The sequence below is a fragment of the Microcaecilia unicolor genome, unplaced genomic scaffold (assembly GCF_901765095.1).
Source record: "Microcaecilia unicolor unplaced genomic scaffold, aMicUni1.1, whole genome shotgun sequence".
NCBI lineage: Eukaryota > Metazoa > Chordata > Amphibia > Gymnophiona > Siphonopidae > Microcaecilia > Microcaecilia unicolor.
This window is the reverse complement of record NW_021963716.1, coordinates 1-59,931: the sequence shown is the minus strand read 5'-3', so window position 1 is coordinate 59,931 and position 59,931 is coordinate 1. Positions and strand designations below refer to the sequence as shown.

At 45.4% G+C, this 59,931-nt stretch overlaps 1 pseudogene; it reads right to left on the bottom strand.

The window, feature by feature from the left end:
• Positions 1 to 22,773: 22,773 nt before the first annotated feature.
• Positions 22,774 to 58,130, bottom strand: LOC115459586 (annotated as a pseudogene).
• Between the last annotated feature and the right edge of the window lie 1,801 nt (positions 58,131 to 59,931).

Below are 59,931 nucleotides of genomic sequence, written 5' to 3'. Positions count from 1 at the left end.
GCCAAAACCTCCGTCCTCGGGTCAGTACAGTATAGGCTGTTACATCCTATCCTGACCTGAGGAAGGGGGTTTTGTTCTCTGAAAGTTAGTCAAAATGTATTAAAATTAGTCCAATAAAAAGATTACCTTATTTACATGTTCTATTATAAACGGTCCTAGGGTTTCTGGCGCCCTCCTGCAGCCTATTAGTCGGTGCCCCTACTCATCCAGTGGCGGGATCATTATGGCTCCGCCCCTACAGTAGTCACACCCCTTTTACCAGCAATGGCATCATTGAAAACATTACACCAGTATAGAAGAAAAATAACTTGTGTTTTTTTTGTTTTCATTATAAATTTCTGTAAGCTGTTACAGCTCCATTATACTCAAAATGACACAAACCAAATTAGCATACAGACCAGGAATTATGAGAACAGACAATATTGCCAACTCCGAAAAACAATGTGTTAGTAAAATCTCAGAATCTGACAAACAGATCCCTATTCAGACACTTGCAACCTTGCAGTCACACATGCAGAACAGAGATAGCCCCTCTTCAAATTCTTCAAAAATTAACCTGAAATCCTAAGAAGTTAGACTATGAATGCAGCACAATACCAGAAAAATAGAAAGAAACACATTGCTATACATTGCAAAATAAGACAGCAGATGTAGATTCTCAAAGTGGACATATTCCAAACATTAAAATGAAAATAAAATGATTTTTTTCCTTCGTTGTCTAGTGACTTTGTTTTTCTGATCATGCTGGCCCAGTATCCGATTCTGCTGCTATCTGTCCTCTTAACTCCATTTCCAGGGCTTCCTTTCCATTTATTTCTTTACTTTCCGCCTTTCTTCTTCATTTCTTGCCCTACATCTGTAAGTAAAAGCTGGGTCCTCCACAGACTTGACTGTCCAGTGGATCCAGCTTCTGCCTATTTTCTCCATCCATGTGCAGTTTTTCTCCTCTCTTCCTTTTCACTCATCTCATCTCCTTCCTCTCTGTTCCCGCCCCTCCATCCATGTCCAGAATTTCTTCTCTCTCCATCCATGTGCATCTCCTTCCTGTCTTCCCTTCCTTCCCCTCCATCAATGTCCAACAATTCTCTCCCTGCCTTCCCCTCCATCCACCCATGTCCAGCAACCCTCCTCTCTCCACTATCCTTCCCTCCATCCAGGTCCAGCAATTCTCTTCTCCCCTCCCCTCCATCCACCTATGTCCAGCAACTCTCCTCTCCCTGCCCTCCCCTCCATCCACCCATGTCCAGCAACTCCTCTGCCCTCCATCCATCTATCCATCCATGTCTATCGATGCTCCTCTCTCCCCTGCCCCCTCCATCCATCCATATCCAGAAATTCTCCTCTCTCACCTGCCCCCCTCCATGTCCAGCAATTTCTCCTCTTCCCTGGGCCCTGCCCTCCCATCCATGTCTATCGATGCTCCTCTCTCCCTGCCCACCTCCATCCATCCATATCCAGCAATTCTCTTCCATATCCAGCAATTCTCCTCTCTGCCCTGCTCTCCCCTCCATGTCCAGCAATTTCTTCTCTCTCCCTGGGCCCTGCCCTCCCATCCATGTCCATCGATCAATGCTCCTCTCTCCCCTGCACAAAACGGCATATTTGAAAATATAAGTGAGATTAAATAAAAATTCCACGAACAATAAAGAACGACAACGAGGATGCAGCAGCTCATATTTGGTTGCTTTGTTTTGAGAGTACAGGCTTGACGGCTGAGTGGGAGAAGGGAAACAGAGATTAACCTAATTGGCTTCAATGTTTTGACGTCATCCCATGTCCTGAGTCAAATCTATGAGGCAGGAAGGTGATAATAGCCAACAGCAGAGCTCCTGTCATAGAAAAAGTGATTGACCAAAGAACCAGCAAATGAGGATTAGAGGTAGGTGCATGAGCTGCCAATGAAAGTTAGAGCTGGGTGTGTGAGGAGCCAATGAGGGTTAGCATTGGGTGTGTGATAAGCTAATGAGAAGTGTCTGCTCATGTTTATTAATGTGTCTCCTCTCTGCAGTAAATGTGACTCTGGATCCTGAAACTGCTGGTCCTGATCTCGTCCTGTCTGAAGATCGGAAAAGTGTCAGAATGGGATACACAGGACAGAAAGTGCCGGACATCCTCAGAGATTTGTTCCTTATCCCTGTGTGCTGGGGAGTGAGGGCTTCACCTCAGGGAGACATTACTGGGAGGTGGAGGTGGGGGGTGTGATTGGCTTTATATTGGGAGTGTGCAAAGACTCTGTGAGGAGAAAAGGGGGGATCACACTGTCACCTGAGGAGGGACTCTGGACAGTGCAGCTGTGCAATAGGCAGATATGCTGGGCCCTCACCTCCCTAATACCCAGCTCCCCCTAAGTGAGTTCCCGCGGGCAGTGGGGATTCTGCTAGACTATGAGGCAGGAAAGGTTTCGTTTTATGATGTAGATAATAAATCTCATCTCTTCACCTTCACTGACTCCTTCACAGGGAAACTTCGACCTTTCTTCTGGACTACTTCAGTTTCCTCTGAGAATCCATCAGGCACCAGCCTGGAATTAAACAGCAGGACTCAGGATTGACATTCCCAGACCAGGGGTGTAGCCAGACTTCGTCTACACCCCTGCCATTACCGACCCTCCCCCACCATTGCCGACCCCCCCTGCCGCCGCCGCCACCACCAACTTTGACGACCCCTGCTGACGACCCTCTTGACCCCCCCCTCCCGCCGCCAACCGTCCCCTGCTGTCGTCTACCTTTCCTGGCAGGGGACCCCAATCCCTGCCAGCCGAGGAGGTCCTCTTCTTCCCGTGCAGGCTTTGTTTTTTTCTGTGAGTCTGACGTAGGGCAGGGACTGTCTTTTATGATCTGTCATAAATAGTACAATGACAATACAAATATTAGAAATAAATGGGGGGGGGGGGGGAGGAGCAGCCTAATGTTTAGTGCAACAGGTTGCAGACCTGGGGAGCCAGATTCAATTCCCTCTGCAGCTCCAGATACAACATATAACTTAGATTGTGAGCCCAATGGGGACAGTGGATGTAGACAGGGTCAGTTCAGCCCAACGCTTAGAGTGGTCAGGGTTCATTGTACTTTGGGAGGTAACTTCTATGGAGCCTGTAGGCTAACTTTCAAAAGAAAATGTCTGAGAGACTTGCTATTTTCTTCAACAGGCCTCCCAGTGCCCAGGAGGTCCAGGAGCTGGGAACTAATCTGATGATGTAGCCAACCTGCCTGTCCCCCCTCCCCCAATGATACAGCCCCCTATATAGTGGAGGATTCAAGTGCTCATGGCCCAGCCCTCATGAGGCTGATTGAGGAAGGGAAGGGATTTTGCATTTAGCTCAAGGTGAGTTCAATTTAGGTATTTTCCTGTCCCCTGGAGGCGGCTCTTACCATCTGAGGCAATGGACCAGGATCACAAGAAGTTACACACTGGTGTCCTGGGCAGTGACCCTAAGAGAACCCTGAACACAGCAAACTTTACAGATACAAAGTGTCCATCACAAAAAATATGTTCCAGTGCATTTCACCCTTTCCTCTGCCCATGGCAATGGTAGTGCGAGTTCAAATTATCCATATGTCCTTTTTAGAGCGTGGGAACCTTTTACTCACAAGAAGGTAATTTTTCCCCGCTGATTTTATCCTGGTAAATCTTTTGAAAACAGGGAGTACAGACACCATCCCTACTGAGGACTGTGTCAAGCCTCTTCAGACTTAATATCTGTAAAGTCCCAATATCCTGAAATATAACCTCGGCACACCTGTAGCCTCTTTATTTTCTGAATTTTCCTTTATGAATAATATAGCTAATTTATTCACAATCAGATGTTCAGAAGTGTTGCCCCCAGGGCAAGAGACTCCATAATTCTGAGATCTGTATCAGAGGTTGGATGTAGAAATCTGAAGAAAGGCAGCTTTATGGAAGAGGTGGGAAGATAGTTAAACAGGTAGAAATAGCTCAGAGCTGGGTGCTGGAAAGTGCAATATCTCATTAGGAAGATCTATTCAAGGTAAAAACCGAGTTCATTCCAAGGAGCTTAGCAGGACAAGTGCTGTCTGAAGCAAGATGGAGAATGCCTCATGGAGAAAGAGAAGCCAAGAAGGGGCTCACACAGGCCCAGGGAGGAGGAGGTAAAGAGACCAACAGGGACAGAGCCTGCCATCAGGTAGAAGGAGGTCCAAGAGGGCAGCCCTCAATTGGCTCCGCTTCCTGCTCCCATCCCTATGGTCTGTCATCTGTCTCTCCTCCCCCTCCCCCGATGCCCAGCATGTCTCACTCCCCCCTCTGATGCAACTTACGTCACAATCTTCATTGCCCCACATGAACCTTAGGGGGGCCCTTTTACAAAAGGATGTTAAGCCCTAATGTGCTTCTTAGTGCGTTTGAGAAGGTTTATCACAAAACACGTTAATTAACTGTCTTCATAATACTTTTTAGAGGGATGGGCGTGTTCACTTTATGGGTGGAGGATGGGCGTGTTCACTTTAACTAGTTAAATAGGAGGTGCTAAGCAACCTTGCATTATTTTTTTTCCAACTCCTACTCATTAATGGAAAAATTAGTGCAGGACCTGCAAATATATCTATCTATCTACCTATCTATCTATCTATCTATCTATCTATCTATCTATACATATTTAAAAAGCCCTAAATAATATTGTGAAAGATTTAGCCTCAAAGCACAGAAAAGTCCCTAGGATTAAAAGACAATATTTCATATACCTACTGCATCTGGATGAAGTATCGATCTTGATGGCAGTATCCTGAAAGAGAGAAATCTTGGAAATTTAACAGTTTTATTCAGGATCAAACAAATCCAACATCAAACAATGAAACAACATGTCTAGATAAAAAAGCAAGTGATTACATAACAGTAATCAAACAGAACATAATAATAAGCAAAACATCATTCAGCAAAACGTTGGACAACACATGATCCCATTTTTATTTTGTGAAAAGACTCCCACACCTCCCCCCCTCACTACCCTAGTTTCCTTTCAAATTTGACGGTTATATATTATTATTTATTGCATTTGTATCCCACATTTTTCCCACCTCTTTGCAGGCTCAATGTGGCTTGCATTACATCATGAATAGTGGAAATACATAACAAAGATCACCTCCTCCCCCAACCTACTTTAATCCATATCTTGAAATACACTGGACTCTTATGACCCCTGGCCATCTTTGAAAAGATAACATCCAGTATTCCCAATCCACCCTCCCCTACCCAAGCAGAAAACCCCAAAACAACCCCTATATGACAGTAGCTCTGAAACCTGTTCAATACAGCACTTCTTGCTTTATGGAGATAGTTTGCAAGTACAGTAACAATTCCAGGTAGACATGAAAGCCCCTTCTTCCCTTGGGGAATTCCTAACCGTCCTTGCCTCCCATAACATAAAGGCATGCAAGCTATTCCTCCAGTACCAAAAAGAGGGAGGCTCCTCCTGAATCTCAATGACACAGTGAGAGTGGCAGAGATGGGATTAGAGCTCGTGAATGTGAGGAGAGATCTCAATGACAGTGAGAGTGACAGAGATGGGATTAGAGCTCGTGAATGTGAGGAGAGATCTCAGTGACACAGTGAACGTGGCAGAGATGGGATTAGAGCTCGTGAATGTGAGGAGAGATCTCAGTGGCACAGTGAGAATGGCAGAGATGGGATTAGAGCTCGTGAATGTGAGGAGAGATCTCAGTGAGAGTGACAGAGATGGGATTAGAGCTCGTGAATGTGAGGAGAGATCTCAATGACAGTGAGAGTGACAGAGATGGGATTAGAGCTCGTGAATGTGAGGAGAGATCTCAATGACAGTGAAAGTGGCAGAGATGGGATTAGAGCTCGTGAATGTGAGGAGAGATCTCAATGACAGTGAGAGTGACAGAGATGGGATTAGAGCTCGTGAATGTGAGGAGAGATCTCAATGACTGAGGGTGGCAGAGATGGGATTAGAGCTCGTGAATGTGAGGAGAGATCTCAATGACAGTGAGAGTGACAGAGATGGGATTAGAGCTCGTGAATGTGAGGAGAGATCTCAGTGACACAGTGAAAGTGGCAGAGATGGGATTAGAGCTCGTGAATGTGAGGAGAGATCTCAATGACAGTGAGAGTGGCAGAGATGGATTAGAGCTCGTGAATGTGAGGAGAGATCTCAATGACAGTGAGAGTGACAGAGATGGGATTAGAGCTCGTGAATGTGAGGAGAGATCTCAGTGACACAGTGAAAGTGGCAGAGATGGGATTAGAGCTCGTGAATGTGAGGAGAGATCTCAATGACAGTGAGGGTGGCAGAGATGGGATTAGAGCTCGTGAATGTGAGGAGAGATCTCAGTGACACAGTGAAAGTGGCAGAGATGGGATTAGAGCTCGTGAATGTGAGGAGAGATCTCAGTGGCACAGTGAGAATGGCAGAGATGGGATTAGAGCCTGTCAATTTGAGGAGGGGTCTTAGTAACAGAGTGACAGTGATAGAGATGGGATTAGAATTGAAGAATGTGAGGAGGGGTCTCACTGACAAAGTCAGTAACAGAATTGGGATTAGAGCTCTTGAATGCAAGGAGAAATCTCAATGGTCAAGTGAGAGTGACAGATACGGGTTTAGAGCCTATAAATGTAAAGAGGGGTTTCAATGACTGTCTGTCTCCCTGGTTGGAAGGAGCAAGTGCACAGCTCTGTCCTAATTAAGGAGTCACTATACTTTAGAAGCAGCCTGGGATTCCCACTCCTGCTTCACAAAAAATGGTCTCCTGTGATTTAGGAGGGGGAACTACCCGAATTTTGTACAATAATAAAGGATTAGAGGAACGAACGAACCCCCTGGAAAAAACCACTTTAAGGGAGAAAAACCAGGAGGTTCCGAAAACCACAATCCTCCTAATAAAGAAATCTGGAAAGTCCACTACATAGTGACCAAAAAACCTATACAGGTTACCAAAAGATTGAAGAAGCGTAACTACTGCCCACAGCACTGAAAAAAACCTGCAAAAAATGTCCCCCAAAACGCCTAGGTGCAAACAGGCCAAAAACTACAGGCTGTACTAACATAAACCCCTCCAGGAAAAATAAGTAATCACTTAGCTTGCTGGATGTCTTCAAATGGTGTCTCCAAATATGGTTTCAAAACAGATGCCACTGTAGGAGTGGACACTAGATATGGCCTGCAGCAACCACTGGACTGGCAGGACGGCCTCAAGCTTTGTGCATATTACCTATGGACTTTGCCTTCTTTGGGCCACATTCCATACTTGAATGTTTACTGGACATTTACATTTTCTTGCACTGTGCCTTAATACTGTGCCTAACTACAAACAATTGTCAACTCCTGCTTGCAAGCTAAATAACTGGTTGAGACAGGATGCAGGAGCAGTAGATAACAGCTTGTAACATTTAGTTGCCAAGGCTTGCACACTGAATCAGTACTACTACTACTATTTAGCATTTCTATAGCGCTACAAGGCATATGCAGCGCTGCACAAACTTAGAAGAAAGACAGTCCCTGCTCAAAGAGCTTACAATCTAATAGACAAAAATAAAGTAAGCAAATCAATCAATTAATGTGAACGGGAAGGAAGAGAGGAGGGTAGGTGGAGGCGAGTGGTTACAAGTGGTTACGAGTCCAAAAGCAATGTTAAAGAGGTGGGCTTTCAGTCTAGATTTAAAGGTGGCCAAGGATGGGGCAAGACGTAGGGGCTCAGGAAGTTTATTCCAGGCGTAGGGTGCAGCGAGACAGAAGGCGCGAAGTCTGGAGTTGGCAGTAGTGGAGAAGGGAACAGATAAGAAGGATTTATCCATGGAGCGGAGTGCACGGGAAGGGGTGTAGGGAAGGAAGAGTGTGGAGAGATACTGGGGAGCAGCAGAGTGAATACATTTATAGGTTAGTAGAAGAAACATAGTAACATAGTAACATAGTAGATGACGGCAGAAAAAGACCTGCACGGTCCATCCAGTCTGCCCAACGAGAAACCTATAAGTGTATACTTTACCTTGAATTTGTACCTGTCCCCTTCAGGGCACAGACCATACAAGTCTGCCCAGCAGTATTTCCCTCCTCCCAACCACCAGTCCCGCCTCCCATCAGCGGCTCTGGTACAGACCGTATAAGTCTGCCCTCCCCTATCCTCGCCTCCCAACCACCTCCCCCTTTTCCCCCAACTGCTCCGCCACCCAATTTCAGCTAAGCTTCTGAGGATCCATTCCTTCTGCACAGTATTCCTCTATGCATATCCCATGCATGTTTGAACTCCGTTACCGTTCTCATCTCCACCACCTCCCGCGGGAGGGCATTCCAAGCGTCCACCACCCTCTCTGTGAAGAAATACTTTCTGACATCTTTTCTGAGTCTGCCCCCCTTCAACTCATTTCATGTCCTCTCGTTCTACCGCATTCCAATCTCCGGAAAAGATTCGTTTGCGGATTAATACCTTTCAAATATTTGAACGTCTGTATCATATCACCCTGTTCCTCCTTTCCTCCAGGGTGTACATGTTCAGGTCAGCAAGCCTCTCTTCCTACGTCTTGGAACGTAAATCCCATACCATTCTCGTAGCTTTTCTTTGCACCGCTTCCATTTTTTAACATCCTTCGCAAGATGCGGCCTCCCAAACTGAACACAATACTCCAGGTGGGGCCTCACCAACGTCTTATACAGGGGCATTAAAACCTCCTTTCTTCTGCTGGTCACTCCTCTCTCTATACAGCCTAGCAATCTTCTAGCTACTGCCACCGCCTTGTCGCACTGTTTCGTCGCCTTCAGGTCCTCAGATACTATCACCCCAAGATCCCTCTCCCCGTCCGTGCCTATCAGACTCTCCCCGCCTAACACATATGTCTCCCTTGGATTTCTACTCCCCAAGTGCATCACTTTGCATTTCTTCGCATTGAATTTTAATTGCCAAACGTTAGACCATTCTTCTAGCTTCTTCAAATCTTTTTTCATGTTTTCCACACCCTCCGGGGTGTCCACTCTGTTGGCAATCTTGGTGTCATCGGCAAAAAAGGCAAACCTTACCTTGTAACCCCCTCTGCAATGTCACTCACAAATATATTGAACAGAATGGGCCCCAGCACCGATCCCTGAGGCACTCCACTACTCACCTTTCCCTCCTGCGAGCGAACTCCATTCACCACCACCCTCTGGCGTCTGTCCGTCAACCAGTTCCTAATCCAGTTCACCACTTTGGGTCCTATCTTCAGGCTGTCTAGTTTATTCAAGAGCCTCCTGTGGGGAACCGTGTCAAAAGCCTTGCTGAAATCTAAGTAGATGACGTCCATAGCACGTCCTTGATTTAATTCTCCCGTCACCCAGTCAAAGAATTCAATGAGATTCGTTTGGCACGATTTCCCTTTGGTGAAACCATGTTGTCTTGGATCTTGCAACTTATTGGCTTCCAGGAAATTCACTATCCTTTCCTTCAGCATGGCTTCCATTACTTTTCCAATAACCGAAGTGAGGCTTACCGGCCTGTAGTTTCCAGCTTCTTCCCTATCCCCACTTTTGTGAAGAGGGACCACCTCCGCTGTTCTCCAATCCCTCGGAACCCTCTCCTGTCTCTAAGGATTTATTAAACAAGTCTTTAAGAGGACCCGCCAGAACCCTCTCTGAGCTCCCTCAGTATTCTGGGATGGATCCCGTCCGGCCCCATGGCTTTGTCCACCTTCAGCTTTACAAGTTGTTGATACACACTCTCTTCCGTGAACGGCGCTCTATCCACCTCATTCTCAGGTGTACTTTTGCTAGTCCCTCTCGGTCCTTCCCCAGAGTTTTCTTCAGTGAAAACAGAACAAAAGTATCTATTTAGCAAATTGGCTTTTTCTTCATCATTTTCTACATAGCGTTTTGTTGTATCTTTTAGTCTCACAATTCCCTTTATAGTCTTTCTCCTTTCACTAATATACCTGAAGAAGTTTTTGTCTCCCCTCCTTACATTTCTAGCCATGTGTTCTTCCGCTTGCGCCTTCGCCAGACGTACCTCTCTCTTGGCTTCTTTCAGTTTCATCCGGTATTCCTCCCCGTGTTCCTCCTCTTGAGATTTTCTATATTTTTGGAACGCTAACTCTTTAATCTTTATTTTCTCAGCCACTTGCTTTGAGAACCATATTGGTTTCCTTTTTCTCTTGCTTTATTTACTCTCCTTACATAAAGGTCTGTGGCCCTGTTTATTACTTCTTTTAGTCTGGACCACTGTCCTTCCACTTCTCGTATGTCCTCCCAGCCCATCAGCTCCTTCCTCAGGTATTCTCCCATTTTGTTAAAGTCAGCTCGCTTGAATCCAGGACTTTGAGTTTAGAGTGGCTGCCGTCCACATGAGCCGTTACATCAAAACAAACCGTTTGATGGTCACTGTTTCCCAGGTGCGCAGCCACTCGGACATTTGACACACTATCCCCATTCGTGAGCACAAGATCCAACATGGCTCCCTCCCTTGTGGGTTCGTTCACCATTTGTCTGAGCAGAGCACTTTGGAAAGCATCCATAATCTCTCTACTTCTTTCCGATTTTGCAGAAGGAACCTTCCAATCTACATCCGGCAGATTAAAATCTCCCAACAACAGCACCTCTCTTTCTTCCCCAACTTTTGAATATCAGCGATCAGATCTTTATCTAGTTCTTCCAATTGTGTCGGGGGTCTATAGACAACACCCACGTGGACCAATGTTCTATCCTCTCTTTTAAGGTGATCCATATCGCTTCTTCCTTTCCCCCAGTTCCCTGTCATTTCAGTCGCTGGGATATCATTTTTCACATACAGGGCTACTCCTCCACCTATACGTCCCTCTCTATCCTTCCTAAAAGATTATAGCCTGGTATGTTTACATCCCATTCATGGGAACCATTGAGCCATGTCTCTGTGACTGCAACTATGTCCAAGTCAGACTCCAAAATCAGGGCTTGAAGGTCAGGAATTTTATTGCTTAGACTGCGAGCATTTGTGGTCATCGCTTTCCATGTACATTTCCTAGTATGTGTTTGGTTTTAGTGATTTGTGAGGGTGTTTTCTCTTTGGGTACCTTCTCATATTTTTGTTCCCCCTTCCTTGCTTTTTCTTCTTTTTCCGCTTCAGTTTTATTTTCAGGAACATCAGAGTGCTGTAGTGGAGCAAAAGAATTTTGTAGTGACAACACTTGTGCGGGGTGGATGCTTCTGTGTCACATGATGAAGTCTGCCCGAGCCTACTGTGAACCATCTGTTATGTGGTTTTATTCTTTGAGGCAGTGGTGAGAAGTTATGATTCTGCAGAGTCCTATAAGTTGCTTTAATTGCATTTAATTCTTGCATTACTTTAAAGAGCTCTTGTCTTAAGTAGATAGCTGAATACAGATAGGACAAGCTTTAAGTCTCCAGATGATTGGCCTAGAGAAACCAGCTAGTTGAGAAGTGTGGGGATTTATAGGTCAGAATTAAACCTTTCCTTTGCAGGAGATTTTGGTTCAGATTCCAGCACCTAGAGAAACCAGCTAGTTGAGAAGTTTGAACAGGATGCGAAAACGGATAGGGAGCCAGTGAAGGGACTTGATGAGAGGGGTAGTATGAGTAAAGCGACCCTGGCGGAAGACGAGACGGGCAGCAGAGTTTTGAACCGACTGGAGAGGGGAGAGGTGACTAAGTGGGAGGCCAGCAAGAAGCAGATTGCAGTAGTCTAAACGAGAGGTGACAAGGGTGTGGATGAGGGTTTTGGTAGAGTGCTCGGAAAGAAAGGGGCGGATTTTACGGATGTTGTAAAGAAAGAAACGACAGGTCTTGGCGGTCTGCTGGATATGAGCAGAGAAGGAGAAAAGATGCCCCCAAGGTTTCGAGCTGAGGAGACAGGGAGAATGAGAGAGCCATCAACAGAAATAGAAAACGGCCTGCACGTAGACGCCACATGAATAGAAGATAGCCTGCATCTCTGAGCCTTATGCTCCAGTGAGCCTTATCAGCTCTGTGAAAGAAGCATTGTGTGATTATATGTGTGTGTGTGCTAAACAGGGAGATAAGTTTCGTTTCCCTTGCTAGTATCATTTCAGTATTATGACGTATGTATGTACTGTAAGAACTACAAATGTTTACTGCGCATGCCAACTGTGACGTATAAGGGGCTAATGCGCAGGCCCAGAAGGGAGGTATAAATGTGAGTGTCAGGTGATTTCTGACACACAGTATCCTGAGACGGAACTCAGTACTGTACATTGCTAGCAATAAGCTGTCTTGCCTTTGGAACCAGTTGCCTCTTGTCTCCTGATTTACTAGCCGAGGGTCCTATTACACCACCGCTTAAATCCACTTCGCTCAGTGAATTCGATCCCTACTACGACGGTACTTCTTAGGTTTTTCATAGACCAATTCTTGCAGTAATCACCACATAGGGGAAACGCTCTCAGGCCAGACAGCAGAAAATCTCCAATCCGCTGTAATCCGAAAATATAATGACATCCCGCTTGCTCAAAAAAGCTGCTTCAGGAAGGAACTTCATGCCAAACTATTATACTTCACAGACCCAAGGTTATTACGGATCACATTCCATCAAAATGGCAGAAGTATTGCCATACTGGGACAGACCAAAGGTCCTTCAAGCCCAGCATCCTGTTTCCAACAGTGGCCAATCCAGGTCACAAATACCCGGCAAGATCTCAAAAAAGTTCAATACATTTTACGCTGATTATCCCAGAAATAACCAGTGTATTTTCCCCAAGTCAATTTATTAATGGCCTATGGGCTTTTCCTTTAGGAAGCCATCCAGACCTTTTTAAAACCCCACTAAGCTAACCGCCTTTACCACATTCTCTGGCAACAAATTCCAGAGTTTAATTACACGTTGAGTGAAGAAATATTTTCTCCAATTCATTTTAAATTTACTACTTTGTTAGTACTTCTTCCATTAAAGGCCTGTTTGAAGAGCCAAGCTTTCACCTGCTTCCTGAAATAGAGATAGTCTTGTGTTAAGCACAGCCTTTCATGCAGTGCATTCCAGAGTGTGAGGGCTTATCATTTCTATAGCGCTACTAAACGTACACAGCACTGTACACTAAATATGTAAGAGACAGTCCCTGCTCAACGGAGCTTACAATCTATTCAAGACAGACAACAAGGCAAATAAGGAACTAGGGAATAAAAAACAGACCTGGGTACTGAACAGGTGAGTAGGAGTTAGGAGGTAAAAACAGCCTCAAAAACGTGGGCTTTTAGTCTAGATTTGAATGCGCCCAGAGGTGGCGCTTGACGTGCCAATGGTTCCCCCTCCTGCCCCTGTGATCACGATCCCCATCTGTTTACTCCTCCCCCCCAACATGCAGAAGGGCCAGCCAAGCCTCCTCCCCCTGACCCCCCCCCCTGGTTCTGAAGGCTGTGCACATCTGAATCTCTGTTCCGTCTTGCACAATGTTTATAATGATTATTAAAACAGAGGTGAGCTTGTACACACCAGTGTTATTTCTGCTGGCTGCCACTGACCTTGTATCTCAATGAGCAGACTTCCAAAATTGCTTAGCCTCTTTTGGTTTAATTCTTCTGAACTTGCTCCCGATACATGCTTTCTCCAGTTGTTCATTATCCATGCCTTTTGTTGTTCCTTATCCATGCCTTTTCTTGTGTAGAATCAGGAGTTCTACATTTCAAACAGCTGTGGAATGATTATGTATATACACATGAGAGCCAGCCTGGGACTAAGCAGGGAGGAAAGATGGGGACAGTGATGGTTCTAGTAGTTACTGAGAGGCTGTGTGAGGCTCTATAGTTCAGATGAGGCAGGCTAATTCTCCAATTGGACACACTCTTGGTGACATAGAGGGGCATAATAGAACCGCGAACGCCCATCTCCATGGGCGACTATTTCCAAAACGGGTGCGATGAAACTACAGTGTAGTAAATTTAAAACAAATCGGAGGAAAATATTCTTCACCCAACGCGTAATTAAACTCTGGAATTCGTTGCCGGAGAATGTAGTGAAGCGGTTAGCTTGGCAGATTTTAAAAAGGGGTTGGACGGTTTCCTAAAGGACAAGTCCATAAACCGCTACTGAATGGACTTGGGAAAAATCCACAATTCCAAGGAATAACATGTATAGAATGTTTGTACGTTTGGGAAGCTTGCCAGGTGCCCTTGGCCTGGATTGGCCGCTGTCGTGGACAGGATGCTGGGCTCGATGGACCCTTGGTCTTTTCCCAGTGTGGCATTACTTATGTACTTATGACCAGACTGTATTTTCGAAAAAAATGGGCGTCCATATTTCGGTTCAAAAATACAGTTTGTACGGACCAAATATGCCATGGATTTAGTCGCTTGTGAGCTGGGCGTTTGTTTTTTTTAGCGATAATGGAAACTAAAAACGCCCAGCTCACAAATGTCCTAATCCAAGCCAATTTGGTCGTGGGAGGGGCCAGGATTAGTAGTACACTGGCCCCCCCTGACATGCCAGGACACCAACTGGGCACCCTAGAGGTCAGTGTGGTGGACTTCAGAAACTGCTCCCACATGCATAGCTCCCTTACCACGGGTGCAGAGCCCCCAAGCCCCCTCCCCCAAAACCCACTACCCACAAATGTACAACACTACCATAGCTCTTAGGGGTGAAGGGGGCACCTACGTGTGGGTACAGTGGGTTTTGGAGGGCTCCCATTTGCCAGCACAAATGTTACAGGTGGGAGGGGGATGGGCCTGGGTCCGCCTGCCTGAAGTGCACTGCGGTACCCACTAAAAGTGCTCCAGGGACCTGCATACACGCAGGCCTCTAGGACTTGTTGCTGCTGTATAACCTTGGCACACCAGTTGACACCTGAAGACTAATCGCTCCGAAAATGTCCTTTATTGGAATAAACATGTTTACTCACAGTTAACTGCAGATCAGAGGTTGTGCCCCACTGGCAACGAGTCTCCCTGATACTGAGATTAGCAGTAGGTCAGAGCTGGCAGAATGCTGTAAAGTGCCCTCTTTCAGCAACATTCAACGTAAGAACTAGGTTCTGTAACGTGGCTAACACATGAAAGAGATCTAAAACTGGCTTACAAAAATGGCCACTACCTCATGGACTACCGGAAAGAAAACAGGGCACACTCTGACCCAGTAGGCAGGGGGGAAAAGCACCATGGGAGTAGAGCCTACCAACTACCAACATCGTGAGCATTTAACACAAGCTAGTGGAATCACGGAGCCCAATACCCTACACCCACCACAATGCATTGCTGATGTGACTCTGCAGTGCACCTAACAGAAAAGGTGTCACACTCACCCGAAAAGCACATCAGAACCATGGAAAGGCTGTCACAGGATAGAACACATTCTGCTGTCATGGAGGTGGGTACGGCATTTGAGGCTGGCAAAAAAGGTTTTTAAAGTTCTTTTTTTTGGTGGGAGGGGGTTAGTGACCACTGGGGGAGTCCGGGGAGGTCATCCTCGATTCCCTCTGGTGGTCATCTGGGCAGTTGGGCCACTTTTTGGGGACTTCTTCGTGAATAAACAGGGTCCAAAAAAAGTGACCCAAATTTGTGCTAAAAACGCATTCTTTTTTTCGATTATCGGCCGAGGACGCCCATATAAACTTTACGTTGAGCACCTGATTCTCAAAGGGGACATATTCCAAACAATATAATGAAAATAAAATGATTTTTTTTCTACCTTTGTTGTCTGGTGACTTGTTTTTCTGATCATGCTGGCCCAGTATCTGATTCTTCTGCTATCTGTCCTCTTAACTCCGTTTCCAGGGATTCCTTTCCATTTATTTATTTCTTTACTTTCCTTCTTTCTTCTTCATTTCTTGCCCTACATCCGTAAGTAAAAGCTGGGTCCTCCGCAGACTTGACTGTCCAGTGGATCCAGCTTCTGCCTATTTTCTCCATCCATGTGCAGTTTTTCTCCTCTCTTCCTTTTCCCTCATCTCATCACCTTCCTCCCTCTTCCCTCCCCTCCATCCATGTCCAGCATTTCTTTTCTCTCCCCTCCATTCATGTTCATCTCACTTCCTCTCTTCCCTCCCTCCATCCATGTGCATCTCCTTCCTGTCATACCCTCCAGCCACCCATGTCCAGCAACTCTCCTCTCCCCTGCCCATCCATCCACCCATGTCCAGCAACTCTCCTCCTGACACGCCTCAAGGGCTTTATGTGCCTGGAAGAGCGACTCCTCTGCCGCCTGCACTCGGGCCTCCAGCTCCCCTGTAAGCTGCTGCTGCTTTAAGAATTCACAAATCATGTCCTCTAACGGTCCCTGGACTTTTCTGAGTTGGTCTTCAAGAGGCTGCAAATGCTTGTCCAGCAAAGCCTCCATCAGCGCCGCTGCTTCTGCAGCTACCTTAAGAGACCCATGCGGAGCTGGGAGAAGGACCTGTCAAATTCACAGGGCCGCCATCTTGTCATTGGGCGGTTGATTCCACTGCCAGTCTTACGAGCGGGTCTAGCTGCCATCTGCCGACACAGAACTATCTCTGAGAAAGTGGCAGGGGCGTAGCCACTTTCCCTCCAGGCCTGTCCGAGGTTTAAATCTTTTTTTACCTCCGTCATAAGCGGCCACATCACTGAACGGCAAACCCTGCCCATCAAGCCTTCTCTTCGTGAGTTCGTTCCCTCTGAGTCCCGCCCTCGCGGAAAGAGGAAATTACTTCAGAAGGTGGGGCTTGGAGGGAATGAACTCACAAAGAGAAGGCTTGATGGGCAGGGTTTGCCGTTCAGTGATGTGGCCGCTTACGACGGAGGTAAAAAAAGATTTAAACCTGGGCAAGGGGATGTTGGCTGGGCAGGCCTGGAGGGAAAGTGGCTGGGCCTGGGGTCAACCAGGCCCGCCTGTGGCTATGCCCCTGGACAGAAGAGTGGGTTTTAAAAACTGTGATAATTGTTTTGATATTTTCCTGCAATGTATTTCTCTAGTTTGGCCAGCAGGTGGTGCATGTTTATGTTTAAAGCTGTTACAGAGAAAAGACCTGCAGTGATGTGGCCAGCTATTTTTTCAAACTTGTTGTTCTGGGCTGATTGGCCTGGAATTTGAAGCAGTGGCGTAGCAACATGGGGCCTGAGGGGCCCTGGGCCCCCGTAGATTCAAGTCTGGACCCCCCTCCCGGCGAACCCGCCCCCGCCGTCGCCTACCTTCACTTTTGCTGGCGGGGGACCCCACTCCCCGCCAGCCCACATTCTCTCTGTCTTGCTCCTGCTCCTATTACAACGTGCAGGACGTCAGCAATGCATGCAATAGGACCAGGAGCAAGACGGAGAGAACGTGGGCTGGCGGGGAGTGGGGTCCCCCGCCAGCAAAAGTGAAGGTAGGCGGCGGCGAGGGAGGGAGGTCGGCAAAGACATGGGGGCGGCAATGGCGGCTGGGGGGGGGCGGCGCCGGGGGAGGGCTAAAATGTGCCCCCTCCCCTCGGGCTTTGGACCTCCCTCCCACGGAAGTCTGGCTATGCCCCTGGTTTGAAGTTACCCAGGAGCTACTGGCTTTTGCTCCAGTTTCAACCAGGGAGAAAAGAGAGAGAGACAGAACTCTGCGAACCCTACGAAAAGTTATATTTGATAACTTGTGAGCAGCTATATGTCCTGCTCTCCCAGGTACTATTTAGACAGTAAACAAATGTTTAGTTAGTGTTATAATTGATCTATATTCAGTTACTTGTTAATGTTTTGCAGATTGCAAAAACAATTGTTTTCCTGAATCATGGGAAGAAGGGTGCCCAGGGAAACCATCCTGAACTTCTCTCAGAGAAGGAATTTGTTCAGGCCCTTAGGTCTAGGATGGGACGCATGCCCCCTGTTTTCTTTGCACAAGGAAGTACCTGGAATAGAATCCCAGCCCTTCTTCCCCTGGTGGAACAGGTTCGACCGCATTGGCCTTCAGAAGGGCAGAGAGTTCCTCTGCAAGTACCTACTTGTGCTGGGAGCTGTAAGACTGAGCTCCCGGTGGGCAATTGGAGGTTTGAGACTAAATTGAGAGTGTATCCTAACCGGACTATTTGAAGAACCACCGGTCGGAGGTATAAGAGGCCACCTTTGGTGAAAAAATATCAACCTCCCTCCTACCGGCAAGTCGTCCGGAACAGACACCTGTCTGGACAACTGCTTGTCTGGACTGATTGAGAATCCTGGTGATTTGTGTGTTGGGTCTGTGAATGCTTTCTGGGAACTGTGGGACCACTGGGGAGTGTGGCCTCCAGTAACCTAGAAATCACTGGGGATAAGCACTGTGGGATTCTTAGAGCTGGTTTGGTTTGGTAGCCAGGGCCATGCCGACACGGTAAGCGAAGTAGGCATGGCAGGAGGGCGCCATCCTCTGGGGGGCGCCCCACGCACCATGCTTACCTCGCCCTCTTCTCCCCAGATCCTTGTCCTTTTTTTTTTTGTTTAAATTACCTCTCCGGCGTGTGGCAGCGTAGCGTTAGTGAGGAGGCGGCGCTCCCCGCCCCGACGTGTCAGTCTCTTCCCTTCGCTCGGTTCCGCCATCTTCTGACATCAGAAATGACGTCAGAAGAAGGCGGGACACCTGAGCGAAGGGAAGAAGGACACGTCGGGGCGGGGGAGCGCCGCCTCCTTCTCACTAACGCTACGCTGCCGCGCGCCGGAGAGGTAAATTTAAACAAAAGGAAAAGGATCTGGGGAGAAGAGGGAGGGTAGTGTAGCGATCGTTTTCTGGGGGGGGGGCGCGCCGGCGGGGCCAACTGCAGGGGGGCGCCGGAGACCCTAGGCCCGGCCCTGTTGGTAGCAGTCTGCCTGTGTTCTAAAACTTTTCTTACTAAACTATTTTGAGGGACTGTGAGGCTGTTAGAGTCCTAAAACATTTCTTCCTATAACTGTTTGAGTATATATCTTATCTAAAACAAGCTTTAAAGAAAACAAAAAAAAAACCACTGTTCTTTCTTTTGCTGTGGGTCTATCCTATTCCTTAATCTAAAATTGCTAGTTTTTCTTTAAATTGTATTAACATTTCCCACTGTTCAATAGTTACCTCCACAGCCCCTCTGGTCCTGTAGGTTGTGAAGAGAAGCAGTTCAGACAGACTCATCCTGCTCGGGCAGAGGTCCCCTGATGCAACTACCACCTTTTATGCAGTAACTGACTGGTGATTTGCCTCAATCATGTTACTCTCACAATCTGTGATCGTCCCTCCAGTCTAGCTGAAAGTGTCTCAACATTGCCTTAGCTTTATAAGGTTAATGAATAGTTCAATATTAGCCGGCAGGACTTCCTCATGCATAAGCTGGCACTTTAGTCATTTACATAGTAACATAGTAGATGACGGCAGAAAAAGACCTGCACGGTCCATCTAGTCTGCCCCCGATAAACTCATATGTGTATACCTTACCTTGATTGTACCTGTCTTTTTTCAGGGCACAGACCGTATAAGTCTGTGCAGCAGTATTTCCCGCCTCCCAACCACCAGTCCCGCCTCCCATCACCGGCTCGCACAGACCCGTATAAGTCTGCCCTCCCCCATCCTAGCCTCTCAACCACCAACCCTCTTCCCCCCGCCACCCAATTTCAGCTAAGCTTCTGTGGATCCTTCCTTCTGCACAGGATTCCTTTATGCCTGTCCCACGCATGCTTGAATTCCGTTACTGTTTTCATCTCCACCACCTCCCGCGGGAGGGCATTCCAAGCGTTCACCACCCTCTCTGTGAAGAAATACTTCCTGACATCTTTCCTGAGTCTGCCCCCCTTCAATCTCATTCATGTCCTCTCGTTTCTACCGCCTTCCCATCTCCGGAAAATGATTTAAAAATCATTTAAATGATCTTCTCCATTTGCCTCTTTTGCTAGTTTCCTTCAACTTATATCATTTTACTTTCATCTCACATATTATTGCTATGGGTAATCAAGTTGGTGTAAACCCCTCCCCCCTTTTTTTTTGTATAGGCACCTAGGCGGATGCCTAGTGCTAGAATGGAAAGCTGGGTGGGTGGAAGGTGCAGACATCAAATTTCTTAGTTTAGGACCGGGGCGGGACCGGGTATTATCTGGGGAGGCTCCAGCAGCTGCACCAGCCTTTTACTCCGTAATTCACTCCACACAGTCTTTCTCTCTGAACCAAACTTTCCTTTCCTTTTAAACGATTCAGGCACAGCACACTTTATCTTCACGGATAAGAAGTAACGATTTACAGGTCTTTCCTCCTCTCTCAGACATGGACCAAAATACAGTTAATGGTTACTTTAATTCCCTTAGATGTTAAAATCGCCTGGGTCTTTCAAGCATCAGTGTAGATTATCTATTCTTCATACAGACAGATGTTAAACATTTTGTTGGATTTTATTCATTCTCTCAATTGTATCTTTCATTTAGAAAGAAGATTTAAGAAATTTGTATTACAGGATTGTTAGTAAATTATTCTTCCCTCATTACTCTATTTCAAGTTCAGATTTTTTTTTTTTTTTGTTATTAGATAATGTAATTACCAGAGGTTTTCTGGCTTCTCGATTTTTGTAACCCGCTTAGAACTGCAAGGTGGTAGTGGAATATGTCAGTAATGTAATGTAAGATTGTTATACCCTTCAGCCCTGTACAGATGGAAAAGGGTACCCTGGATGTTGTAGCAGAAACAGAAACGGACCTCCTGCCCTTTCTTTTAGCATTTCAAGAAAATGTCAGGAAGTATTTTTTCACGGAGAGAGTAGTGGATGCTTGGAATGCCCTCCCGCGGGAGGTGGTGGAAACGAAAACGGTAACGGAATTCAAACATGCGTGGGATAACATAAAGGAATTCTGCTCAGAAGGAATGGATCCTAAGGAGCTTAGACGAGATTGGGTGGCAAAGCCGGTGGCGGGAGACGGAGATGGTGTTGGGCAGACTTATATGGTCTGTGCCAGAGCCGATCGTGGGAGGGGACTGATGGTTTGGAGGCGGGGATAGTGCTGGGCAGACTTATACGGTCTGTGCCAGAGCCGGTGGTGGGAGGCGGGGCTGGTGGTTGGGAGGCGGGGATAGTGCTGGGGCAGACCTATACGGTCTGTGCCCTGAAAAGGACAGGTACAAATCAAGGTCAGGTATACACAAAAAGTAGCACATGTGAGTTTATCTTGTTGGGCAGACTGGTTGGACCGCGCAGGTCTTTTTCTGCCATCATCTACTATGTTACTATGATTTAGTAGGGGTGGACAGGTACCTATTCTTGTCCACTAAAACAAGGCAGCCACTGTTCTAGTTCTGTTTGTTGTCTCTCGTCCTTCTTGAATCCTCGCTTCTCTAGCAAGTGCCTTAATGGCAGGTACCTCTCTCCTATTGGCTGGCTTATCTCTCCTTAGAACACTGACACCTAATGGACTTTTAGGGAACAGCAGTGACAATTCAGGCAGATTTACCCTGCTGAATATCTCATAGTATTACACCAGCAAAACTCGGGATTTAGAGGTTAAATATCCTCATAAAACCAAGTATTTCCACTTTTCTAGAGATAAATCAAAACTGACAAGACTGCAAAATTGCCAGATTTTGGGGTCCTTTAACTGAAATGTGTTAGATTTTACAGTTACTCTTGCTTAATGGAGAAATTTAACCCAGGGTAGCTGCTAAACTAAGGCAGCATATTTTTGAAGACGACCTGGGTTAAAATGGGAATTAGAACATGGTCCCAAGGTTGCAGTTAGTGTGGAACCACTTAACACCTCCTATTTAACGGTCCTGAACTAAGAACAGAAGTGCTGGTTAGTACATGTTATGTGCAGAATGTTACCTGCAAAATGTCTTCCACGTCCATTCTCCACCGAACCCCTCCCCAACACAAAATGCATTTAACACCCAGATTAGGATGTAGTAACTATAAAAATAATGCAAAACCCGTTACTGCAGTTGTATGATAGCAGTTACCATGTGCTAAATCGGATGCACCTTAGTGAAAGACCCTGTTTGAAGTGCACAAGAGGTGTCTGACATCAGCTAATGCCAATTATGATTTCTGTGGTCAGTGAATTTCAAAGCTTCCATTACGGTTTAGTGAAACGAACTTGCATACACATTTTCACTCTATGATATCAGGTGATCTAGTGAAAAAGGTATTTTTGTCCTGTAGTCAGATTTGAATTAATCCAAGTATCAATTATTTGCTGTATTTTTTTATTACTCAAATGAATGTAAATATTGCTCTTACTTTCATAGTTAAAGTCATTCTGTAGTACTCTCAGCATATCCAAAAGCTGAAAAGAATAAGTTAAATTAACCACCATGTTACAGAAATTCTGTGCAGGAACGTTGTTCAAAACCTAGAGAAATTATTTCATTACAATCATTTTTTTTTTTGTTCAAGTTCCGAGTATCCAACTAGCTTAAGTGGAGTGGAACGGGTAGATGTGAATTGCTCTCCTTCAAGAGTACAATGATCCCTGACTAAAAGAGCTTAAAATTTATCTGCTTTGGGCTGAACTGACCCGACATGAATATCTGGGTCGCAGTGTCCATTCGGAATCAAACCGGGTCCCCCGGCTCAGCAACCTGCTGCACTAACCATTAGGCCTCTCCTCCTCCCATTTATTTCTAATACTTGTATTGCCGTTGTAGTATTAATGACAGATCATAAAAGACAGATTACATAGAAGTACAATGAGTCTCTGCCCTATTGAGCTTACAGTCTCAATGTACCTCATGATTATTGATTCCCCAGAGGACAGAGCTGTAGATTTTCATGTTATTCACTAGTTATTCACAATATCTTATTCCATCTGTGGCTTTCACTATGTCACTGAAACCCCTCTTTACATTTAAAGGCTCTGTACAGTAAGAAAGAAATCCTCAAACTATTATATTTCTGTAGCAGTGATTGGTTTGAACATGTTTAACACAAATCTGTAAAATCTTCCACCTCTCACAATCCTGCCACAGACTTCAGATTAAGGAAATATATCAGGAAAAGAAGCTGGATTTTATGAAATCATAAGGAAGAGCAGCAGAGCTTCCCAGATTTATTTGTATATTCTGATGACTGTATATAAGACTTTGGTAACATAACTACAAACTGTCAAGCAGAGAGAGAGAGTCTGGGAATGTTAATCCTGAGTCCTGCTGTTTAATTCCAGGATGGAACCTGGCGGATTCTCATATCTCCTACATAGAGGTAGAAGAAAGGTCGGAGTTTCCCTGTGAAGGAGTTGGTGAAGGTGAAGAGATGAGATTTATTCTCTGCATCATAAAACGAGACCTTTCCTGCCTCATAGTCCAGCAGAATCCCCACTGCCCGGAGGATCTCACTTAGGGGGAGATGGGTCTCGGGGGAGGTGAGGGCCCAGCATCCCTGTTCATTCCACAGACTCACTGTCCAGAATCCCTTCTCAGGTGACAGTGTGGATCCACCCCTTCCTCCTCACAGAGTCTTTACACACTCCCAATATACAGTAACTCACATCCCCCACCTCCACCTCCCAGTAATGTCTCCCTGAGGTGAAGCCCTCACTCCCCAGCACACAGGGATAAGCATCAAATCTCTGAGGAGTGTCCCCACATTCTGTCTTGTGTTTCCATTTCTGACACTTTTCGATCTTCAGACAGGACGAGATCAGGACCAGCAGTTTCAGGATCCAGAGTCACATTTACTGCAGAGAGGAGAGATATTAATATACATGAGCAAACACTTCTCATTAGCTTATCAAACACCCACCCACTAACCATCATTGGCTCCTCCACACCCAGCTCTAACCCTCATTTGGCTCCTCACACTCCCAGCTCTAGCCTTCATTGGCTACTCCTGCACCTACCTCTAACCCTCATTTGCTGGTTCTTCAGTCAATCACTTTTTCTATGGCAGATGCTCTGCTATTGGCTATTATCACCTTCTTGTCTCAGATTGGACTTATCTCATTGGATATCAGATTTTCAGTGTTCCCTACTGGAATGAGTCTATTCATACCAACGAGGTTGGATAAAAACAGAGATGGGATCACATCAAAATGCTGAAGCCAACTTAGGTTAATCTCTGTTTCCCCTCCCCAACTCAGCCATCGTCCCTGTACTCTCAAAACAATTTATAACAATTCTGAGCAGGCATGCTGGGCCCTCACCTCCCCTGAGACCCAGCTCCCCCTGAGAAAGAGACTCTGGGCATGGCTCTGAAAAAACCTAATAAAAAGGGGAGTTTTGAACAGTGAAATCAGAGGCTCGTCTACGGGTAGATGCACTGCATAGAACCACATTATACTCTTGTGTTCTGCTACACCTTCAAATCCCTCAAAGTCCATTATGCAGTCTGACCAAGTTTTTTTTCCAAATATTGTTTATAGTAGGCTGTGTGACGCAATCCCAGGCTATCTCAACGTAGTATTATGCCACTGTCTTCCAGTAGTCCAGCATGATGGCTTCCTCGTCTGCATCTACAGCTTCATAGGCCTTGCTGTAAAGCTCCCACATGTAGTGGCACTGGAAAGCCTTTATTATTGCCTGATCGAGGGTCTGGATGATGGATGTGTTCTGGGGAATGAAGAGAACCTCATTATTGGGCTGTGCATTTTCTAGGTCTGCACGACAGTGTACTGGTGCATTATCCAAAATCAGCAGTACCTTGAAGGCAAGGTTCTTACGGTGGAGATACCGTTCAACTTCTGGAACAAAACAGTTGTTGGACATCATCCAAGCTTTGTAGTTCCTTCTCCAATGGACTGGCATATTGTATACAGGTAAAAATAAGTACCTGTATACAATATGTAAGCCGCATGAGCCTGCCATGAGTGGGAAAGCGCGGGGCTACAAATGTAACAAAATTTAAAAAAATAATTCAGGTTCTTTCCTTTAGGTGCACGAGGATTTGGGCTCTGTACAGAGGCCTGCATTTGAAATCAGCTTTGGCATTGGTGCACAACAACACGGTAACATGATCTTTAAATGCCTTAAAACCAGGGGCTTTGGCTGCCATTTTCGTTATATCTGTCCATTTGCCAGCCTGTTTGTAAAACAATCCAGTCTCATCGATATTGAAGACCTGCTCTGGCACATAACCCTTTTTTTCTATCACACTTAGCAGGGATGTTTTAAATTCTTCTGCAGCTTCGTTGTCAGCTGAACCTGTCTCGCCACAAAGGCTTACTTTTTTTAAGCGCATACCTCTTTTAAACGCGCAAGCAGCCAGAACTTGCAGGAAAAGGGTTTCACGTTTTCATGACTCTGGGTGTCGTATTTATAAATCTGTTTGGCTTGATCTTCACAGCAATCCTGTCCACTGTGCACTTTTATTTTGTAATCCACCATTTGCATTATGCACAAATGTAACCACTTTTCCATCTTTCCTACTGACTCAACACATAGTAACATAGTAGATGACGGCAGAAAAAGACCTGCACGGTCCATCCAGTCTGCCCAATAAGATAAATTCATATGTGCTACTTTTTATTTGTACCTGTCCTCTTCAGGGCACAGACCGTATAAGTCTGGCCAGCACCATCCCCGCCTCCCAACCACTAGCCCGCCTCCCAAACTCGGTTAAGCTCCCAAGGATACATTCCTTCTGAACAGGATTCTTTATGTTTATCCCACGCATGTTTGAATTATGTTACCGTTTTCATCTCCACACCTCCCGTGGGAGGGCATTCCACGTATCCACCACGAAGCACACGAAGCACAGATGTAGTTTTGGAACTTTCTGGTTCTGCTTCTCAAACAGACCACTGAATCTCTTCCTTTTTTTGCTGGAGGATCAGCTGACTCATTAAATTTTAATGTGTGGCCAACGGCAGAACAGACATGCTGGAATGGAGGATATCCAACACACCTATTTTGTCACCAAGACACATCACATGTTTCTTTCTCTTACGATCGGTACATGAAAATTGTAACTCACCCCCTGGATGCTTAGCGGCCATTCCAGAAGCAGACTATCATTCAGATGGAAACAGTTTACTAAGGTGGCGTTAGCATTTTTAACGAGCCCACAATTAGCGTGTAAGCGCATATAGGGATATTGTAGGCACATAGACGGTTAATGCTCGTACATATTAACACACATTAAAAACACTAACGTGCCTAACCTCTTGGCCGCTCTAGGAACTTGGTGGTTTGGTATAATATTGTATATCAGATTCAGTTACCTGTATATCTGCCAAATTCCATCCACCAATCTGCATTAAAATAAAGATGAACAATGATCAGATCTCTGAGAAGAGAAATAAGTACAATGATATAAAAAATTATATTAGGGGTAGACAATGATTACAATTTTTATTGCCATTAATCGTGTGAATAAAAATTGTAATCATGCAATTAACCGTGCTTAATCACAGCATGCATTTTGGGCATTAAAGAATAAAGTTTCAAACAGCCTTCATTCAGTTTCTCTCATGCCCCCTTCCCCAGCCTCTCCCCCAGCTTCTCTCATGCCCCAATGCCCAGCCTTCACCAAGTTTCTGTTCCCCACCCCTACATTTATTTGTACAGCAGGGCTCAGGGTCAGCGTTGCCTCAAACTCCTTGTCTCGCTCTGCACAGCGATTGGGCTCTGCAGATACTTGAGTCACGCAGTGTCGGAATTTGGGGAAGTCTCGCGGTTTCAAGTCTCAAGAGACCTTCCCCACCTTCCTGCACCCATGCAGCTCAAGTATCTGTAGAGCCTGTCCATGCAGGGGGAGAGAAGGAGTTTGAGGTAGCTACGAGGAAGGAGAAAACTCCCGAGCCCTGCTGTAGAGATAAGCGTGGGATAGGGGTGGGTCGCGTTAAAAAAAATCAGGCAGCAGAGATCTCACGTGGTGTGATGCAGGAGTGAAGTCGCGTTGGAACTGAGCTCCTGCGATTCCCCCATCATCTTAACGCTATTAACAGCCTAAAAGGGGAAAAACGAACTTTAGTATCGCCAGCCTTACAACTTGGAGACCGGGTTGTTTTTGTTCGGTAACCTTTGTGAAGAAGAATGGCGGCGAAAACGCTTCGAAAGATAAAGAGAAAGGCAAGATCGCAGAATCCAAGATGGCGCCCGGACAGCAATCGCCGAATTCGAGCGGTTTGCTCAGTATGGACGCGAGAAAATCACCGCGGAGGTGACAGCTGCGGTAGAGGCGGCCCTTGATAAAAAACTGCAAGCGTGTTGACCGCGCAGAATCTGCGCATGAACGGCTTGACGGGTTTCACCTCGATCTGGACCACATGCACCAGCGGATCAGTGACCTGGAAGGACCGAGCAGCGACATCCGAACAACCTGTGGAGGCACTATAGAAGAAAATAGTGGAGCTAGAAAACAAACTCGACGATTTAGAGAACAGGTCTCGTCGTAATAATTTACGACTAATTGGGCTCCCGAACATATAAAGGCTCAGAGCTAGCTGGGCAGTTTCCTAGCAACCGGCCTTTCAGAGCACATGTAAAAATGAATAATCTGCCGGGCCCGCTCGCATCGAAGAGCGACATCGGCTGGGGCGAAGCACCAAGGCGCGGCGAGGTCGCGGGCCGGGTGTAATGAAGATTCTCCACTATGGCCACAAACAGGCGATTTTGCAAGGCTGTAAGGGCAGGAGGAGAGCTTTGTTGTGAAGGCCAACGGATACTTTGTCTCCAGGACTATTCAGCACGTGTAGCAGCGGCGCGAAAGGAGTTTGCGCCGTGTGTGCGGCTTTACATGAGAGAAAAACTCAGGTTTGCACTGATATATCCTGCCAAACTGAAGGTGCAGTACGAAGGGGGAGATAAAATCTTTGAAGAAGTGGCTGCAGCTAAAGAATTCTCAAGAGTATGCACAGGAACCTGCAACATGATGTTGAAAAAATGGCGTCTTAAAGAAGAAAAGTCTTTGATGGGGCATGTGAGTTGAAAGAGACTTTGAGACATGGACTAGAAGACTGTTAAGTATGATTAGAGACTATATCTCCATACCTAAACTTTTGTCTCAAGGGAATAATTGGACAGAGGGGCACAAGGTAAAACCCGGTCTCAATAAATGGAGACAGCATAAATACTACATGATTGGGGTTCTCCACAGGAGCAGATGGTAAATTGAAATACGAGGGGGAAAGGACACTATACGTGATGAGTTCCCTGTTGGAACTCAAGGGTTTACAGATTGGAGGGGGGGGGAAGGGAAACTCACGGGGGGGAGGGGGAGGGAGTGGGGGAATAAGGGAGGGGGCGGGGAGCAGGTCTGTTTAAATATGGCATGTGAATGGGGTAGGAGAAGGACAACTAGGGAAGTGTCGAGAGTATACAAAGCAGCAGAGGGAGGTGTAGGCTGGGACACCTTTCTCTTTATTACAGGTTTAATAACATACGTGAGCCACTTAGGATAGGCCATGGTTAAGCTAATATCGTGGAATGTGGGGGGTATTTCCTCCCCAATCAAAGAAGTAAGATTTTACAGACTTTAAATAGACAAAAGGCACATATAGCAATGCTACAGGAGACACATCTAACAGCAATAGAACACAAGAAGTTGTGTAAATGGTGGGTGGGAGACTACGTGGAAAGCCCGTCACCAAATAGAAAGGCGGGAGTTATTATCTTATCCGCAAAGGGCTTCATATTACAAAAAAACGAGTAATTGTGGACCCGCTAGGAAGATATGTTTTCCTTAGAAGCCCATGTAAATAATCACCCTTTCTTACTAATTAATGTATATGCACCAAACCAATATGACAGGAGGTTCTATCAGACCCTGGTGAGACATGTGCACTCCCTTTGATCAGATGCCTATAATTATGGGGGGAGATTTTAACTCAGTCTATGACCCATTGCTGGATAGTACTGGAGTCTCTAGAGTAGGGCCAGTGAACTTGACAAAGGGAGTCCCACGGCTGTGCTCAATGTTAGATCTAGTGATGCATGGCGCCTGTACCATCCGGGAGAGAGGGACTATACCCATTTATCTAGGGCACATGATACACTATCCCAAATTGACTATATCCTGGTTTCGGCAAATAGGATTCCTTGGTTACAACAGGCTGAGATAGGGCCAACACAGGTCTCAGACCACGCTTTTGTGTGGATCACAATTGGGTGTGACGGGGATAGAACCCAGAAGCCTAGGTGGCGATTTCCCACAGAACTGTTCTACGACCCACCATTTACCTCCTATATACAATCCCAGTGGAAAGAATATTCAGAGTTAATGAGAATAGTTATCATTTAGACCCGATACTATTTTGGAAGCGGCCAAGGCCGTGCTGAGAGGAGCCATAATTTCATATCATTCCTATAAGAAAAGATCTAGAGAGGCAGAGATAGTCAGGATGGGGAAGGTAGTGGGGCAGGCACGCCAGAGATTTGGAACTAACCCAACGCCCTTAAATAAATCAAGACTATTAGAAGCTCAGTCATCTTTGAACCAGTTAATACATGCCAAAGCCAAAAATCAAATTTTTTATTATCGTTATCAGTTATACAAACATGCAAATAGCAAGGGAAAATTGATGACACGACTGTTACAGCAAGTGGGTGGCTCCAGATATGTGTCACAAATCAGAGATACACAGGGGAGTACTCAGCATACTCTGGAGGGAGTGAATGAAGTATTCCAGCAGTTTTATGAAGCTTTATATTCCCCTCCAGAGGATCAGGGGCTTCAAGCCGAGTGTTACTTAGCAGGACAATCACTGCCCCAGATCACAGAGATACAACAAAGTAGCCTTAATAGATTAATAACACAGGACGAGGTGAGCTGGGTATACGTGCCAGCCCATTGCATAAGTCTCCAGGAGTGGATGGACTCTCCTCTGAGTTTTATAAACTCCTTAGCTCGGATATTGTACCCTGCCTGACAGAGGTGTTCAATAAAATGTATAGAGATGGGGGGGTCTACCAGAGTCTTTAAGGAAGGCACAAATCATAGTCTTGTTAAACCAGGCCGTGACCCACTCTTAGCCAGTTCATATAGACCTATCTCGTTGCTTCCTTTTGAAACAAAATTACTGGCAAAGATTCTGGCAAACAGACTGGCACGGATCCTGCCGGAGATAGTGGAGGAGTCTCAGGTGGGCTTTGTACGAGAAAGATCAGTAGCTCGAAATATGAGACAGATTTTAGGAGCGTTGGAAAGCCTACATGAATCATCAACCCCGGCCTTAATAATTAGTTTTGATGCCGAAAAGGCATTTGATCGGGTTAACTGGAGACTTCATGTTTGCCTCCCTGAGGGCATTTGGGATGGAAGGGTTTTTCCTACATGCCATAGAAACGCTGTACCAAGGACCTGTTGCGGAGGTATGGGTAAACGGGCGGGCATCTGCGACGTTCAGGATCGCCAGGGGCACCCGACAGGGATGTCCCCTCTCGCCCCTTCTTTTTGTGTTGGTGCTTGACCCTCTTATAGAGAAAATCCAGAATATGAGGGAGGTGAGAGGGGTACATATACAGCAAACTTCCTTTAAGATCTCGGCCTTCGCGGATGACCTCTTGACTATAATACAGGACCCCCAGGTGTCCTTACCGTCACTACTGGACATTTTTGCTGAATTGGGGATTACTCTGGTTTCGTCTCAATCTAGACAAATCTGAGGTTATGACACTTCACATGAGAGAGGAGCAGTGGGAAAGTCTATGTTGTCCACTTAAAAGAGTGGGGGATGCGTTTAAATATCTAGGGATCCAGCTCACCAAGGACCCCAAGCTGCTATATAGTGCTAATGTAGAATACTTGCTAGAAGACACCAAGAGAACACTGGGAAGATGGCAGGGCTACCGATATCGTTGATGGGCCCGCATCTCCTTGTTTAATATGGTGCTTTTCCCTAAATGGCTTTACTTTTTACAGACAATCCATTATATCTCAAGCACCAGGAAGTGAGAGCTTTACAAAAAACTGCTTTCAAAATTTTTGTGGGCTGGGGAAACGACCCCAGATACGATTTTCACAACTGGTGAGGCCTTGGAGGAACGGGGGGATGGGAATGCCAGACATTAAACGCTATAATGTAGCATGTTTATTGCGTCACCTGGGAGGACTGGTATCTGCAGAGGGAGGATTATACCCCATTGGAGATAGAGGAAAGCAAGGTGTAGCCCCTTAAACCTGATGTAGGTCTTACATGGGGCATTGAAGGACCTACCTACAAGGTTGAGGACTAGTGTATTGGTGTGGCCTTAAAGGCCATATGGAAGGACTTGGCCAGGCTATGGTCCTTTGATCCTAGATGTAGTAGATTACTACCCCTCCTAGGGAATGAGGCGTTCCGCCCAGGGGATGAAAATCCTATAGTGAGATCCTGGGAGAAGGGGATAAAGTACTTATACATTATTGGTTGGAGCCCAGTGGTAATATTAAAACAATGGCCGAATTAAACCTAGACGAAGCGGATTGGGGGGGTATGTTTTGCATACGAACAGCTTAGACATTATATAGCTTCACTCCCACCGAGATGCACTTGGTGTTGATCTGACCACTAAGATGGGGAATTATTTGAGATGATATCAGAGGATCCTATTTCGATATCCATATTACGTAAAAGGCTGTTACTGGCAAGACCACAGGGAGACCTCACACGAGTGGCAGCAAAAGTGGCAGCAGACACACAAAGAGGGATCACCCCGGGAGATTTGTTAAAGGGTTGGAGGGAGTTCTGAAATGGACGCAAAACGCAAACCTTCGAGAATGCCAGGTCAGAGTGATATACAGGGCATATACCTCTCAGTCTCGCTGAATCAGATGGGATACTAGAATCTAGCCCAATGTAGACGCTGTGGGGCAGCCGGACAATAACTTCTACCATGCTTTTTGGAAGTGCTCAGCTATAACAGCCTTCTGGACCAGGATAGTTAAATATTTAGAAAGAATAGGAGGGAAAACGGTTATCAGCAGCCTACGAGTATTCTCTTGGGTTGCCATGCTCCAGTGGAGGGGGGTACGAGATACCAGAATATAATGGCCCATAAGGCTTTTTTGGTGGCATGAAGTGCATACTTGTTAACTGGACACAAGACTGAACCCCTCCTTTTGGCAATGGAGGAATCGCTTACATGACTTACTTACGATGGAGCTCCAGGACTCTCTGCTTAACCCTCGGACACAAAGCAATTTTTTCCTTACCTGGGAAGGATATATTAACAACTTGTCCCCATAGGCGAGGAGTCATATTATTAATAAACTTGGAGCTTTGTCCAAGCTCCCTCGCAACTAATGGAAATTAATGGGATGAGTCCTTTTTCTACACCTTTTTTAGGAATTGGGGAAGACAGTAGAGCAGGGACCGAGGCGAGTGGGGGGGGGGGGGGGGGGGAGGGGAGGGTTAGGAGGGGGGGGGGGTAGGTAGGTTTAGGAGGGGGGTAGAGGGGGGGGGAAATCTATTTGGAGTAATTAGCCCCTTCCCCAGCATAGATATGGACATCTTCCGGGGGAGGGGGTAGGAGGGCCATCAGACCAGCAGGCCCCCTTGCCTCTCTTGCGGAGGAGGGGAGGGGAGTAAATTCACACATTATGGTTTGATCCTTTAATTCAAGGCTTTGTGAATAGCACAGGCTGAGCGACCTGAAGGGTTTATATTTTGGTGGGGCAAGCATTTGTGACACACTATGGTGTCAATTTGGGGTGAAGGGAAAGATGGGGGGGGAAGGGGTTGTTGGGAAATTGTTGTTATAGCATCTTGCTGATTATCTGTTAGTTCATAGTACAAAGGGGGGGGGATAAAGTTAAAAGACTTAATGGAGATCGAGTAATATCGTACAATTTCAGTACTTGGTGTGTGGTTGATTGATTGTAGAGGACATTTACATTATGTAAACACCATTTTTGTGCTTCATTAATAAAAACTGTTGAAACCTAAAAAAAAATCAGGCAGCATTGAAAATATGGTATGTGTTAAAATAGTAATGCATTAATATTTTTGTTACATTTGTACCCTGCATTTTCCCACTCATGGCAGGCTCAATGCAGCTTACACGGGGCAATGGAGGGTTAAGTGACTTGCCCAGAGTTACAAGGAGCTGCCTTTGCCGGGAATCGAAACTCAGTTCCTCAGGACCAAAGTCCACCACCCTAACCACTAGGCCACTCCTCCACTGTTGCTACTATTTGAGATTCTACATGGAATGTTGCTATTCCACTAGCAACATTCCATGTAGAAGTCGGCCCTTGCAGATCACCAATGTGGCCGCGCAGGCTTCTGCTTCTGTGAGTCTGACGTCCTGCGTCAGACTCACAGAAACAGAAGCCTGCGTAGCCTTCTACATGAAATGTTGCTAGTGAATAGCAACATTCCATGTAGAATCTCAATAGTAGCAACATGCCATAGTAGAATCTCAATAGTAGCAACATTCCATGTAGAAGTCAGCCCTTGCAGATACCATCACAATGTGGCTCGGCAAGCTTCTCCTTCTGTGAGTCTGACGTCCTGCACGTACGTGCAGGACGTCAGACTCACAGAAACAGAAGCCTGCGCAGCCTTCTACATGGAATGTTGCTAGTGGAATAGCAACATTCCATGTAGAATCTCCCAATAGTATCTATTTATTTTTGTTACATTTGTACCCTGCATTTTCCCACTCATGGCAGGCTCAATGCAGCTTACACGGGGCAATGGAGGGTTAAGTGACTTGCCCAGAGTTACAAGGAGCTGCCTTTGCCTGAAGTGGGAATTGAACTCAGTTCCTCAGAACCAAAGTCCACCACCTTAACCACTAGGCCACTCCTCGTTATTAACTTGTTAATTGCACACCCCTATGTTGCTAACTGACTAAAACTTACCAAATCCTGCAGGATGAGATTTTATTTTGTAAAAAAAAAAAAAAAAGCAATAAAGAGAGAGAGAAATGTTAGAGATTTTGAATTATAAAAATGTCCTTCAATGATCTTATAATTACATTCATACATAAGCATTGTCATACAGGGAAAGACTGAAGGTCCATCAAGCCCAGTATCCTCTTTCCAACAGTGGTGAATCCAGGTCACAAATACCTGGCAAAATCCCAAAAGAGTAAAATAGATTTTCTGCCACTTATTCCAGGAATAAGCTTACGACATAGCAAAAACATGACTTCCAGGGTGCAATGCAACAAAATAAAACAAGCTTTGCCTCATCACCAGTGGTGTGCTGGAGCCGGCTCGCAAGAGCCGCTTGTTAAATTTTGAGAGCTCTTGCGAGCCAGTTGTTCTTCGGGGTGAGAACAACGATCAGATCTCAGACAAGAGAAATAAGTACAATGATATAAAAATTATATTAGGGGTGGACAATGATTTTTTTAATTGTGATTAATCGTATGATGAAAATTTTAATCATGCAATTAAGTGTGCTTAATCACAGCATTTTGGGCATTAAAGAATAAAGAATAAAGTTTCACCCAGTTTCTCTAATGCCCCAATGCCCAGCCTTCACCAAGTTTCTCTTCCCCACCACCCGCATTTACCTGTACAGCTCGTGCTCAGCATTGCCCCAAACTCCTTGTCTTCCCCTGCACAGGGGTCAGGCTCTGAAGATACTTGAGTCATACAGTGCAGGAATTTGGGGAAGTATTGCGGTTTGAAGTCTCACAAGACCTTCCCCACCTTCCTGAACCATGCAGCTCAAGTATCTGTAGAGCCTGTCCATGCAGGGGGAGAGAAGGAGTTTGAGGCAGCTCCGAGGAGGAGAAAAAATCCTGAGCCCTGCTGTAGAGGTAAGCGTGGGGGATGGGTGGATCAGAGTAAAAAAAAAAAAAACAGGCAGAATTAAAAAACATGGTATGTGTTAAAACATTAATGCTTTAAGGGAGCCTTTTACCAAGATGCAACCCAAGGAGGCCTGTGCTGCCTTCGCTGTGTGTTTTTTGCCACACGGCCATCTGGGGAGCAGCCCTTACTGCCACCCACTGAGATGCGACACTGCCCGATTACCGCCTGATACACCCTTAGTAAAAGGGGCCCAAATAGTGTTATTAACACATTAATTGCCCACCTCTAAAATACATATGTTACTAAATGAACAAACTTACCAAATACTGCATGATGTGATATGTAAAAAAACAAGAGAGAGAGAGAGAAATGTTAGAGATTTTAAATTATCAAAATGTCCCTCAATGATCTTATAAATACATTCATACATAAGAGTATAACACATTTTCTGCTGCGTATCCCTGTACAAGTCGTTGGTGAGGCCCCACCTGGAGTATTGTGTTCAGTTTTGGAGGCCGTATCTTGCTAAGGATGTAAAAAGAATTGAAGCGGTGCAAAGAAAAGCTACAAGAATGGTAAGGGATTTGCGTTACAAGACGTATGAGGAGAGACTTGCTGAACTTAACATGTATACTCTGGAGGAAAGGAGAAAGAGGGGTGATATGATACACACGTTCAAATATTTGAAAGTTATTAATCTGCAAACGAACCTTTTCCGGAGACGGGAAGACGGTAGAATGAGAGGACATGAAATGAGATTGAAGGGGGGCAGAATAAGGAAAAATGACAGGAAGTATTTTTTCACGGAGAGAGTGGTGGATGCTTGGAATGCCCTCCTGCAGGAGGTGGTGGAGATGAAAACGGTAACAGAATTCAAAAATGCGTGGGATAAACATAAAAGAATCCTGTTCAGAAGGAATGGATCCTCAGAAGCTTAGCCGAGATTGGGTGGCAGAGCCGGTGGGGGGAGGCGGGGCTGGTGGTTGGGAGGTGGGTCTTGTTCTGGCCAGACTTCTACGGTCTGTGCCCTGAAAATGGCAAACAAATCAAGATCAGGTAGTTCACATGAAGTAGCACATATGAGTTTAAATTGTGGGGCAGACTAGATGGACCATGCAGGGTCTTTTTCTGCCGTCATCTACTATGTTACTATCCGGCTTATAATTGAAAAAGAAAGACGCCTATATTGCGACCCAAATCGGGAGATAGACGTTTATCTCACAAAAACGAATAAAGCGGTATAATCGAAAGCCGAATTTGGACGTTTTCAACTGCACTCCGTCGCAGATGCGGACAAAGTTGATGGGGGCGTGTCGAAGGCGTGGTGAAGCCGGAACTGGGGCGTGGTTATCGGGCGATCAGAGATGGGCGGCCTTTCGCCGATAATGGAAGAAAAATATGCGTTTTTAGCGAGAATTTAGGGCACTTTTCCTGGACCCTGTTTTTCCACGAATAAGGCCACAAAATGTGCCCTAAATGACCAGATGGCCACTGGAGGGAATCGGGGATGACCTCCCCTGACTCCCCCAGTGGTCACAAACCCCCTCCCACCACAAAATATGCCGTTTCACAAATTTTTATGTTCACCCTCAAATGTCATACCCACCTCCCTGGCAGCAGTATGCAGGTCACTGGAGCAGTTATTAGGGGGTGCAGTGGACTTCAGGCAGGTGGACCCAGGCCCATCCCCCCCCACCTGTTACACTTGTGCTGGTAAATGGGAGCCCTCCAAACCGACCCCCAAACCCACTGTACCCACATGTAGGTGCCCCCCTTCACCCCTTAGGGCTATAGTACTGGTGTAGACTTGTGGGCAGTGGGTTTTGAGGGGGATTTGGGGGGCTCAACACCCAAGAGAAGGGTGCTATGCACCTGGGAGCTCTTTTACCTTTTTTTTTGTTTTTGTAAAAGTGCCCCCTAGGGTGCCCGGTTGGTGTCCTGGCATGTGAGGGGGACCAGTGCACTACGAATCCTGGCCCCTCCCACGAACAAATGCCTTGGATTTATTCGTTTTTGAGCTGGGCGCTTTCATTTTCCATTATCACTGAAAAACAAAACGCCCAGCTCACAAATTGTCGAATAAAACATGGACGTCCATTTTTTTCGAAAATACGGTTCGGTCCGCCCCTTCACGAACCCGTTCTCGGAGGATAACGCCCATGGAGATAGACGTTTTTGTTCTATTACGCCCCTCCACAAAAACAACAATCATATTCCCACCCCAAACCATTCCCTTTTTCACTCCCCCCCCCCCCCCCCCTTAAGCAACCATAATAATGAGAAACAAAATGCATAATTAGTGTGATATTAACTGGATAGTATGCTAGCTGTGTTTTTTATATGGCCGGCCACCTCTAGATTACAAGACGGGTGCTCTAACCACTTGGCCACAGCTCCACTTACTTGGATGCCCCTCCCTTTTGATTATGCCCCTTCAGGTCTCTCTCAGCCAATCACAGCGCAGAAAATCGGCTTTCGATTATACCGATTTCGCCGGGATTTAGGAGATGGGCGACCATCTCCCGATTTGTGTCGGAAGATAGCCGCTCTTCTCGTTCGAAAATAAGGTGTACTGTGTCCTACTGTGGGGTGAACAGTTATTTCTGCACATTTTTACTGGAATCATCTAGAGCATTTTTTAAAGAGGAAAAAACAAATTAAAAATAGACCAATTCCTCACCTCCAAATTTTGTAATCCATTTCTTCAGCTGTTGAGGGTAGCTCAGTTGGAAACCCATTTTCAGATCAGTAGAAACAACCTCCGGTTCCAGAAACTTCATTTTCTCACACCTGTGGGTTAGAGAGTCACTGGGATTATTCTGGGAGATGGTCACACCCAGGAATGAAATATACCACCAACAATCAGTTTTCTGTGATTATGGGACTCATTTTTTAAAAAGGAAAGCATTTAAAAAGTGGCACAAAATGCCCAAATCGCTAGTTTTGAAACCCATTTTTAAAAATTTTTGCTATGCAAGGGAGTGTGTAAGGGGTGGGATTTTGGGCATTCCTAACACTCGGATGTTTTTCTGCCACAATGGAACGGAAACAAAAATATCCAGGGCTACAATTTAGATGTTTTGTTTTTATCACAACTAAGTCACAACAAGGTGCCTTAAATGACCAATCGACTACAAGAGGGATTAAGGCGTGACCCCCCCCCCCTTACTCCCCTAGTGGTCACTGACCCCTCCCACCCTCCAAAGATGTGAAAGAAATATTACATACCAGTTTCTATGAGAGCCTCAGATGTTATGGTCCAGGGCTATTGTAGTTGTGTACAGTAGTATTTTGGTGGGTTTTGGAGGACTCACCATACAAGATAACGGGGCAGCGGGTGAGATGCGTACCTGGGACCTTTTAGGTGAAGTCCACTGCAGTGCCCCCTAGGGTGCCCCACTGCTCTGCTGGGATGTCTGTGTGGCCAGTCTACTAAGAATACTGGCCCACATACGTCCTAATGGCTTGATTTTGTGCGTTTTTTCACTTAGATGTTTTAGGTTTATAGAATCTAGATCTAAATGTCATCTGCCAGTTGGTGGATTCTGTCTCCCAGTCATGTAAAGTCCTCTTGCAATTTTTCACAATCCTCTTGTATTTTTTTTTTCCCGTTCATTTTTATTAAAACAGAATTAGAACGTGCCCACCCACCCACCCCCCCCCAACTCAACCTATCACCCCCTACCCTCCCCCCTCATAAGTTCAGGATACGGCTTCGAGCAGTAGGGGTAAGCGTGTCCCAAAAGGGTGCCCAAGTGGCACAAAAATGTCCCCTTTGTTGGACGCCAAGTCTTTTATTTTCCGTTTCTCCAATGAGCACATTTGAATCATTGCTATAAGCACTGTGCCAGGGAGGGGCTTTCTGCATTTCTCCACAGTTGTAGTATTGCTCTCTTACCCATCAGCACAGTGCGCTTTAAAAAGCTTTCATTTTCGCTGGCATACACCCTGCACTGGCAAAAGACTCAAATAATTGTCCTGGAGCTATCTTCCATCTTGTGCGCCAACAGTTAGATACCTGCAGTCCCACGTCCCTCCAGAATTGTTGCACCCCGGGACACGTCCAAAACATGTGCCCCAGGTGTGCTCCGGAAGCCCCACACTTTGGACAGGAATCCACGTCTGCTATGGTTGCTCTCCAGGCCCTATACGGTGAGATATACAGCCTCAGTAAAAATTTTAGCTGCAATTCTTGCCAGGCTACGTTCTCTGTAAACTTAGTCACCGATACCAACTGTCTGTGTAAGTGCTCCTCCTGGAGATTAAGTCCCAGTTCAGCATTCCATTGTTCAATTATTTTGGAAAAGTCAAAGTTCTGTAACGAGTCTCTTATAAAAGAGTGAAAGTATCTCAATGGTACTCTTTGTTGGGCCTCCAGACCCAACAGTTCAGTAAGTTGATCGTAAGAGAAAGAAACATGTGATGTGTCTTAGTGACAAAATAGGTGTGTTGGATATGCTCCATTCCGGCATGTCTGTTTCTGCCGTTGGCCACACATTAAAATTTAATGAGTCAGCTGATCCATCCAGCAAAAAAAGGAAGAGATTCAGTGGTCTGTTTGAGAAGCAGAACCAGAAAGTTCCAAAACTACATCTGTGCTTCGTGTGCTTCATGGTGGATACTTGGAATGCCCTCCCGCGGGAGGTGGTGGAGATGAAAACGGTAACAGAATTCAAACATGCGTGGGATAAACATAAAGGAATCCTGTTCAGAAGGAATGGATCCTCAGGAGCTTAATTGAGATTGGGTGGCAGAGCCGATGGTGGGAGGTGGGGCTGGTGGTTGGGAGGCGGGGATAGTGCTGGGCAGAATTATACGGTCTGTGTAGTGCTGGTGGTGGGAGGCGGGGATAGAGCTGGGCAGACTTATACGGTCTGTGCCAGAGCTGGTGGTGGGAGGTGGGACTGGTGGTTGGGAGACGGGGATAGTGCTGGGCAGACTCTATCGGTCTGTGCCAGAGCTGGTGGTGGGAGGCGGGGCTAGTGGTTGGGAGCGGGGATAGTGCTGGCCAGACTTATATGGTCTGTGCCCTGAAGAGGACAGGTACAAATAAAAAGTAGCACATATGAATTTATCTTATTGGGCAGACTGGATGGACCGTGCAGGTCTTTTTCTGCCATCATCTACTATGTTACTATGTTATCCCCTATCTCCGCGGTCAAAGATTGTTTGGGCAGAGAGGCCACGTAATGTCTCAGCTGGTAATATGCGAAATCATCCAATTGGTCAATATGAAATTCTGTAAATCCTCTTGTATTTTAAGAACTTTGAATAACTTTGTCCTCAGCAAATTTAATCACCCCACTCATTATTCCCATTTCTAAATCATTTGTGATTAGGTTAAAAAGTAGAGGTCACAGCACCGACCCTGAGGAACCCCATTATTTATTCCATTGAGAATATTGACCATTTAACCCTACTCTGTTTTTTTTATCTTTTAACCAGTGTAGATTAGGAATTGGTTATTGGACAGAAACAGAGGGTAGGGATAAATGGTCTTTTCTCTCAATAGAGGAGGGTGAACAGTGGAGTAGTCGCTGGGGATCTGTACTGGGACCGGGTACTATTTAACATATTATAAATGATATGGAAATCGGAATGACAAGTGAGGTGATCAAATTTGCAGATGATACAAAACTATTCAAGGTTGTAAAACACGTGTGGACTGTGAAAATATTTTAGAAAGATCTTAGGAAATTGGAAGACTGGGCGTCCAAATAGCAGATAAAATTTAATTTGAATGAATGCACATTAGAAAGAATAATCCGAATTATAGTCACCTGAGGCTAGGATCCACCTGGGAGTCAGCGCTCCAGAAAAAGTTCTGGGTGTCATTGTAGATAATACGCTGAAATCTTCTGCTCAGTGTGCGGTGGCAGCCAAAAAAAGCAAACAGGATGCTAAGAATTATTAGGAAAGGGATGGTGAATAAGAAGGAAAATACGATAATGCTTTTCTATCACTCCATGGTGAGAATTTCATTCAGTTCTGGTCACTGTATTATTTTATTACATTGGTACCCTGCACTTTCCCACTCATGGCAGGCTCAATGCGGCTTACATGGGGCAATGGAGGGTTAAGTGACTTGCCCAGAGTCACAAGGAGCTGCCTGTGCCTGAAGTGGGAATCAAAACTCAGTTCCACAGTTCCCCAGGACCAAAGTCCACCACCCTAACCACTAGGCCACTCCTCCACTGTATCTCAAAAAAGGTATAGAAGGGCATTTTCTAAATGATGTCAAAGTCTGAATAGGAAAAAGGCCATTTTCAAAAAAGAAAAATGTCTATCTTTTTTTTTTTTTTTTTTAAATACCGTTTTGAACAAGGTTTTGTGATTTGAACATTTTGTTTTTTGGTCCATTCTCGAAAAAAAAAAAAAAGAAACGTCCAAGAGCAAAACACACAAATCAAGGCATTGGGATGTAGGAGGAGCCGATACTTTTAATAGACTGGTCCCCATGACATCCCAAGGAAAGCAGTAGGTCACCTAGGGGGCACTGCAGTGGACTTCATTAAAATGCTTCCTTACCTTGTCTGCTGAGCCTCCAAAACCCACTACCCCCAACTGTACACCACTACCACAGCCCCTTACGGGTGAAGGGAGGCACCCTATATGTGGGTTTTCTGGTGAAGATTTTTTGGAGGGCTTACAGTATCCTCCACAAGTTGTACCAGGTAGGGGAGGTAGGAGCCTGGGTCCACTAGTCGGCAGTGCACTGCACCCACACTAGACTACTCCAGGGACCCTGCATGCTGTTCTAATGGACCCTGAGTATAACATCTGAGGCTGGACTAGAGGCTGGCAAATAGTGCATTCAAGTGTGGAGGAGATATAAAGATAACATCATCGGCTTAATTTTCTGACAGAAAAGGATACATTCAATTATTTAAGGAGATGTTGCCTCAAGAAGCCCCCCGGCTCGATTATATACGAGCTCATGAGGGCTGGACCGCTTCATCATTGGCAACACTCCCCACATTCTTAGAGCAGCCTGTCCCAAACATATGTGCTAATACTCTTTTTTTCTTTTTGTATACATTTTTTCTTTTTTCTCCGTGTTGAAAGAATGTAAGGTGCTGAGGATACAAGCTGATTGGTTGAGCCAATCATTTTCGTCTGACGTAAGAGAACCTTTAATTCGAGGAGCCATCTTTATTCTAAGCTGGTCCGTTTGAAATGTTTGATCCTCAAGCTGAGGTGTTTTTGTAAAGTATATCTTAAGAGAAACAAGTTATGTAGAGTGTATGAAGGTATTCAATATCATAATATATACATTTTTCTGTTTTAGTTAGACGCAGACCACTTTGACCCTGAAGCAGGCGACGAAACGGTGGCCATTGTTGGTCTTGGTTCGCGTTCAGCATGTTACTAACTAAAGAAGGACTGGAGCCTTGCAAAAGCTAAGTAGCTGTTACGTTTAACTTTACGATTGCCCCTCATATGTTAGAAAAAAGAAAAAAATGTATACAAAAAGAAAAAAAGAGTATTAGCACATATGTTTGGGACAGGCTGCTCTAAGAATGTGGGGGTGTTGCCAATGATGAAGCGGTCCAGCCCTCATGAGCTCGTAATATAATCGAGCCGGGGCTTCTTGAGGCAACATCTCCTTAAATTAATTGAATGTATCATTTTCTGTCAGAAAATTAAGCCGATGATGTTATCTTTATACCTCCTCCACACTTGAATGCACTATTTGTTAATAGAACCAGAAGGAGATTACCTTTATATTTATTTATTATAATTTGTCGATTATATCTAGAGGCTGGCAAGTCATGTTTTTCATCACATTTTGTGGGGGTGGGAGGGGGTTAGTGAGCACTAGGGGAATAAGGGGAGGTCATCCCTGATTCCCTCCAGTGGTCATCTGGGTATTTAGGGCACCTTTTTGTGCCTTATTCGTTATGAAAACAGGTCTAGCTCAAAAACGTCTAAATTTTAGTCCAGGAAGATTTTGTTTTGTTCCGTTATGGCTGAAAAACATCTAAGTCTTAGGAACACACAAGTCCCAGCCTGAACACGCCCCTGACACATCCCTTGAGATTTGGACACACTTCTGACGGACTTCATAGAAAACGTCTAAAAATAGGTTTTGAAAATACTGATTTGGGTGTTTTTGTGAGAAAAAGAGCCAAATGCTACTTTATGCCACTTTTTAGATGTTTTTCTGTTTTGAAAATGAGCCCAATAGCGGAATTAGAAAAGGTTCAAAGAAGAGCGACCAAAATGATAAAGGGGATGGAACTCTCTCGTATGAGGAAAGGCTAAAGAGGTTGGGGCTCTTCAGCTTGGAAAAGAGACGGCTGAGGGGAGATATGATTCAGGGGTAGAATGAGTAGAAGTAAATCAGTTTTTACTCATTCCAAAATTACAAAGACTAAGGGACACTGAGGAAGTTACATGGAAATACTTTTAAGACAAATAGCAAGAAATATTTTACTCAACAAATAGTTATGCTCTGAAACTCTTTACCAGAGGATGTCATAACAGTGGTTAGGGTATCTGTGTTTAAAAAGGTTTGGACAAATTCCTGGAGGAAAAGTCCTAGAGACTGCTATTGAAGAGAGACAAGGGAAGCAACTACTGCCCTGGGATTTGTAGCATGGAGTGTTGCCACGATTTGGGTTTTCTGCCAGGTACGTGTGACCTGGATTGGCCACTGTTGGAAGCAGGATACTGGGCTAGATGGACCATTGGTCTGACCCAGTATGGTTACTCTTATGTTCTTATAATCCACAATACGACACTGTATCCCATCCTATGACTTTTGAGTTTCCTCAGGAAAATTCATGGGGAACTTTATCAAATGTCTTCTGAAAATCAGATAAACAGTATCAACTGGCTCACCATTATCCACATGTTTATTCACCCTTCAAAGAAATATAAACATATTTTATAGAATTACTTTGTTATGGACAGCGTCAGAGCAGAGACCATCCCCAGCAACTCCTTCTGCACTCAATCCCACCTCCTTCTCTCCCATTCTTAATTCCACATGCACTACTAATCATTTCTATAGCACTACTAGACATATGCAGCACTGTACACATTATATACAGGTACTTTCTCTGTCCCTAGGGGGCTCACAATCAGTTTTTTTGTTCCTAGGGCAATGGAGGGTTAAGTGATTTGCCCAAGGTCACAAAGAGCTGCTGTGGGACTTGAACCCAGGTTGCCAGGATCAAAGCCCACTGCACTAACCATTAGGCTACTCCTCTCCCTTTCTCCAATCAATTAATTCCCTTCTTTCTTACTCAAAATCCATCCAGCCGCATAGAAAATGACAGAAAACTAACTTGTACCTGCTCAGAGCATCCTTCACGTCCTAAAGGGAAATGAAACAGAGAATATTTCTAGTTAGATTTCACAGTTTACGAGAACACATTATACATTAGGATACTCTACTCAAAGCTCTGCTCAATCAAAAAACAGCTACAAAATTTTGATGCCATTTCTATGATCAGCATCCAAAAATCTATAAGAAACACCCAAACTCATTATGGAAACAAGTGTATCAGCCTATTTCAAAACTACCATTTATCTCCTAAGTTGTAGAGAAACTGATACTTGGGCAACTTTTCAAGTCCTTCATGCCCATCAATCAGACTTTTGGATGGGGCACAGTACTGAAACCTCCTTAGTGGCTCTGATCCGTGATCTGCATGTAGAGGCTCTCAAGTGCCTGGTTTGGGCAGAGGTGGAGTTGTGATGTCTGGGTGAAAAGGTATCAAAAGTGGGGTAAGTGACTTATTTCTAGCAGAGGGATATCAACTGTATAATCTTGCAAAATTTCAGCCTCAGGTATGGACTAACTACATCTTTAAAAAATATGAAATGTTTACCCACAGTTTTTAGGCTGTAGAACATGAAAAACATCAACGTTGTGAAAAAGTTGTATAGTCCCTCTCTACTGACCCTACAGTATACAAAACTTCCAAAAATGAAAGTTGCCCAATTTACCCCTCTGATTTGGTAAGTGCAGCTGCTGGCTGAAAAATCAGCCATTATGTAAGATATTTCGATCTGCTACTTGAATTCCCTGATTCCTCCTGGAAGATCTGTAACTTCCTTAGAAATATATTTGCTAATCTACCTTCAGTAACTCGTTGGTCGGCTGTTGACTCTTCTCCTCTATCTCGGTGATCAGCTGCATGAGGGAGGAACTTTGCTCTTCTAGCTGGGTCTCATTTTCCATGATTCTCTGGAGAATCTTCTTCTCTTCCTTTTCCAGTCTCGAGAGAAGGATCTGTCCTTATTCAGAAACTGTTGTAACTCTTCAAACTCAGACTCCACTTTCTGTCGTTTGATCTGTGTCTCACTCTGGATTAAACACGGAAAGATAATTCTCAGTAACAGTACAGTGATTCTGGATTGAGGTCTTTCCATGAACAAGAAATTCTGTTGTTGTCAGCAGGACAAGTACAAGTGTACTGAGCACCCTAGATTAATCAAGACGTACCTTCTCACACCCAAACCCATATTCCACACTTGCAGTGGCTCCATTACCTCCTCTCAGTGGTGGCTCTGGTACAGCACTTCCTCCTTTAACAGTCGTGACTCCAGCACAGCCTTCCTCCTCTCACCACCCACTCTTTTCCCAACCTTCCTCTCCTACCATACTCAGAAGCTTATCCCCCTTTCACAATCTCCTCCATCCCCTGCTCAGCAACTCCCTCTGCCTCTCTGCACTGTACCCATTCCAGTACCCATAGGAGCCAACTCTGTTAGTGCTGTGGGTGCTTGAGCACCCCCAATTTTGAGAAAATTCCTTGTATGTGTCCAGGGAGGGGTTATTTCCACTGGGTTTAGCACCCCCAATAATTTTGTAAAGTTGGGTCCTGTACCACTGTTGTCCCCATATTGTCTCTAAGTGAGCAGAAGAGGGGTCTCCCTCCTCTCCTGCTCTTACCCCTTACCACAAGCAGCCTCCACTTCATTCTTCCCAAGCATCTACCCCCTGCATCTCCCCATTCTCTCCCTTCCTCAGTATTCATTAGCATCTTGTTCTCCTCTCTCTTCTTCTGGTATCTAGCCCAAGCTTTTGTACATTTTGTTGAGTAGTGGTTCTCCACGGTTGTGGATAAGGGGGAGGAGGGAGGGGATGAAGGGGTGTTGATTCTTTAAGAATTAGTTTTCTGGCTACTGCTGTTAAATTTGGCTATATTTTCAATAAAGCTTTGAAAAATTCAAGAAAACAAACAAGCAAAAAAACCCAAAAACAACAACAACAAAGTAAGTGGTCACAGACCAGCAGATCCTGTGATTTAAATGTAGTTATAGTGCTGTCTCTAAAAAGAAGGTGGAATGGTAGGAAGCTAGGGTTAGGGTACCCTCACTTCACCCACTGGCTGTGCAGAACCTCCAGCTGAAAGAGCTTGAAAATCTCGTTTTCCTGAGGACCACTGAGTTCACCTAACACCAGCTCTGCTGAGCTTTGTGACACCAGAGGATCCAGAATCCGCAACTATATCCTGGAGCTCTCAAAACCAATCAACAGTTACAGGTTATAAATGGTTAAATTAGATGAAAATGAGCTTCCACATCACAGGAGTTATTTCAGATTGAAATCTGTATCCTGGAACTCAGTTAAAAGGCATCAGGACACCCATCCCTGAATGAGCAGAAATGTACATGTAACAGTCAGTGAATGTCACCAGATCAGTCCTTACTATAATGTCACAGTTCACCGAGCGGATGACCTCAGCAACGATGTGATGAAAGCACTGAGGGGCAATTCTATGAACTGGCACCAAGAGAGAGGTACAACTATGGGGTGCACTTAATGTCATTTATTTAACGATTTCAGGACATGCCTAAGCCTTATAGAATAAGAGCAGAAAACTAATAAGATGTTATCAGCCAAATCTGTTACGTCTGTGGCCGTGACAACCCTCAGACTTACCCTGTTTCTGGGAGTCGGTGGCTGTGCTGGCTTCTGCTTGTCTCTGTGTCTGTCTCTGTCTTAGTTTCTCTCTGGCTCTGTGTGCTGATTGCCCTACTGAACCTCACCTGTGTGGGCTATGCCTTTTCCAAGATGGCTGCCGCCGACTCCTGTATGCCAGGATCCAAGATGGCTCCCGCTGGGCTGACTTCTCTGTGTGTCAAGCCTCTGTTTGGATGCAAGGTGATTGCTGCAGCTATGCCTCTGGTGTGGAAGGGCTTTATTAATCACTTAGAGACTACAGCCCTGGCCTTTGCATTGTTCATCTAGGGCCCTGGTGTGATAGAGTGCTCTGTACACTGTTTCAGTGTTTGCTCTGTGTGAGTTTCTATGTTTAGACTTACCAGCTTAGGCACCGTGTGGCTTGTTAGCCTGTGTATAGCTTTGCTAGTGCTCTGTGTTTGTTTAGACTAGCCAGCTTAGGCTCCGTGTGGCTTGTTAGCCTGTGTATAGCTTTGCTAGTGCTCTGTGTTTGTTTAGACTAGCCAGCTTAGGCACCGTGTGGCTTGTTAGCCTGTGTATAGCTTTGCTAGTGCTCTGTGTTTGTTTCCAGTGCATGACTTGTTAGCTTGGGCACAGCTTTGTTGTTAGCTGGTGTATAGCTTTGCTAGTGCTCTGTGTTTGTTTCCAGTGCATGACTTGTTAGCTTGGGCACAGCTTTGTTGTTAGCTGGTGTATAGCTTTCAAGTCTCCTGAGTGTGCTCTGTGTATGTTTCTTGTGTATGACTGGTTTGCCTGGGTATAGCGTTTCTATTAGCCTAGGTACAGTTTACTAGTCATTGTGTTTAAACCTGCCGACTGCCAGAACCCGGACAGTCCCTGCCTGTCGGCCTTGCCTGCGCCTAGGTGCCAGGGGCACTCCTGGATCTTCATTCCTGCTGTTCCTGCTTGCAAGTTCCAGTTCCGGGTTTTCCTGTAAGTCCTACCGGCTGCCAGAACCTGAGGGCTCAACCCTCGGGGAAAGGTGGTCAAGCGTAGGTGAAGCCTAGGTCCAGTGTGTTCCAGTCCAGCGGGTTTCACTCCTGTATGTTCCAGTCCTGTGGGGCCCTCCAGTGTGTTCCAGTCCAGCAGGCTCCACTCCAGTGCGCACCCGTCCGGTGCGTTCCAGTTCCGTGTATTCCGGTGTAGAACTCCAGTCCGGGGTTCCGGTCCAGTTTTGTCTCATCTCTACCTTGGAGGTGATCTTGCCTTCCACTGCCGCTCCACGGTAGTGGCCCATGGGCTCACGAACCCAGTGCTCCCGGGGAAGAAGCCTGACAGTATGCCAAGGTCCTCGAGCACGCGACAAAATCCCTCTAATTTTATCATATTCCTATGGGTGTCTTAGTTTTTTCATTATTCTTTGCTTGAACTTTCACTTAAATTGTTTTGAAATCAGTCTGGTATAAACAAGATACTTTACAAGTTTTTTTCTTTTACATTTTCTTCCACCAACAGATCTCATTACACTCAGGGTGTTTCCCAATTAAATATTAATGTATGTTAGGTTCTCAGATTTAAGTAAATTCTCTTTATGTCAAACTCTAGTGTCTGTATATTTTTCTCAATCATTTATCTCTTTTTATCTTTCAGTGTCTTCAAGGAAAATCCTTCTTGCATGGGTCAGTATTGAAAGATACCCCTCCTCTTCTTCAGGTAAGTATGAAAGGGTCTTCTTCTGTTATTCTCCCCCTACTAGCCTATCTACAACAAATAAAAAATCCAATCTTTCTATTATTTGTATGTTCTATTGTGCATCTTTTTTCTTCAATAATCTGTTATCTAACTCCTTTTATTTAAAAATATAAACAATAATTCCTAACTTTCCCACCGAAGAAATGAATCTTAATATTTTCAAGTTATCACTCAACCTTTTTAATCTCTCTGTTCAGTCTTTTTTTTTTAATTCTTGTCTCAGAAGATGCGATGATTAAATTGTTCAGGAATTAATTAAGATGCTGAATATTAACTATATAATTCCTTCTTGTCCTGCCTTATTTTTTCTTTGATATCTCAGCTGGTAAATTGCTGTCTAACAGGCATTTTCCAGCTTTTCATGCCTTCACAGAGATCTGAATGTATTTCCAGTGAAACATACTTCATTATGACTCAGGGTCCTGTTTACTAAAGTGCGTTTGTGTTTTTAGCGCGCCTACACTTAAAGCATGTGCTAACCATGTAGGCGCCTATAGGGATATTGCAGGCACGTACATGGTTAATGCACCTACATGGTTAATGCACGTACATGGTTAACTTGCATTAAAAATATTAACGCGCCTATAACACTGCTTAGTAAACAGGGCTCCCAGTGTTTATTTTGGTACATTTGTATTCCACATTTTTTCACATATTTGTAGACTCAATGTGGCTTACATAGTTCCGGAGGTGCGATTGCAAACTCCGGTGTAAACAAATACAAAGTGATGTAATGGTAAAGTTCATGTGGTACAGCCACATTAGGGAATAGTGCGACTGAAGAGTTGAGTTGTGTACATACTGTTATTAGTTGTGTTGTGTTGCAGTGAGGTGGCATTTATGTTGGATTTTATTTATTTATTTATTGCATTTGTATCCCACATTATCCCAACTTTTTGCGGGCTCAATGTGGCTTACAATTCATCGTGGATATGGGAAGTAGAAGGGAACATACATTTGTTATTACAGAGAGTTTTGGGTTAAGTGATTAAAGTATTAAAGCAAAAGATAGTATAAAACTTTTCTGGATAAGTCAAAGATTATACAGTTACATGTGTTGATCTTTGTTGTATATCTTGTCGAAGAGAGAGGTTTTCAATAGCTTGCGGAAATTTGTCAGTTCATAGATCATTGGGGTATGTCTTTTTGAAGAGGTTTGTTTTCAGTTTTTTCCTGAAGTTTAGGAGGTCATTCGTCTCTTTCAAGGCTTTTGGTAGTGCATTCCACAGTTGGGTGCTTATATAAGAAAAGCTGGACGCATAGGTAGATTTGTATTTCAGTCCTTTGAAGCTAGGGTGGTGGAGACTTAGGTATGATCGTGTTGATTTGGATGTATTTCTAGTTGGCAGGTCGATCAGGTCAGCCATGTATCCCGGGGCTGCGCCGTGGATAATTTTGTGGACCATAGTGCAGATTTTGAAGGTGATACGTTCTTTGATTGGGAGCCAGTGTAGTTTGTTGCGAAGGGGTTTTGCATTGTCGTATCGCGTTTTCCCAAAGATAAGTCTCGCTGCCGTGTTTTGAGCAGTCTGGAGTTTCTTTAGGATTTGTTCTTTGCATCCTGCGTAAATTCCGTTGCAGTAGTCTGCATGGCTTAGTACCATTGATTGTATCAGGTTGGAAGACTATTTACATTTTGAGTGTTTATTTGAGTTGATATTCTTGAGACCCTAGCAGGCTTATTTTCGAAAGAGAAGGACGTCCATCTTTCGACACAAATTGCAAGATGGGCATCCTTCTCACAGGGTCGCCCAAATCGGGTGTATTGATGTTCTAATGCTCACTGCAATGTTTAAGATGCTGCCTTTTCCCAGGTACACCCTTGTTGTGTGACTCGTGGATTATTAAAAATAATTCTTTCATATAGAGGAGGGGGGGTGTTAAAAAATGATAGGCCCCGGGTGTCAAATACGCTACGTACGCCACTGGTCCCACCCCCCTGTGGTCGACCGTCCGCCACCGGGCCGGGCCCCCTGCATTGAAATCACAGTGCCTCTCACCTCCGTGTGAAAGCGCTGCAGGCAGCAGATCATCTCCCTTCGGGCCTCCTTCCCTCCCTGTGTCCCGCCCTCGTCTGACGTAACTTCCGTGTAGGGGGTCGGGTTGAGGAGGAGTGGCAATGACTTCGGGGGAGGGGGGGAGCTTGTCCCGGGCCCGGCCCAGTCTCTCGGCGGCCCTGACTCCCACTTCTGACCTCCCCACTGAGTCCTGGTTCTGTTCCACACCAAGCTCCACTTTCTTTATGGGCCCTGCGTGGACCTGTGATCCTGAACATCATGCACACATTTCTGGGTTTGTCAGAGCTCCTGTTTTATTTATTTATTTATTGCATTTGTATCCCACATTTTCCCACCTCTTTGCGGGTTCAGTGTGGCTTACAATAAGATATGAAGAGTGGAAATACAATTGTACAGCTTGGTTATGGGTTACATTGTACAGGTTATGCGAGACCATCGAAGTATCGTTAGGAATATTACAATGGGACATCAACATTGAAACATTGGAAGGAGACAATGGGAAGCTTAAAGGGCAGTATTAAGACACACAGACATATGGTGTACATATTTCTGTGAGTACATGTATGGGTGATGTGGAATTAAGGGGGGTGAGGGTCAGAAGTGGTTGTGTGATGCATTGATGAATAGTGAGTGTGGACTCTATGTGTTTTGGCTCTTTCCGTAGATTGTTTCAAACAGGTGGGTCTTCAATGATTTGCGGAAGGAAGCTTGTTTGTGAGTCATTCTTAGGTTGCGCGGCAGTGTATTCCAAAGCTGTGTGCTCATGTGAGAAAAGGTTGACGCGTGTAGCGTCTTGTATTTCACGCCCTTGCAATTAGGGAATTTGGGCCCACTGGTGCTCAAGTTGGTTTCCCAGACTCACTCCAACATGGCCAGTCAGCTGCCACACTTTTGAGCCCAGCACGGCCCCAGATCGAGCCAATGTTTTCCCCAGTGGGCCTAGAACTTACTTCTTACTCTGCTTCCCCACACCAGAGACCCTTTCAAGCATGCACAGATTCCCAGGACCATGCTACTTCTCCAATTCCTGCCCCCTAACAGGCCCTGGTGCACTCAGCCCTGCAGCCATCCTTCCTGGCACCACAACAGCCCCAAAGACCCCCACTCTACACTGCTGGACTGGATCAAGCTTGAGCCCGATGCTCCTTTCCCATTTTGCAGCCCACACCACACTAACTCTCTGCAAGAAATACAATGTTAACCTTTTCCTTTGTTCCACTTACAGATTCAGAATCCGCCTGTTCTCAGCCAATAAGGAACCAAGAAATAGTTTCCATGCAGTAACAAGGCAGATTGATTCCATTATCAATTTAGTATTATTTATTATTATTCAATTGCCCTCCCCTTGTCCCTTCCTTCCTTCTCACCCATCACTTCCCTCACCCGTAACTGTCTTGTCTGTCTGTATTATTTAGATTGTAAGCTCTTTTGGGCAGGGACTGTCTCTTTGTGTCAGGTGTTCAGCGCTGCGTGCGTCTAGTAGCGCTATACAAATGCTAATAATAATAATAATGATGATGATATTATTCTCTTATTCAGGTGATTCAGGGGATTGATATAGTGAGAGGAACAAAAACCCTGCAGAAACTGGCTCAGAAGGAGACACAGACACCCACCTTCAGCTCTTCAGCTTTCTTCTCTTCAGTAGATTTAAACTTCAGAAGATCTTCCAGATTCTTTCTCAGAGGCTCCAGGTGCATTTTAAGTTTTTCCTGTGAACATTAAACATCATTGATTAGCATGTGATTATTTTTATAGCCACAATTTCAGACTTGACTGTAAATGTGAGATGTTCCTTCCAATTTAGATCGTTTCTTTGAAATAACAGAATTCTGATGGATCAATATTCAAAGTGATATAACCAGGATAGGCTCCTGCCTGGTTAAATCATACTGAACTGGCCATGAGCCAATATTAAACAGCACTTAACCCAACAGTGCCACTGAATATTGGCAAAAGTTCTGTCCAGGCAGAGGAGGGGAAACGGGGGCAGAGTCAGGGTGGAGCTGAGAGATAAGCGGGCACCAGTGATATTCAGTTCCAGTGCCCCATATCTAACCACATAAACTGAACCATGACCAAGGTGTCCTAATCAGGGATTGAGAGGCAGATGCATCAAGCAAATGTTAAAAAATCTAAATCGTTAAAGTCCCTAACGATTTTTAAAAAACAAAGAATGCACCCAAAAAACAAGTCACACATGCTCGGATCAGTATTGAAAAGTACAATGTATCAAAGAATCGTAATCCACGTCGGTAATCGGCCCCTAAAGCATGTGCAGAGCAGCCAAGCGTTATGTTAGCTGCTCTGCGCATGCCACAAACAGTCAAAACACAAGCACGTGGCTCCCAAATCAAAACAAAAATAAAAAGGGTCGGGAGGGGGCAAAGGCGCTCGTCAGGAGTGTCCTGTATGGCCGTCCTTGCCCCCCCCCCCGAGTCGCCATTCCCCCCCCCCCCGCTTCCCTCTGCATTATAAATTAAAAAGCAAAACATACCTTTAGCAGCCCCAGCCCCCCTCCCTTCCTCACTACTCTGTCTCCCCTCAGCTCCGCCTCCTGACATCCTCCGCCCTGTGCCCCGCCCCCTCTTGGGGTCGTCGTCGCCGCCATTCCCCCCCATCCACTGGGCCCCTTCCCTCTTACCGGGCCCGTGCAGCCCCTCTCTCCTCTGTCCGAAGGCGCTGCACGGGCAAGTACAAAAACTGATGCCTGTCTTCGCCCAGCTTCGGTCGCGCGTCTGTCTCCTCCTGGGCCTGCCCCCGTCTTTAAGATAACTGAATTCTGATGGGTCAATATTCAAAGTGATATAACCAGGCAGGATAGGCTTCTGCCTGGTTAAATCGTGCTAAACTGGCCATGAGCCAATATTAAACAGCACTTAACCCAACAGTGCCACTGAATATTGGCAAAAGTTCTGTCCAAGCAGTGGAGGGGTGAAACGGAGGCAGAGTCAGGGTGGAACTGAGCGATATGCAGGCACCAGTAATATTCAGTTCCAGTGCCCCATATCTAACCAGGTAAACTGAACCATGAACAAGGTGTCCTAACCAGGGCTTTAGACTATCTCAGGAGTGGATAGGTGAGAGCATAATTAGGCAGGACTAGGTGGGAAACGAGATTAAGAAAAGAGTTCTTTGTATTCAGAAAGGCCAAACTGAAGAAATGTGTTTTTAGAAGACTTGTAAAAGTTAGGTAATCAGCTGTAAACTTGATTGATTTAGGAAGAGAATTTTGGTGCCTTGATAGGAGAAATTAGCAGAGTGAATTGTTTTTATATCACATTCCTACAGATAGGGAAATGTAAGACAAGATGAAACAGCATTACGAGGGGGTAATTCAATAAGATTATTCATTATTCATCTGTTTAGGTTCTTGGGTACAGCATGGAGTATTGGCAATACCTGTATTCCTTCGGGGAGCCACAACTCACAGGCTGAATATTGACCCCTGAATGTATATGGAAGATGCCTGAATAGACAGCAGCCAGGGTTCAAGTTTTGATGATTGATCTTACTACTCATATGCTTCAAAATGCTGCTAATTCAACTCCATAAAAAACACACACCTTCATCTCTCAGCTTCCCAGGACACACTGTGATACTAAAGATACTGACACACTCCTGGATTCCTGCACAGCCTCCACTATGGAGGAAAGGGAAATGGGACTTGATAGACCACTTTTCTATGGTTTTTGCAACTACATTCAAAGCAGTTCACATAGTATATTCACTCAGGTACTTATTTGTAGGTTAAGTGACTTGCCTAGAGTCACAAGGAGCTGAGACCCATTTAATCCCTACCCCTTTCAGTGTGAACAGAGGCACCAGTTGACTCAGGTAAAGCATTAACGTCCCTTCGGAGGGATTATAATACCAAAACACTGTAAAAAAAAGCAAGTGATGTGTTAAAAATGTAGCGAGAGTGTTAACCCTCTATCAGAGAAAACATAATATCCATAGGGTTGTCAACCAGCCAATGCTAGTGTTGATTTTCTGCCAAATTCCGTCATCCACCTTCTTCAGCCACTGCTGATGCTGCCAAAGGTCTGCAGTCATAGAAGCATTTACTTCCACCATGACTTGTTGCATCTTCCATTCCCTACACCTATGGGAGGGTGGGAAGAGAGGATGAGGGGCTGGAGCACAGAAGAAGTGGTAACATAGTAAATGACGGCAGATAAAGACCTGTACTGTCCAACATCGATCAATAATTGTAACTGGAGTGGAGGAGTGGCCTAGTGGTTAGGGTGGTGGACTTTGGTCCTGAGGAACTGAGTTCGGTTCCTGGCACAGGCAGCTCCTTGTGACTCTGGGCAAGTCACTTAACCCTCCATTGCCCCATGTAAGCTGCATTGAGCCTGCCATGAGTGGGAAAGCAGGGTACAAATGTAACAAAAATAAATAAATAAACTGCAACACATCACCACTCTATTTTATATTCTAACTGGTTTCCTTCTATGCCTATTATCCTATTCTCCATGTAACTCCAACTATAACTTTTTACTCTGGAATGGTGAATGCCATAACGGAACATTGTAAGCCACACTGAGCCTGCAAAAAGGTAGGAAAATGTGGGATACAAATGCAACAAATAATAAATAATCCAGTCTGCCCAACAAGATAAACTCATTTTACATGGTATGTGATACTGAGTTTGATTTCTCCTTGCCTTTCTCAGGGCACAGACCGTAAAAGTCTACCCAGCATTTGTCTTGTACTAAGTTCTGAAGCTAACCTCAAAGCCCCTTAAAATTTACACTCCAGCTCATCCCTATCTATTCAGTCACCATCAGGGCCTAGACCGTAGAAGTCTGCCCAGCTCCCGTTTTGTTTCCCAATTACCGGCGTCGCCACCCAAACTCCGCTAAGATTCCAGGAAACCATTCCTTCTAAACAGGATTCCTTTGTGTTTACCCCACGCAGGTTTGAATTCCATTACCGAAGCGGCAGCGGCGGCAAGGGGAGCAGGAGCAACGCGATGGCGCCCCGGTGTAAGGCGCCAAAGGATACAGAACAGGTCAGCAGCCGAAGACTGAGCCTGCAGCCCTCCTCCGATTCCTACCTCCATCCACTGGCACAGCCCCCAGGGTTGCGGAGTCTCTGCACCCCGGGCAAATGCTTCGGAGCACCAGACTGTCCTGATAACACCGCAAATAGAGCGATCAGGGCGGCTGTGGCGGTGTAAGGTGCTGGAACAACACACCGAAAGCAACCCGGAGACAGGCTCCGAGGACCTCAGAGCAGACCCACACCAGTAATCGAGACTACTACCTCTCCTCTAACTCCTACTTCCAATCACAAACACAGCCCCGGGCAGCGCTTTAAACATCAGGTTACTTACGTCAGACGAGGGGGCCCAGGAGGGACGTCCGAAGACTCGGTGAAGAGGCGATCAGCTGTTCTTCTTGCCCGCAGCACCTTCACACAGAGGTGAGAGGCGCTGCGCGGGCCCGTAAGACGGAGGGGGGGCCTGGTGGATGGGGGGCGCCAGCAACGACCTCAGGGGGGCGGCGGGGGTCGGGCACGGGGGCAGAAGATGGTAGGAGGCGGAGCTGGGGAGGAAGAGAGGAAGAGAAGGGGGCCGGGGCAGCTTAAAGTTGGATTTTTTATAGTGCAGGATTTTTATTAATGCAGGAGGAAGCGGGGAGCAGTGGCGACCTAAGAGGGGGGCAAGGCCATCCATAAAGGACGCTCCTGACGAGCGCCTTTGCTCCCTCCCGATCGTTAGCTTTCCCGTAGTTTTCCATCGTTAGGGCAAGCGGAAAACTTTAGTGTATCTCATTTCAATAGGGTTTCTACACAATTTGCTCATCTGCATTCCGTTTTCGTTTGCTGCTACCGTCGTCGTCGGAAATTGGGCTTTAATGCATGCCAGGGTAGGTTAGTGCATCTTGCCCTGAATGATTACTGTGGGGCAGAGGACCCTTTCAGGGTGCCTGAAGGAGCCTTCTGCACTGCATATGATTAGGCCGGGGATGTTGGGTTTGTGAGGAGAGAGGACTTGTGTGGATTGGCCAAACTGAAAAGATAAATTGATCTTATGGCTTTGAGTGAATCAGTCTGACATTGAGTGGTCTGCACACAAGTGAGCATTTAGCTAGAGAAGCAATACTGCTGACCTGATTGCACATGACTCTGTGAAAACTCCAGTGAAGTCTAAAACCAATATTCAAGCACCAGAATCCCTGCCTAACACATTCCAAAGAGCAATTAAGCTAAATACCCTAGCATTGTCTCCCAACCTCTCCCTGTGCGCCAACTGGCCAGCAAGCAAAGACAGTCAGCCACACAGTGACATCCCCCTCCCCCCCCAACAATTACCTGAAAGCGCCTTGCAGTCCCCCCCCCACTGCCTCCAGACAAACCCTAGAAGCGGGATTCTCTGGGCTAAGAAGGTGTGAAGCATTAACTGCTGGCCTGGGAGATAGATCAAAGAAAGACCCTGACTCAGAGCTACTGTCCTGCTCTTTAACTTATCACTGAAAGCAGACCCAATGCCATAACAGGGCTCTGTAAGCCACATTCAGCCTGCAAATAGGTGGGAAAATGTGGGATACAAATTCATTAAATAAGATTAGACCTGGGGCAATGGAGGGTTAAGTGACTTGCTCAGAGTCACAGAGCTGCAGTGGGAATCAAACCCAGAAGCAAAGTCTGCTGCACTAACCACTCGGCAACTCCTCCACTATGGGGATATCTGTGACTGTGACCCCAGGACATACTGTGATAATGCTTTGATGTACTTCCTACCCACCCCCCTCCTCCCACCCTGTCAGACTGTCATAGTAATGCTTGAATGTTTTCACTTATATACACTGTCAGCTAGCACATTTGCTTATTTCCGATCTGAGGAAGAAGGGCAACCTTCGAAAGCTAATCAAGAAATGTATTAAGTTATGTCCAATAAAAAAGGTATCATCTTATTTTCTTTTCCATGTTTTATTTTGTTTGATTTCTACTGATAACCTTAAGCGAGGACTAACACGGCTACCACACCTCTCTACATGTAGAACCCCAAAGAATAGCAAGATTCTGGAACCCTAAAGAGTAACAAGATTCCAGGCAGAATCTCAAAGAGTAGCAACGTTCCACGCAGAACCCCAAAGAACAGCAAGATTCCGGAATGCTAAAGAGTGACAAGATTCCACGCAGAATCTGAAAGTAGCAACATTCCATGTAGAACCCGATCTGAAGAAGGGCAACCTTCGAAAGCTAATCAAGAAATGTATTAAGTTATGTCCAATAAAAAAGGTATCATCTTATTTTCTTTTCCATGTTTTATTTGTTTGATTTCTATTGATAACCTTAAGAGTGGACTAACACGGCTACCACACTCCTCTACTTTGTGATAATAAAGAAACTGACACACACCTTGTATTCCTGCACAGCCTCCAAAAGAAAATGGGACTTGATAAAGCACTTTTCTATGGTTTTTGCAACTACATTCAAAGCAGTTTACATAGTATATACAGATACTTATTTGTACCTGGGGCAATAGAGGGTTAAGTGACTTGTCCAGGGTCACAGAGCTGCAGTGGGAATTGAACCCAGTTCACCAGAACCAAAGTCTGCTGCACTACCCACTAGGCTACTCCTCCACTAGGGATCAGAGTGTGATATCAGTGACCCCAGGACACACTGTTATACTAAAGCTACTGACACTCACCTTGTATTCCTGCACAGCCTCCTTTATGGGGCTCACGGTGTGAGATCTGTGATCTCTGGACTCTCTACAAATCAGGCAGATAATTTTCTGATCCTCTTCACAAAACAGCTTCAGTTTCTCTTCATGTTCCTCACACAGATTCTCCTCTTTGGGTCTCACTGAACACTGACTGAGCTTTTTCATCATTTCTGTCATATTTGCCAGGTGCCTGTTAGGTCTGAGGTTTCTCTGCTGAGATGTTTCCCTGCACTGAGGACAGGGGAAGTTTGTCTCTCCCCTCCCAGCTCTGAGTGATACAGGAGCGGCAGAAGTTGTGTCCACAGTCTATGGTCACTGGATCTGTGAAATAATCCAGACAGATAGAACAAGAAGCTTCATCTCGCAGACTCTCAGCAGGGTTTGCAGCAGCCATGATTCTTACAGGAAATGAGAGTAAAGAATTCAGTTTCTGTTTCACATCTTCAAAATAAAGGAGTGTCTGTGTGGAACAGGATCTTTGTCAGGGACTTTGTGTAATTTGAAGACACCAGGGCTGTCTGCCCTCCTTCCTGTCTCCTAGTTCCTCCCTTTTTTTCCCCAGTTACAGAGACCCAGGGGGTCTGGGACTCATGAGGCTAAAGGTAACAAAGGGATACAGCGGGATTCATTTTTTTCTTTGCCCAGTCCTTTACATGTGGACATTTGACATATTATCCTCCAAAATAAATGTTTTATAGAAGAAGACAGCTGATGTACTTAACACTGAGGATTATTGTCCGGGATCCTCCTATTTCCTTATGATTATGTCACAGGGGCATAACTTAGCGGCTCTGGCGTTCTTCTCAAGCTTAAAATAAGGTTTAATGACAGAAGGACCGCTACTACTACTTAACATTTCTAGAGCGCTACTAGGGTTACGCAGTGCTTTTCTATCTACACTTCTTCCCTGGTTCATTAATCTCATCCCATGGCTTTTCCTACCATCTCTATGCTGATGACTCCCAAATCTACCTTTCTACCCCTGATATCTCACCTTGCATCCAAACCAAAGTTTCAGCGTGCTTGTCTGACATTACTGTCTGGATGTCTCAACGCCACCTGAAATTAAATATGACCAAAACCGAGCTTCTCATTTTCCCCCCCAAACCCCCTCCCCGCTCCCCCGTTTTCTATTTCTGTTGATGGCTCTCTCATTCTCCCTGTCTCCTCAGCTCGAAACCTTGGGGTCATCTTTGACTCTTCTCTCTCCTTCTCTGCTCATATCCAGCAGACGCCAAGACCTGTCGTTTCTTTCTTTACAACATCCGTAAAATCCACCCCTTTCTTTCCGAGCACTCTACCAAAACCCTCATCCATACCCTTGTCACCTCTCGTTCAGACTACTGCAATCTGCTTCTTGCTGGCCTCCCACTTAGTCACCTCTCCCCTCTCCAGTCGGTTCAAAACTCTGCTGCCCGTCTCATCTTCCGCCAGGGTCGCTTTACTCATACTACCCCTCTCCTCAAGACCCTTCACTGGCTCCCTATCTGTTTTCGCATCCTGTTCAAACTTCTTCTACTAACCTATAAATGTACTCACTCTGCTGCTCCCCAGTATCTCTCCACACTCGTCCTTCCCTACACCCCTTCCCGTGCACTCCGCTCATGGATAAATCCTTCTTATCTGTTCCCTTCTCCACTACTGCCAACTCCAGACTTCGCGCCTTCTGTCTCGCTGCACCCTACGCCTGGAATAAACTTCCTGAGCCCCTACGTCTTGCCCATCCTTGGCCACCTTTAAATCTAGACTGAAAGCCCACCTCTTTAACATTGCTTTTGACTCGTAACCACTTGTAACCACTCGCCTCCACCTACCCTCCTCTCTTCCTTCCCGTTCACATTAATTGATTTGATTTGCTTACTTTATTTATTTTTTGTCTATTAGATTGTAAGCTCTTTGAGCAGGGACTGTCTTTCTTCTATGTTTGTGCAGCGCTGCGTATGCCTTGTAGCGCTATAGAAATGCTAAATAGTAGTGGTAGTAGTAGTACAGTTTAACAATGAAGGATTGTTAAACTGTGAAAACTGCTTACAGTATGCAGCGATCACCAGCCATAACCCAGCGCTGCACAAATCTTTTTGAAGGTTAAACAAAGAGGTGCAATAGACTGGAGTGGAAGTGAGTCTAATCTCTGTTTCCAAAATAGGTGGGGAAATGTGGGATACAAGTGCAATAAAATAAATAAATAAATTTACTTATCTCTGTTTGCACTCCCCCACGCGGCCGTC